Source organism: Equus caballus, chromosome 9, assembly GCF_041296265.1.
Source record: "Equus caballus isolate H_3958 breed thoroughbred chromosome 9, TB-T2T, whole genome shotgun sequence".
In the NCBI taxonomy this organism is placed as follows: Eukaryota; Metazoa; Chordata; class Mammalia; order Perissodactyla; family Equidae; genus Equus; species Equus caballus.
The window spans coordinates 92,537,601-92,609,689 of record NC_091692.1 but is presented as its reverse complement, the minus strand read 5'-3'; the positions used below and the strand labels follow the sequence as shown (position 1 = coordinate 92,609,689).

Below are 72,089 nucleotides of genomic sequence, written 5' to 3'. Positions count from 1 at the left end.
GCTTTCCAGAGCTTTCCAAAACTAGCTTTACAGCTAAGTGATTTGAAGATTCTGACATCCTACAATTTTACAGTTCTAGGGTTCTTACTCTGTGATCATAAAGTTTAAAATTTTTAACATGCTGAAGCTTTATGACTTAAGCTTTGACTTCAGCATCTGACAAAACTTTGAGTGTTCCCATTAAATACCTAGATTCCACATATTGAACCTGACTGGCCAGCGACCCTTCTGGGTTTCCTGGCAGGTCTCTCCCTCTTCCACTCTAGAACTTAAAAATAATAAGTCCTTTAAAATTCCCTGTGACTTCACACTGAATGAGTTGAACACCTACACGCTATTTTTTTTTTTTTAATTATTGCTGGTAATTTGTCCTTTTACTAAAGGCAATTCTAGTTTGTAATATAATATAAGGGGATAAATGCCTCATCCAGAAATGCCTGGGATTTTGACTTGATGCAAAGGCAACACCTGGTATGTCAATGTCTCCTCCTATGCTTCAATTTTTAAAATCACAAATCTAGGATATCTTCCTCCTGGAAGTCTACCTGGATTAACCAGAGGCCTTTTCCAATCACGTGAAATCTGATTTTGCTTCCTTTGGTGAAGTCATGATATTGTAACTCTCTAAATCTTTTGAGTGCATTCTTACTCTCTAGTTAGTTTGTTTGGACTGCGTGCTCCTAGACGGCCAGATCATAGCTGCAGTATCAATAACGGGCAACGACAAGTGTGCAGAGTTGTGTGAACTCAGGGCGCACTCACAGCCTGACAGATTGTGTCCAACTTGCTAATGGAACCACTAGGTGGGGGTGTTGCCTTGCATTCTGGGGTCAGGGCAGTGTCCATGCTCGCAGATCCACCATCGTTAATGCAAAACCAATAGAGCCTTTCCCAACAGGTGCATTCGTCCTTGTCTGAGCAGGTGAATTGATCAGTAATTTCCACTCTGATAAGGTTGACGTATTTTCACAAGATTATTAGACATGAAAATACCTGTCCTTGCCAACAAAGTATAAAGATTTTCAAAAAGGAAATACTTTTTTTCTCCAAAAATCAGTAGTTTATTTCAACATGAAATTTTAATTTATTTTGTGAAATGTGATACATGACACAAATTTCTTGACCTTCACATTGTCATTAACTTTTACTATAATTTTAAAGATTTTATTTTTTCCTTTTTCTCCCCAAAGCCCCCCAGTACATAGTTGTGTATTCTTCGTTGTGGGTTCTTCTAGTTGTGGCATGTGGGACGCTGCCTCAGCGTGGTCTGATGAGCAGTGCCATGTCCGCGCCCAGGATTCGAACTGATGAAACACTGGGCCGCCTGCAGCGGAGCGCGCGAACTTAACCACTCGGCCACGGGGCCAGCCCCTATAATTTTAAACAAGGTATTTAGTATGCCTGAGTTTCAGTCTCCTTACATGTGAAGATGAGGATTTTGGTTTGTATTATTGCTAAAGTGGTATCTTAATCTGAGGCGATGCACTTCTTAGGTTTACATTGGTTTTAGGCTCTTCCACTGCACATCTCTTTGCCTCTGGCCCCATGTACCAGGCAGTATGAGATATGAGGTGTGGGGAAATATCCTTGCTGACAGAGCCAAGGTATGATGGATTTGTGTAGGTGTAATACACCGTAAGGTAGGAGATGCACGATTCTCATTTCAAGCAGCACTGTCTAACATCAACATAACTTAATCCACATAAGTAATTAAAATTTTCTGATAGTTACATTTTTTGAAAGTTAAAGGAAAAGGTAAATTAATTTTAATAATGCATTCATGTAACCCAATATGTCTAAAATGTTAGCATTTCAACACTCAGTCCACATAAAAGATTTACTAATGAAATAGCTTGCATTCATTTTCTTTGTACTAAATCTTAGACATTAATGTGTATTTTATACTTTTAGTACATCTCAATCTGGATGCTATATTTTCATAGGGAATACATGATCTGAATTTAGATTTCATAAAAATTGCAGATCCACATACACAAGTTGCCACAAACATAATTAAACATTTTCCAATAACTGCATAAGTATCAGACTTTGTAAAATTTAAATTAATTATAATTAAATAAAACTAAAAATTAAATTCTTCAGATGCACATCCCGCAAATCAAGTGCTCAATAACCATGAGAGGCCACAGGTTGCTATACTTAAAATGTAAGCTATCACGCTACCCCGAAAATAATCTCTGTGAATCTTGCTATAAAAAAGGAGACAAGCATTCCATAACCCCCTGGGGAGTTCCCTGAACTGAGAACAACTGTGCCATTGGCATAACTCTTCTCTCCAACATGACTGGACGTCTTTTGACAGCAGATACCTACATTTATAAGTGTTTGATGTTTTTACTGAGTTTAGCACAGTATTTGCCACACTTCAGGAATTTGATAAACATTTGTCAATTTAAATTGACTAATGCATCTCTTTGTACATATACTATATTCTGTGAAAATTAATGAAATTCATTAAATATTATCAATGTGTTCCTAGCATTCATCAAATATGGCTGCTAGTTGATTGGTATTGAGCTATTGTCTCCTTATGACCCCAATAATGCAACTCAAATGGGGTTCACAGAGATGATCAAAGACAGTCCATCTGACTGAGAGACATAAAAAAATAAGAAACTTGCATTTTATTACATTTATATTATTCCCTTAACAATTATTGAACTTTACAAATCTCAACCTCATTACGTTTGGATAGAAGCCAACTGTCTTCAGGAAAGAGTACTAAAAATTAATGATGGTGAATTGCTAAAAAAAAAGTGTTGGAAAGAAGACATATGGTTAATGATGACATATTATTGCAGAAAATGCATTAGTTTGCACAAGTGCTGGCAACAGGAATTGGACGGGATACACTGCTAACTCAAATGGGCAAAGTCGGAAGCACGCAGGTCCTCTCAAAGCTGCTTTGTGAAACTGCTCTTCCTCCGTCATCATATTTGATATGCACCATTACTTCCTCGTCGGTGAGGTTCCGCATGTAATGGGACTAAGTCACAAAGAGAGAATCTCAGGGAGAGGCATCTTTCTCTATTTCCTTTAAATTGAATCTAGCTGTGTCTGAGTTCAGCACAAACATATGGAGCATCTGAACACCCATATACCCAGCTCACCATCAAGGGTGCTGAGATGGCTGCCTTATTAAATGTTTTGCTCAGAATAATGAAACGGTTCTTACTGTGGTCAGGAAATAAGGGAATCTGAATGAAGGCATTTTCTCTTTTCTAACATAGTTGTACACCCCAATTTTTATCAAAGGAATGCCCCCTCAGCATACTGTGTTAGGATGCTTTGTTTACTGGAGTGAATAAAGGGCACTTTGCATTTACTTTAAGGAATGAGACAGGAGAAAAAGAGTTGGCACAGCATCTGGCAGTTTTGAAAACCCCCGCACCCACTTTGCCTTGCCCATCTTGAATTCCCTGTGAATCTTAAGAGTGACTTGCTCATGATCCTGTAACTGTTAATGAGATTTAGTTTATCCAAACCAAATAAGAGGTTGGTAGAGACAAAAAGATTATTAAAATTAAAGTGGGGTTAGGGAAATAGATTGCAGAAATAGCTTTGATCCTGCCCAAATCCACAGTCAATCCTGTCTGTAAGCTCCTTACAGCAGGTTCATAAAGCAGAAAGAATGACTAATATATCAAAGAACATTTTATTTTCAGCAAGCATGGCAACCAAACTCTGAAACAAAGGTTTGCACCTCAAAGCTTGCCGCGCTCTTTTTAGAATCTTTTTAGAACCAGGTCTCAGTCTGCTCAAACTCAGGATAAGGAAGTAGAAGAAGAAACACACACATGCACACCCCTATGGGCAGAGCTTTTAATACATAGCAACTCCTGTCACCTGGAGAAATGGACCAATCGGCATCTAGACATGACTAATACAGACATCCTTGCAAAAAATGGATGAGAGAAGAATCCACTGTGCATTTCCACTCAGTTCATAAGTGCAAGAGAAAATATCTTTTTTAAAATCATGCTCCAAAATGCCAAATTTTAGCATGGGAAGGAGACTCTCCAAGGACTAAGCAATCCTGCATGGGACCCCGACATTGCCAGTCTCAGCTTCCTTTTGGGATTGGGTTGATGGTAGTGGTTTTAACACTTTAATTCCCATTGCTGTCTCTAGGCTGGCCCCAGGATGGCTCTTCCTTCCTCATTGTTCCAGCCGGATCACACCCACATCCTTTTTCTCTTTTCTACTCAGCAAGCCTGAGATGAGCTGACCACACTACCATTCTTTAATAAGCAGTGAAGCCCAAAATACGGGAGATAAAGAAAGATAGTACACACAATACTGAAAATTATGGCCAAGTTCTATCAGATAAATTTCCCTACTCATCCTGGCTACATCCATGGAATTCCTCTCTATCCTTCCACAACACAGATGAACTCCTTCGCTCCCTCCTTCCTGAAGGAGCTTGTGACGCCCTTTCAGAATTAATTTCTTCCCCGCAGTACTTGTTTTAGCTCGATTACAGACCATATTGTAGCCTCGCTGCCTGACAGTCGTTTATGAGGTTGCCTGCCTTCTTCGCCTGATGTTGAACTCCTTGGTGCTAGGCTGTGTCTGACCATGCAGCAGCTTGATGAAGAGAAACAGACAAACAAATCATAAGTGCACAAATGCACACACACACAGACACAGTAAACTACATTTCAAACTGAAATCAACGACTTACTAGCTTTGTGACCTTGGGCAAGACAAAGATCATTTTATTCATCTTTATAATGGAGGTAACAATAATATCAACTTCATGGTTCTTGTAAAGGGTTGAATGAATTGTGCTCTCTCAAGACCAGAAACATAGTTAGTTATTACTGCATGTCTATTGATTGATTAAACTACTGAGTGCAGAAAAAACTCATATGAATGTCTGAAACTGCCTATAAACACTATGCAGCTGTGTGTATTTTTTTTTTTAATTTTAAGACAATTGTAGATTTACATACAGTTGTAACAAATAATCCAGAGAGATCCTGGATACCCTTCATGCAGTTTCCCCAATTGTATCGTCTGTGTAGTGATTTTAAGAATCTATGGATCCCCACTCTATCTTGCATGGCGTGCTGAAGATAGTAGGGACTCAGTTCAGTGAAATTTGAATGGAAATAACATGAATGGGGATTCAGAGGGAAGATCTTAGCTTGTCATCTTTATGAGCAAGGAAACTCTGAAAAAGAAAAGGACAAGCGTGTTCTTAAGGCCACCTTGTTTCTCTGAGTCACCTGCACGTTTTGGCCTTACTGCCTAAGCCATCTGGTGATCTGTGTCCAAGACTAGGGTTGACCTGGAGCCCAGCTGGGGGCTGGGGAAAAGCAGGCATTTTCCACTCTGAGGAAGTTGACAAAGTGTCACTCAGCCAGCAGCGGCAAAAGGAATGCAATTCTCCAACCCTGAGGACAGTTTGACTCCACAATCAGAGCCAGAAAGCTGGTTCACCAGGCGTCTCTGGACTGCGCACAGGGCACAGCTTGTGGGCAAGTACATGTAAGCTTACCACCTTCCCTGCTAGTCCCTTGCCCGTGGTGAGGCAGCACACTCTGAAGAAAAACACAGGGGCATGGGAACACCGGGTGTTTATATTGATAAGCAGTATAGACATGGTGGTTGTGGTTTAGATTTGGTTGTTTCAAGTGAGATGCCAGTCCTAGTGGATGGAATGGTCCACACCAACTAAACTCTCAAAAGCACCCTGCTGGCCTTCACTTCTCTCTGAGCCCTCTTACCTTCCCTGTTTCAAACCTTCACCTCACTCCACAGCCTCATGCCCCTTCCCTGTCTTTCTTCATCTTTCTCAGAAGACGACCCCCTCTGCTTACAGGGAAATAGAAGCCTTCAGCTAGAACCGCCTCTGCTTCTGACTGCTTCCTGTTCATGCATATTCATATCACCTGTAGACTAGGTTTGTCAACTTCAGCGCTGTTGACATTTGGGCTAGTTGTGTGTGTGAGGCGCTGTCCTGTGCACTGTAGGACGTTTAGCTGCATCCCTGGCCTCTACTCACTAGGTGCCAGTAGCATCCTTCATAACTCCAACTAAAAATGACTCTTGACCCAGCCAAAAGTCCCTGGAGGCAGGAGGTAGGTGGCTTAAAATCTCCCCTTACTTGAGGACCAGCATGATAGACTTATCTCTTTCATAACCTTTCCACTCTTGCCTTCTCTAACATCTTGCTCAATTACATATTCGCTATCACATTTCCTATTTTTTTCCAGTCAAAGTTCTTATGTCCACTTCCCCCTTTCATGGAGTGTATATAGCCATACCTGTTACTCCTAGTTGAAAATAAATAAATAGAAAAACTACACAAAAGAAATAAAAAATAAATTACCTTGACTTCATGACTCTTCTAGCCACTGGCCCATCACTCTGTGATACTTGCATCTCCAAGCATGATCTACACATGCATGTCGTGTCCTATCTAATCTGCTTTGTGTCTAGCCCTCTAGACAGATATCATGAAGACATTATCTAGACTCTTTAACCAAAGAATGTACAAAATTGAACTAATTACATTCTAAATCCTCAGTTCCTGACTCACACAGAAGAAAAAGAAAGAGGAAAAAAATTAAAAAGGAGAAGGAGAAGAAAAAGATGGAAGGAATCATACCTTTTACTATATTCTTTCCTAATCTCATCCTATCCCTTATCTTGAATCCATTTGACAAAACTAGGAATCTGAGTATCTTTCTTATTTCTCCTCATACAAAAGTCTTGTGAATTTAAATAATCACCAGATCTTTTAGCTACTACCTTCTATATCCCTTTTAAGTTAATCCCCCCTTTCCTTCATTTCTATAGCTATCATCTTATTAAAATATTATTCATCTCTTGCTTCGTACTTGTTCCTCCCATCTCAGATCTCTTCCTGTGCTGAGCTAGCGCCTGTTCTAGAACATAGAGCGAGCACATCAATTCCTGTGCTGCTTCCTTTCCTGGAAGACAAATACAAGATTTCTAAGCATGTCCCTCTTCACACTGTGGTGGTTTCATTTCCTACAGCTCGACAGTCTCCGCTGCGTACACTCCAGACTGCTCGCTGAAATACAAATGGGTTGCTCCCCTTGTCACCATACTTTTGTTGCATTGCCTCCCCACAGCCCATGCAGCTGGTAAGTCTCTATTTGACCTTAAAAAATAAGCTAAAAAATTGCATTCCATTGGAAAGCCTTTCCTCATGGCACTTCCTCCACATCTCACTCTTTCTCCGAGCTTACAGATACCTGACACTTAAACCTCATTATGTTGTAGTCATTTATATATATGGAACCCTCCATTATACTGGCAGGTGTTTAAGGACACAGACCATATATTATACAAATTTTTATCTGCAGAATTTAGCAATATCCAGCACCTAGTAGATGATCAATAAATATCTGTTGATACAAGGAAAGAAAATGACAAAATTCTCATTCCACTTCTTTTTTTTTTTTTGGAACCGGGTAACACTGTCTCTATTCTCAGTGGAATATGTGGTGAATTTACAATAAAAGGAAGCATTTAAATTAAAGCAATTTAATTCACAACTCTGACAGTCATATCTCTTGCTAGTCTTATAAACACAGAAAGTGTCGTCTGCTAAAATTGACATTTCCACCCTGAGTGGGTTATTTGATGAGACTGAATGCCTGCAAACTGCACAGAGGCTTGTCCACCAGTGCTGGACTTGCTTGACTTCACATGGTCTTTCTACATTTGTAAACTCCTGACATTTGGGCATGACACTATATACCTGGTCAGTGGCTGTTGCCATGAAAGATGAAAAAGCTGCAACAGAAATGCTTCTTACTTCTATAAACATCATTGTTTCTACACTAAATCTTTGAGTTGATGGAATTTCCCAGCTCAGCTCTTTTATTTTGATACAAACTTTTATTTCTACAAATTGACTTCTAGTTCAAAGTTTGTTTTACTTATTTCGCTATAACAACAGCAAACATTAGCTCTTACTTTTCTAAGAGGTTAAAAGTGCCTTATTACAGAACACCTTTGACTCAGGTAAGAATTATTATCCCCATTTTCTAAATAAAAATACTGAGGCTTATTGATTTGTTCAGATGGCAAATAAAAGATTTGAATTTAGGTCTTCCACTTCTAAATATACAGCTCAGTTCTATTTATCCAAAGCTTCTTCAGAAGCCTGCAAATTCAAGTCAGTGGGAAAGTGCGCCGACATTTCAGCCTATTCTGGGAGGGGGGATGAGAACAGGAGAAAAGAAAAGGCAACGATTTCTTTGAGGCAGAGCTCCCATCAGATTAATTTCTGATAGAAGCTGCTTATCAAGCAAAATCTCCAGAATGTTCAAGGCTCTCACAGCTTCACGCTCCATTTAAGATATCATTGAAAGAAACAGACAGTGACAAATGTGACATTGGGGACTCACTGGGAGCAATTTATGTGGCTAAAAGATGTGGTCAGCTTTCTTCATCTGATGTCTCTTTTCGCCTCCTTTTTGCTCAAGATAAGATGATAAACATTAAATGAATCAGCATTTGGGGAAACCAAGTTTTATAGCTACTCTGTCCATAATGGCAGCCACTACTTATATGTGACTGTTCACAATAAAATTTAAATTGATTAAAACTAAATAACAATAAAAATTCTGTTCCTCAGTGGCACTAACCACATTTTAGGGGCTCAGTAGCTAAATGTTCTACATGAACATTTCCATCATCACAGAATGTTCAGTTGGGCAGTGCTGTGTTAGACCTAATATCATTAATTACTATCTGTAGAATCCCGCTCAGGGTATATCCCAAGAATGCCATTCCAAATTTGTAAAATCTCTTATTTCTCCTTTAAAAAAACGCACGGGCAAAAAATTCTCACTAGATTTGGAGATCTTGGGACTATAAATATCATTTTACTTACTTTTTTTGTCTTCAGAGCTCTTTACAGGGCCTAATATGCACTAGCTATCCTATAAACGCTTGCTGAAAGAATAAAGAAGTGTATGAATATATTTGTTCTCCTTTTAGTGCTAGGATTTGTAATATTTCTCCAGCCCATTCTATTCATTTGCTAGGAAATACATTCAATTGCTAAGAAAAGAGACCAAAAAATTATTAGATATCCAATGCTTAACCTGTATTAGGCTCACACATTTATTATTTAATTTGTTTTCCACAATAACTGTATCAAATAAAATCATACAATATTAAGATATTTGCCTAGAAATAACTAGTAAATGACATACCAAGACTCATACTCAAGTCTGTCAAAAGGATAGCTCAAGTATGTCCTATCACCTCAGTTTTCTTCTACAAGACAACACAACATCCTGGGAGGACCAAGAAAAATAAACTCTTATTTAAAGTATAATGGTTTACTGCAGTGCTTAACATACTGTGTCCATTTCTGGAAATAAACTCTTCCCTTGCCTTTAAGGATACCACATTATCTTCATGTTCTTCAAATCTTTCCAGGTGTCCGCTTTCAAGTTTTCTTTCACGGGTTCATCTTCCACTGACCTGATCTTAAATGTAAGTACTCATCAGAGGTCCTTTCTTAGCTCTCTTGTCATCCTCAGCCATAGCTTTCAGGCTGATTACCAAAATCCATATGGAAAATTCCCTATTAAGTACATAGACAATGATTTCAAACTTCCTTTTTCCTCAATCTTTTCCTCACTGTTATCTATGCTCATACTTAGAATTGTCACTAAAATCTTCCCTCTCTATAATCTTAATTTCAAGCAGCCAATCTCTGATGTTTTTCTATACCATTTCTCTTAGAACTGTGAGTCCAACAATAGCTTGACTCATCCTGGACTTGCATTCCAATTGTCCTACCACTTCTTCCCCGACCATCCCATCCCTCACTATCCAACTTAGATGCTCTGGTTTGCTCACTCTTTTACCTACACTGCCAATTCCCTTCCTTTCTCCATTACTCTCACTCCATTGGACATGCCTGGCTATATACCACAGTTGGTTAAATTTAAGTCTGTGTTTACTCCATGACTGCATCTGAAGAGGCAAACACATTTGGGGACCAAACCATACTGACTGGTTTCAAATATCTTCTTAGATCTTCCCAGTAATTCTATTAAACTTCCCTGGTTTCTTCCATGTCCCAATGCCCTAACTCAGTAATTCTCAAATTTTAAAAGCATCAAAGATATATTAATGGCAAAATTTGTATAAGGATAGGAGGAAGGATGCCTCTGTCAGCCCCAGAGGTCACCCACCCGTTCCAAAAGCTGAGAGGATCCATATCACACTTATAAGTCATTAGCAGTTCTCCAGCTGGAAACCTCTGGTCTGGAAGCCTTTTCCTCACTTTCTTTCTCCTCAGATATCAATAGCTCTTCTACTGCCTCTATCTGTGTCTGAAGTCTCTGCTTCTTCTTTTCCCCTGAAAATAGGAACAACCTAGAGAGAAGCTCTACATGTTCTCATCACTAAATCTGTGAATCTTTGTATACAGATTTGTAGGCGTATATGATGATTTAATTTTTATTTGATGAATGAAAAGTCTGTTTCCATTGAAGTCTAACACTCAGTTTGTGCCATGGATCCTTTTGCATCCCACGTACATAAGAACAACACAGCTGCAGTTTCCTTATCCCTTTCTGAGCTCATATTTTTCCTATTATAACTTTCCTGTATTCATACAAACATCCTAAAGTATCTCCAGTCTCACAGTACACCTCCTATTTGCCCACATCCCTCCAACTGATGTCCCAAATTCCTCACTTTTTTTACCGCTAAATTCCTCACATATTAGCTTTTATCATTTTTTCCCATTACATTGTTTTCCTTTAAACCCAAGGATGTCAAGATTTTGTCCCCCCCTACTCCATAGAAGCAGTTCTGGCAAAAGTCATCATTAACCTAAATGTTCTCAAATCCTTGCGATGAGTGTAACTCTTCTCCCTCCGAATGTTTGCCCACTGTAACTCCCTCTGCTCCTTAGGGTCTCACTGAATGATCCTCCTGCCTTTTCCACGTGGTAGCTTTTCAGATGCATGAAGACACAAAGAACAGCTAGCAAAAGATAAGCTAAAACAGACCTGGGGCCATAGACATCAGGTTCTGGGTCACTAGAGTCCCTTCCTGGAAAGTGAAGCTGGAAATTACTAGATGCCATCATACTGGCCTCACATGTTTCATCACATTCTCTTTTTAACTTTGGACAAGCTCCAGCAGATGATCTCAGTTCATTTGAATACATTCTCTCCCTTAGCCTAAATTTATAGAGACATATAATGTTAAAATACAAGAGACTTCAAGTAATGTATATTTCAGTCTCCCACACCCCTTTCCTTGTGTTCAGAGGAACAAACAGGATGGTAAAGGACTTGCTCAGAGTCACATTATTAGTAAGTAATGAAGAGCCAGGACTGTTCGATTTTGTTCTCCTGTTGGAATTCTGTCTTCAGGAGTAAGCTTCTCAATATAATTTTTTTGGAGGGAAGATATTATTTTACCTTAAGGAAATGAGGAACCTTGATGACCAACTGAAGATTTTGAGCAATAGCAATAAATTACCCCATTCGGTTCAGCAGGTCACATAGGAAACTGCTACTTAGCCCATTGGCCAAAGCTCATACTCTTCAGGAGGAGAAGAAAGGAGTAGCAGCAGTCTATATTTGAAATAATCTAGCTTGTCACCTTATCCCTGTCAAAGACTCTGTCAGTACTCACAACAGGTAAGTGTGGTAATGGCGTGTACTCCATAATCAATTAGCCCTGTGAACCCAGTTTAATACCCATTACCTCCAGTAGACTGTACACCACACAGGGTGACCATGTCTATCGTATTCAGCTCTATATCCTGGGGGACTTGTTCATGTGAGCAAAACCTTATCAATTGATCTTTTCGGAGACAATGGATGTGAAAGTAGGGTGCAATATCTCAAAGCCAAATGCCCAACTTCAGGCTTTAACGATAGAATAAAATCTCCCCTTATCCTGTGTGTTACTGATAACAGCGTTTTGAGTATTCCGGTGCTTTACAAAGCCCACGTCGTGTCTCTGCTGGTGGAATCTGACTTGGCTCCTCAATGCCCACTTTTCTCACAGTAGCAATCTTCTGCTCTATTTTTGGCTTTTGTTCTCATTCCAGGACCCACAGACACCCCTGAGCAGAGTTAGCTTTTGCCGAATGAACTTGCAGCACACCCTTTTGAAAACGGATTGCATCTCTGCCTTCTTTCATTGAACTACATACTTCTATCTTTCGCTTCTGGCTAGATTATTGTCCAAACTGACCAAGACTTGGCCAAGGGACAGATTCTGGCATTAATCATTTGGACTGTGACCCTTATGGAATTCATTTTATCCCTCAAGGAGGCATTTAATACAAATTAAATGAAATTTGGTTCAGGGGAAGTTCTAGACATTTTATTTTCTTCTATTTTCTTTCTAGCTTATTCTAGCTGCCTTGTACCACAGACAAAGTAGACTGCCACCTTACTTATCATCTTTACTTGTTTAACTTGAAATGATTCTACATGTCACCACCTGGATGAGGTAGAATCAGGTAGACCGAAAGATGCTTAAATTCTCCAGTTCTTTCCACAGCTCCCTAAATAATGCTTTTGCTTTTATTGTGGTATCTTCTGATCCATTTTTTACCTTGTCACCAGTACAATATGTTAAAAACGTAAATCAGATTATGTCATTCCTCTGTCTAAATACCCTTCAATAAATTCTCATTGCACTCATAATAAAGCTTAAACATGCCACTGTGATGAATGAGGATCCATTTAAATTACAGCAGCCTTCTCTTCCATTTCATCCTCTTCTTGCCTTTATTGCTGTTCCCCACCCCACCCTGATGCTACTCTCACAGTTCTTTGCATTGCAGGTAACTGCATAGCCTTCCACTCCTGGTGTTAAATTTTCTAAAGTAGATGTCCTAATTATCAAGCATCGGGAGACTGTTATTTTATAATTCTCTTTCATAATTTCTATCTCTTTCATTCCTTTGTTTATTAGTTACTCGTATTTTGTTCTTTGCCTGATTAGAATGTAAACTGCAGACTGGAACCCTTGTTGTTTGGTTTGTTCTCCATTATCACTCAATAGCTTGTATAGGGGCCTGCACATAGAAGGCAGTGAATGAATGCTGATTGAAGCATATTTGGGTAATATCATTAGAAGTATTTTTATACTATTAGGAAGCATGTCTATGATTTGCTGGATGCCTTCTTTTCCAACAGCACGTATTTTCCATTAGGTAACCAAAGCATCTTTGATATAAATAAAACCGTATGAGATCTTTGATGTCATAAAAATGACTTTATCACCTGGGGACTCAAGGATGCCTAAATTCATCTCTGCTAGTCACTTATTCTTCCCCAGAGGTTTTCAAAAGAGATGCACCTATATTAGAAAAGGAAAAGATGTAGTAATTGATTGCTTCTTGGCGTTACTCATATAATCCCAGGGCAAAATTTGGTAATCTGGGCTGGATCACCTAGTTTGGAAGAATAGTCACTCCTCTAATCCAATTCTACTCAACTAAGCCTTTAAAAATTTGCCATATGAGGGATAGATGAATGTAAAAAGGAAAGAGGAGCAAAAGACAGAGATGATAGAAGAAATGGCCTCCATCCATGCTGCTGTGGCTGTGACACTTCAGCATGTAATTGGGAGAAGAGAGAAACCATGTCCACACTCAGGACCTTTAAATAGCTGTGACCCCATCCATTACATGACACAGTTTGTGGAGCACAGAATTCTTTTTCCTATGCTCACAAGAAGAGGAAGCAAAAGTGAGACACGTCAAGAACATTGGCTCCCCTACACATCTGCTCTCTGAATGGTCCCTGCTGTCATGGACTTATACTCATGTTTTTTCAGGTGGGAAAGATGTTAGAGATGGCCAGGTTGGAGGATGAGACAATTTTGATGGGATAGATGAGGAGGTCCTCTTTGATAACGTGACATTTGAACAGATGCCTCACTGAAGTAACTGAGGAGACCATGTGAATGTCCCAGCAAACAGAATGCCGGCAGACGGCCATCAAGATGCAAGGCCCTCAGGTGGAGTGTGCCTGTGCATTCTAGGAGTAGGAGGGAGGTGAGTGTGGCGAGAGCAGAGAAAATGAGGCAGAGTGCTGGGAGGAGGTCAAACAACAAAACAACAGACTACACAAGAATTTAGGGACTTCTTTGAATTTTCTTTTGAATGAGATAGGAAAACATAAGTAGTGTTAAGGAGAAGAATAATTGATTTAAACATCTATTTTTGAATTCAAAATAAAAGAACATGAGACTAGGAGGTTAAACAAGTAGACTGAGTTCACTCAGTCAGTAAGGGCTGGACCAGCACTTGAGTTCAGGACTTCTGGAACAGCAAACAGTACTGTTTCAACATCTGCCTCCCATAGAATCGAGCATCTTGAACAGAGGCAGAACACAGGAAATTCAATGAGAGAGGATGAGGCCAAGCCTTGCAAGACAGAGGAGCCATTGGACACACCACAGCGTATGATGTCATGTTTGTGGTTTAAATTTTTTTTTTTTAATTTTATGGTTAGCCTATCGCTTAGAGGATGAATAGATGAAAGGAGTCTCCTTCTGAACATTTTTATGGGGACTGTTTAAGAAAAAGGTAATGACTACATTTATCCTTCAGGCCTGAAATGTGCCAATGTCACTCCCCCTTGGGCGATTCTTTCCTGGACTGCGCAGTAGAGAGGCCAGATCAGGATAGCCGACTTTGTCAGTCAGGGCTGCAGGACTGAGGGCCATGTCCAAAATATTTGTCTTTGTTGTGAGTAGCTATTTCATGGCTTCACTAGCTGAAGATTTTATTTTATTTTACAGTCTTGAGAATACAAAATAAATAAGGAGACTAAAAGCAACCATGTCAGATACATCTTCAAGGATTCTGCCAAGATCTGTCAACCTGCTCCTCTAAATAACCAGTGACAAATGTTGTGTTGACATATTTCTCCATTTCCCAGTGAATAATTAACAGCAAATGTCAGGGAAGGCTGCTGAAATAATTTCAAACAAATAAAAACCTGCCTCCAACTCATTTCAAGCATCCATAGCCCTCTCCACTAGAGATGCACTTCTGAAACAAAGCAAACTATTTGCAAAATTATCAGAAAACTGGGTGCCTCCTAGGCATGGAGGATGTCTTTCTTTTTTATCATTGTCATAGTGAAAATATGTAGAAAATATGTGGAGTGGCAGCTGAAGACACTTAATGAAGGGAGTCTGTTATTTCTATGGCCCTGGAGGCAGTGTGGTGTGAAATGAGCAGAGCCTCTTAAGGCAAATAAATGCAAGTCCAAACCTTAGAACCAATACTTACTCGCAGTGTGACCCTGAGCTCCTGAATTCATGTATTAGTTTACTCATTTGTTAAGCAGGAGTAATAACCCCTAGTGTTCAAGGCTGTTGAAAGTTTGAGATAATGTTCGATTGCTTTGCGAGGGTCAAAGAATGTTTGGTATTTACTGGCTCGTGGGAGATTCTCCCTGAATGAGTGAATAGATTGATGAGTGGATATTCTTGGCAACTCTCATAACAACTTGCTCACAGTAGGCACCCACAAAGTGTGCTTCCTCCTCTTCCTTTGCATAGAACACCTCTTCTTTGAAAACTGTCTTTGTGTATATTTACTTCATGTTGAGGGGAGAACAGTGGAATATCGAGGTAGAAATGACAAGTTTATGAAACTTTCTGGGCTTATTCATCTATCAGATTGGAACTTTAGAATCTACCACAAAAGGTGCTTTATATATTAAATAAAATTGTAGTTAGAATATTACTTTATATATCGTATTATCTGGCTAAGAGTAGGCACTCAATAAACATGAATTAAATTTGAATCATCTAAGATTCACATTTTTTCCTGGTCACCAAATTTAGAATTTGTCCTTCCTAACAGTTAATAAGAAAAGTCCTTCTCTGAGTACAACTTAGTACCTTTCATAATAGAAAAATTGTAAAAATATATTTCACCTTGGTAGAGATTCATTAATTAATTTTACATCTACTCTTAAATTATGTGATTTGTACAAACTTCATACCAGAAGAGAATTAGCAGTAGAGACTGAAATGGAAGCATTGTGCTTACTTCCTGACTCATATTCCATCATGATCTATGACTAGTCCTTGCCATATAAGATAAAGAAAATCATATTTTTAATTAAAAAGATGATTTTAAGCTTTATTTCCACAGCTGCTTTCTTGATGAAAACAGAATAATTTCTCAGCTAGATGAAGCATCATATGTTTTTAGAGTGCTACTTATCAATATATTTGTCTGTCTATTAATTTTTAAAAATTGGCTCAGCCGTAAACAAACTAGGCAAGACATCCATTTTTCATTGGCATCATGAAAACAACATCTTAAAGTATTTTCATTTCTCATTTGCAATTTTGTTATATTTTTTACATACTCCCAAAGTTAAAGTACAGTTACAAATGTACCCTTCCACAGCAGAAGGCAGAAAACTATGGCCCTCTGGTTAAATTGGTTAAATATGGACCACACCTATTTTCCTCTGACCCTCAAGTCTAAGAATGGTTCTTACACTTCTAAATGGTAAAAAAGGAAATCAGCAGAAGAATAACTTTTTGTGACAGGTCAAACTTACACAAAATTCAAATTTCAGTATCCATAAATAAAGTTTTATTGGAACACAGCCATGCTCATTTGTTTGCACATTACTATCACTGTTGTCATGCTACAAGGGTAAAGTCAAGTAATTGTGATAGAGACCACATAGCCTGTAAGGCATGAAATATTTGCTATCACGCCCTTTATAGGAAAAGTTTGCCAATCCCTGTTCTACAGTGTATTAAAAGATTTCCATATTCTCAAACATAAATCTTACCAATTTGACAGCCGAGGCCCAGAGAATTAGTGCCTTGTCTAAAGGCACATCACTAATTGGAGGCATAGCTTGCAATGGAAAGTATATCTTGTCAGAGAGGTTGGTGAATAAAGATGTGAAGAAGTGATGATATCATTATACTACAAATGCTTTATAAATTGCATGGGGAATTTATAAAAATTCAAATTTGCTAACTGTGAATTTGTCTGTGAATGCCTAGAGACTGCTGTGCTTGGCAAAAGAATTCCTTCCCAATTCAAATCAAATTTGTTTTCTTCTTTGGGGATTAAACATTTATGAGTTACATTTATTGGATCCTGAATAGGTGTTTCATTTGCTGATACAAATACTTGGCCAGCCAAGGCTCCATCTGACTGATGCATGTTCCTCTTTCCTCCCCATCCAACTCTTCATGTTCATTCTTTCTACCTCCTTCTCTGTTGGAATCCAGAAAGTTTGACCTTTTCAGGGAATTAGGGGCACTCAGGACACAACATTAGTTTCAAGTCTCAAAATTCTCACCTAAAATAGAATGGTCAGGTGGATTTTAATCAAACACCTGAGATTTTACTTTTGATTCAAAATCCATTTTTTTTTTCTGATACAGTTCAGTTCTAGACTGGAGTTTTGGTGGAGTTATTTTTCTTAGTGAATTCTCCAGCGAAAACAGGGAAAACAGGTGATCTGCTCTTTCTCTTTCTGATATAATGGCTCAGCAAAAAGAGACTGTCTTAGAATTTGTTGGTTGTACCTCTGTCTTTCCAGGAAAGCAAGACAAGATCAGCTGTGAACATGAAAAGAAGCTAATTATAGGCAAAATGGCAGAGTCTGACAACGTGATCATGCAAACAACTTTGCTTCTTATTTGGTCGGTGATTAAGACTGACTTAGAGGGAAAAGGATACCCCATCCAAGCAGCAGAATGATAGGGCTTTAGGGGCAGACGTTATGAGCAATTACAAATAAACCATAAAGTGGCTGTAAGCATGAGTTTGGGATTCAGACAAGTCTAGGTTCAAGTTCCACTTTATCACTCAGATATTATAACCCTAGGAACATTTTGTGGTATTTTTTTTTTGAGGAAGGTTAGCTCTGAGCTAACATCTGTGCCCATCTTCCTCCATTTCATATTTGGGATGCCTGCCACAGCATGACTTCATGAGCTGTGGTAGGTCCGTTCCCAGGATCCACACCTGCGGACCCTGGGCCCCCGGAGAGGAGAGGGCGAACTTAACCACTACACCACCAGGAACATTTTTTAACTTTCTGAATCTCTTACCAAAAAATGATGATGACAATGGTGTCCCTGGTTGTTCCCTCTTAGGTTATTAGATCAATTGTGTGAAACAGTATACATAAAGTCCTTAGCACACTGCCTGGTACACGTAGGAATAATACATGTTAGTCAAAAATAATAAAAGTGATATAAAAACACCTACTACTATTGTTTTTTCCACTGCCATCATTATCATAGAGGAGCATATTCTGACTGCAGGGTTAATGCGTTGGCACCTCAACTGGAACATGAAATAGCAAAACCAACCTCATCCATTAATAGTTCTGATGACAAGTTACTAGAAGAGATAATTGAAAGTAAATCCAAGGCAACAAAATAGTAAGATATCCAGGCTCCACAGGGGTAGTGGGGACAAAGAAAGGGGAGAGGGTCAGTTGTCAAAACAGGGGCACCTAGTTTCTGCCACATAAACAATAGAGATGTCGAGATCTTGATTCTGGCACCAAAGACATGAAGTTAGAACTGCTAATTATCAAGTACACTGGGTGATGCAGAAAAATGAGTTCAAATGTCAAAAATAGAAAGAATTAGAAGAAAATGGAAGTTCAAAATCAACATGTGCTGATCTGAAAGCCCAAACTTCTCTTTTCATCTGCTTCTTTCAAAAGTCTCAGAAAATATTGCCAGCTAAATCCACATGTTTAATAAACATTTACTAGCTGTTCAAAGTTGCTACAACATAGAATATACATAATAACTGCCAGTTGAATTAATTAATACATACATGAAATTAATATTAATGGTAGGGTCCTGTTTATGTGTTGGAGATGCGTTGATGAATAAGATCTCACACCTGAATTTAAGCAGCTCACAGTTCAGTGGCTAAAGTAGACATTTTAGTGCAATTTAACATGAGACAACTTTTAATGTAATTCATCTGGGGACTGCACGGTAGAATTTTCAAAGGGCCTTCAGACTTATTCCCTCATTTGATCTCCAAAATAACTCTTGGAGAAATGTACTTTCTTCCTAAGTCACAGCTCAGAAAACAAAAGTCCAAAGAAATAATGTCATTAACCTTAGGTCTCAGAGCTAACAAATGCAAGGAGCAGGACCAGAAACAACAGCCACTCCTTCCCTCTAATCCTAACTGAGAAAGGACACTTCACTGGTATCTTCTTATCCCTTAGCAATAACGTTCAAAGGCATCCACAGTGTTAACAAGACATTCTGAACTCAAACGATGATGCCACTCATGTTGGAAGGAGTTTTCATAATCCCATGATGTAGTCAGGGACACAGTTTAGATGGCAGTCATTGGACCTCATTGCAAAAATCCTAGATTGGACCATGCATCACACACTATATTTAGACCGGGTAATCATTTGACAAGAAAGGCATGAAGAGCACTCATGCCCCAAGCAGAGCCAGTGAAGATGACCTTAAAGACTCAGAATTTAGATCGTAGGTTTTCAGATAGTGTAGTGGTTAATTTTATGTGTCAGCTAGGATGGGCCATGGTGCCCAGATATTTGGTCAAACATTATTCTGATTGTTTCTGGTCAAACATTATTCTAGATGTTTCTATGAGGGTATTTTGGGATGAGATTAACATTTAGATTGGTGCACTTTGAATAAAGCAAATTAATCTCCACAATCTGGGTGGGCTTCATGGAATCAGTTGAAGGACTGAATAGAATAAAAAACTGACTTCCCCACAGCAAAAAGGAATTCTACCTGCAGATGGCCTTCAGCGTTGAACTTCAGCATTAGCTCTTTTCTGAGTCTCAAGCCTACCGATCCAGCCTGCCAGTCTACCCTTCAGCTTTTGGACTTTTGGACTTGCCAGCCTCCACAATTTCATGAGCTAATTCCTTAAAATAAATCTCTCTCTCTCTTTATATATATATTTTATATTTTAATATATTAAAAATATATAGCATATATATTTTATAAACATTTATATTTATAAACATTTATATTTTATATATATATATTTCATAAATATATAAAACATGTATATTAATGAACAGAGTCCTGGCCTTCCATTCAGGGACCATTTCAGCTAGCATTGAGAATTTCAGGCTTAATTACAGAAGATGAACTGTAATAGGATTGCCTCATTGCCTGATGGCCAGTTGGGAAGTAGTGCAAGTACAGAAGTTCACAGCTTGGTCAACGGTGTCTGGAGAACTTCCATATCTTAATAGTAGGGACCACTCAAACCATCATCACATTTAGGATTTTCAAAATTATAGTGACATAAACACCAAGCAAGACTTCTATGAGATCATGTAGAATTCCGTCAAGGTAACACATTGGAAGGAAGGTAAAAGAGGATGAAGGATAAATACTGTCCTACATGCTTGCAAACAATTCTGAGATTGTAATCTCTCTAGATTCAAGATTCACAACAAGCGCAGACAGGAAAAAGTCTTTGCAAGCAGATATGCAAAGAACATTTGGATATAGATATGTTTTATTATTTCTAGGATATAATGGATAATTCTTGAGACTATTTGCTCCACCATGAGGCTAAATCTCAAAGATGAGGCTGACTGAATGCATTATAGTAACCAATGGAATGTGATTGATTGCTTGAGGTTGGTGTGTCTATAATGGGTCTGATCTGCTAAGTGAGGGCTCTGGCAGCAAGAGTGGCTGAATTGAGATATTAACTACAGTTAGGCCCACAATATCCCCTTAGTTCTACATGAGGAGGTCAGTGTAAGTTAACACAGGACCCAACCAGCCCACTAGGACTGTCAGTCCTGGGACAACCAGCTCCCCAGGCAGGGATCCTGGGAGGCGCTGTAGGATATTAGAGCACCAAACACGTAGACTAGGATGCAGGACAGAATTTCTGACCCACTGGAGAATTAGCGTTTAATCTGTGATTCAAAGGAGAGATTAATTCATGTAATCAAGGACAAACTAGGGTTTATAGAAGGAGAAAGCTGCTCTGAGGCATGTGCACATCTGAGACTTTACCAAGGGCAAATGTGGTCTGAGAAGGCAGACCTATACAGGTCTTACACCAGTATACTACAAGGATTAGTTTGAAAGACTCATAGACCAGGCAAGGCTGAGTCTTGATGGATAGAAACCTTCATTCTCAGCAGCTTTACTGGACTAAGGCCAACTGAAGCCAGTTTCAAAAGTGTTGACCAAATCGCCTGGAGAACTTATGTAATGTGCACAATAGTATCAATTCACCTCTCTCCTGGGAAATCATCACCATAGATTTGGGTTGCTCATGTAGTGAATGTGAATAAAGGTGCAACAATATTCTGATTTTACCGTTATCAATGGATATTATTCACTGAAATGGATATTTTTTTTCTTTCTGTCTCCCTAAAGCAGATAAACAATAACACAGTCTAGATAATCATAATCCTGGCTGACCTCACAATCAATACCTATCTGCAGTGGCAGATCAATCTTTCGGAGAATGAGAAATAATAAAAAAAAAATCTTAAAATTTAAATTCCATTTGCTCAGTGCTATCCAGGTGTGGCTGTCATTTTGCTTCTTTGACTCAGCAATTTATCAAATCCTAATGTGGCAGCATAACTTCTATCATCCATCCTGCATACTACTTTTCTGGGAGACTACAAATTCTTTCAAACCAAATCCTCTTGCACCTATAGAATCACAGAGCTAGAAAGCAGCCTTAAAATCCATGATGTCTAAGACCTTTCATTTTGAAGATCTGAAAACCCAAGGAACACCAAGGGAGAAGATGGCTATCGGATTCAAATTTCAAACTGCTCTGAACCAAAGTTGAAGGAGAGAGAGAGAGGTGTGCCCTGGGGTTAAGACAATCAGCCACATGCCAGCCTCTGAATGATCTCAAAACTCCCGCTTGATTTTCTCCACAAACGAGGGAGAGAAACACAGATACTGGTCAAGGCCAGGCTTCTGGGACGATGGGGCTTCTGACATGCTTAGGAAAAGCTTAAAGTCTTTTGCACCTTTATGGCATATTCTGTCGAATCCTAGTGTTGCTTCGTCTTTTCCAAAAGGCTCATGGAGCATGAGGGCTGGAGCATTCTTCCATTTGGGAGATGTAGCTTTTCACTATTACAGCTCAAATCAGGAACCAATGGACTTAGGGAAGAGGGAAATGGATAGAAAGATTTAGCCTTTTTCTAGTGCAAGCCAAACAAATCCCTATAGTTCATAGATAGTTCTGGCGATCCCATTTGATTAAGGCTTGATGTTGAAACATGAGTTCAAAATTATTAATTTTAGTGATTTTTGTCTGTTCTAGCCTCCTCTAAGTATCCGTCTAACTCTGTAAGCTAGGCTGGTGGCTGAGACTATGTTGAGTTGATGGCAGGTCATCACTAACAAATCCCTTGCTTCCAAGATTCCCCTGACCTTCGCTGACCTCCTCATACACACTTAGAACCTCTAATCTCATCAGTGCTCCACTCCCCTGCTGGAGTCTAGATCTCTACTGTCCCTTAGTGAATATTAGCATCTTCTCATCCTTATTTATCACTTGGAACATAACTTATTGTGATATTGTGATTTATAATAAAAATATGTATTTTGCCTTTGTCCCAGTTTCTGGCACAGAGCTCCTAAAACCTTGGAATTTCCTAAGTGATGAGAGCGTAGGATGTGTCTTATGTTATGTTAATAAGGTGATTTTTGAAAAGCATTTAAGGATGGGGCTGGTTGCCAGTGGAACCAATCATATTAAAGGGTTGGAACTTTCAGCCTCAACTTCTGACCTCTGGGGAAGGGGGAAGGAATGAAGATTGAGTTCAACCACTAATGGCCAATGACGATTTAATGAATCATGCCTGTGTAATGAAGCCTCCATAAAACCCCAAAAGGACAGGGTTCAGAGAACTTCCAGGTTAGTGAACCAGAACATATCCACATGCCACAGTGCCAGGCCCTAAACTCCACCAAGAGTTCCTGTGTTCAAGACGTCGCCCTGTATATCTTTTCATCTGGCTATTGACTCATATCCTTTAATATCCTTTGCAATAAACCAGTAATCTAGTGAGTAAACAGGTTTCCTGAGTCCCATTAGTTGCACTAGCAAATTAGCTCAACCCAAGGAGGGCGTTGTGGGAACCTCCAATCTGTAGCCAGTTGGTCAGAAGCACAGGTAACAACCTGGGCTTGCGATTGGCATCTGAAGTGAAGGGTGGTTTTGTAGGACAGAGCCCTTAACCTGTGGAATCTGTTACTATCTCCAGGTAGATAATGTCAGACTTGAGTTGAATTGTGGGTCACCAGCTGGCATCAGAGAATTACTGGGTGGTGGGGCAAACCACCCCAACACACATACTTTGGAAATTGGTTCCAGAGCCTTTCACACATGAAAACTAAACTCTGCTAAAGATCCACATTATTGACATGATGACAATCCCACGTCATTTTATACAGACCCTAATGCGCTTTCTTGAGGATATGTAACGTATTGGACTAATGACACTCCATAGTCCCCTGCTATAAAGAAATTTTAACATGAAGTTACACAAAGAGGTTCGGATAAAATATAAGAGATCCTCAAGTGATAGATTCTGTCCTGAACGTTTTCCCAAAATTGAACAAACAAGCAATCAAACAAGACCCTGAGAAACCAAAAATAAAGAAATAAATCTAATCTTTTGAGTGACTTTTGCCCCATCAGACACCAGAGAGGCAGCGGGTCTCCCTGGCTTTCACCTGGAATGTCCCTGTTACAAGCAGTTACACATGTAAGACCTACACTCAAGCTGCTTTCTGAATTCTCCTGGAGCAGCAGTCACAGGAGTGTCCATGTGGAAGCAAAATAACCAATAGGCATTCTATAGATAAGAGAGATACGTGAGTTTTATTTGAGCTAGATTTAGGGTTATAATCTGGGAAGACCTTTTCCACAAAGGAAAAAAGCATTTGGGAGAAGCACGATTTTCAGGAAAGTCTTGCACCTTTTTAGAACAAAGAACATACATTAAACACGCCCAAGATACATGTTCATCAAAGTTTCAAAGAGAGATTCAGTTACAAATTAGCAGGTCAGTGTAACCCTGATGTTTGGAAAAGAACTAGTAACGGGGAAGAGATTAACATGGGCGTATCAATAGGGTGTGACCAATACGGTGTAGGAAGGAAAGCAGGCATTCTTAAGGGAGTGCATTCTTTACTTTATAGTCAGAGCAGACATGCAATGAATGTTTGATAGACCATAAGTCAGGCTGCTTTATTCAAGCCACATCAGTTTTGAACCCGATAGTTACCCCATATACCTCAATATGTGAAAGTCTCTTGTCATCTACCAGCCCCTGGAAGGCCCAGCTCTTGGCTGAAGTTAAAGTTGATGGCTAACTTCTAATTTCTACCAGTATTTTGACAAAGGAAAATAGAATTAAACTTCTAGGCTACCCCCACATGTGATTGTAATGCCTCTCCCTCATTTGTTTTCCTTGTGTTTTCCTTGTTTTTGAAAATATCTTCCAAGAGATTCAGGAACACATTTCTTAAGCTCAAGAAAACCAAACCAATGTTTTGAGAACTTTCTATACTCTATCTGACGATATGAAAGAAACAAAGAAGCTGGAGAGATGCCATGTGTACTCAACTGCCCACAAGGTAGATTTGGGAGCTACATGTGATGATGATGATGATGATGATGATGATGATGATGATGATGATGATGTTAGATTGATACCTGAGTTAACATCCGTTGCCAATTTTCTTTTCTTCTTCTTCTTCTTCCAAAAGCCCCCCAGTACATAAGTGTATATTCTAGTTGCAGGTCCTAGTTGTGCTGTGTGGGATGCCACTTCAGCATGTCCTGATGTTCAGTGCCAGGTCCACGGCCAGGATCAGAATGAGCAAAACCCTGGGCTGCCTAAGCAGAGTGCATGTACTTAACCACTTGGCCATGAGGCCGGCCCCAACATATTATTTTTTAAGCTTAGGTGCAGGAAAGGAAATAATCTTGGAAGAGAAAGAAGAAAAATACAGATATGTATGCATCACCTTTTCAATTACTGACACCTCACACTTTAAATGTGGCCAGGTCAGAACCTTTAACCTGACAGACCACACATGTACTTGTTTCTCTTGGGAAAGTCTGAATGAAGCGGTGGAGAGGAGTCTGGATCTTCTTAAAGACCCTATCCCTGGTATGAACACAAACCCAGGACTTACGGTATAAAAGACATGAGAACACGCCCCCTTGGGATATCCTTCAAAAAAATAAAGAAAAAACAAAAAATGTCAACTCATATTCTTTATAAATACAGCCAGATAAATATAATGGCTGGGTTTGGAATTCTTGGATGATATTTTTTCTTCACTTTTAAAGACATCATCATATTCTCTCACTTCCATCTCTGTTGTTATTGTTGCAAGGTCAGCCATCATCATCATTGTTGCCCTAAGAAAGATGATGTGTTTTTTCCTCCAGCTGATTTAATGATTTTTTCTCATTATCTTTAATTTGAGCAGTTTGATTGGAATGTGCCTTGGTGAGGTTTTCCTTTGTGTTTCATGAGCGTGGAGTTTATGAAGCTTCTTGAATTTGTGGGTTGATATTTTTCATCACTTTTTGAACATCTCTGGACCCTATTTCTTCACATTTTGTATCTAACATGTGTTCAATACACATGTATCTAATACATGTTCTATAGAAACATTAGAGCATTCAACTATGTCCCAGACATCTCTGAAATTCTGCTTTTTACTTCCTATTTTTTTTTCTTTCTGTATGTCAGTTTGAAACTTTTTGATTGAGCTTTCCTAGTCCTTTCATCCAATGAGTCCTTAATTTTAGGCTTTTTAGTTTTGGGGTCTCGAATATCTATTTCAGTTTTCTTTTAAATATTGTTTTTCTATTGTCTCACTTTTAATAGTTGTATTAAAGTCCTTTTCTGCTATTCAATGGATTACAAGTGGATCTGCATTACTATCTTTTTCTTCTTTTCTTAGTTATCAGTTACGTTCTTCTGCTTCCACACACACACACACACACACACATATATATATATAAATTTTTGCCTAGCATTGTACATAGAAGAAATCTACAGTGTGAAGCTTAAGTTATCTCCTCCAGAGAAGAGTCACACTTTCCTCTGTTTCCCAGAGAGACCAGGGGAGGGTCTGAGTTGGGTCAAGATTGAATCACAGTTTTAGGTGGTCTCATTGTATCTCTAGCTTATACTCTTTTAACTCTGTACCATCTCAAGTACCACACTTTGGGCTTTTGTTTGAGAGCCTGGTCTGTCTCTACCTCAAGTCCTGAGAATTCTGCACTTTAGAGATTTTTCATTTATCTTTATATTCTTCTGCTGCATGCAGGTTCAAATTCTGGCAAGGTTCTTGTGCTCCTTGCAGGCGCCTCCCTCTAACAGGACTCCCTTCTCCCAGGTCTTCTGTGATTTCACACTGTGTTCCCAGCTCAGCCCTGCCTGCTGTGCAGCTGCAGAACTTACTGGAAGTCCTTTGGCTCCGGTTGCTCATGGCAGCATATGCAGCCATCAGAACCTCCACTGGCTGATTTCCCATGTAGTGTCCTTTACTTCTGGTAAGTCTATAGTCAGAATCAGAAGATGCCCCCCCCCCCCCAAAAGAAAACAGCAGGGGATCTTAGCTCACCTAGGAGGAGCTGTTCCTACTCTGGAATTTTAGTTCATATAGTTCTGTTTCCCTAAGTATCCAATAATTGTAAACAATTAAATTTGGTAATTTATCTATATTTCTGCATATTTATCTGTGCTTGTTGCAATGTGAGTGATGGCCTGCCATAATTAGTCCATCCTACTCAGAAATGGAGGTGTAAAGACCTGGATATGAATTCCAACTTATGCATTTAGCATCCAACACTGAGTGAAATTCAGGACAAAGCATTCCTTTCTGAATGTCAGTCTTTTCATATACAAAATGCGATTGATACGGTATTAAATGTGTGACCTCCTTCTATAAGGTATACAATAATGGTACAAAATAATGTTATTTCCCAACCTATAAGTTTTCATCTTTCTCCCACAAGACTTTTGACCCTTTGTTATTAATTCAACAGTGACCTGTTTTTAGGTTTGTTTTCCTTTGTAACAAATTCTATTTGTGTCACCTGCTACATTGCAGTGAAAGATTGTGAGCTTCTGGGCATGATATTCATAGTGCATAAAATATGAAATTGCACAGAGAAGCAATGTTGTGGAGCACAGGCACCAAACCAAAAGAGACTTGACTCATGCAAATGGAAAGGTAGCTTGTAGATCATCTAAGGGGAAGTCAAGGTCAAAATAAATCAAGAAAAGCATCATGTATCATTCCCCAAACAATACAACCCCAATTTCATTGTGTAGATTGGTTATATAGGCACATTTAAAGTTTGAAGGGAAGAGAAATGAGGAAGACTGGAAGATAGAGAAAGAGAGACAAACAATGAAGATAGTAACAACGAAATTAACAGGAGAGAAAAGGATGGAGAGGGAAAGTGAGATATGAAGGGACAAATGGATATCCAAGAAACGGCAATGACAGTCATGACACAGTGGGACACACAGAGCCAAAAGACTAAGAGTAAGGGGGAGAAATTGACAAAAGATGGAGAGAGGAGGAAGGACATAGTGAACAGAAAGGGAGACATGGAACAGTGCAGTTAGAAATATATGGAAAACAGGAGAAGCACTGAAGAAGGAAAGAAGGATAGGGCGAGAGCCCAGAGGAACCACACATGAAGCGCTGTCACAGGAGAAAGAGGACAAGGAGTAGAGGAAAAGATTTTTGTGAGTTATGGCAAACAGAAAGAGATGGAAGGCAAACCAAATGGAGATGCAGAGAGAATTGAGATACCAGAGAAGAAAGTGAGGGGAAAATATGATTAAACATGATATTCAATTCAGTTAAACAACTGCAATGTGCTAGACACCTTGCAACTTGGGCTCAGATAATTCACTGAAACAGCATGCAGTGCAGTTACTATTCTCTACATTTTATAAAAGGTTGAAAATATTGTCCAAGCCCATGGAGTCAGTGGTTAAGCTGGAAGTCCATTGCAGGTCTGTCTTTCTCTAAAGATCATGTGCTTTCTGCTCTGCCAAGCACAGAGATAGGAGTGTGCAGAGAGTGAAGAAGTGATTGCTGTTAAAAGAGAAAGAAGGATGGAGACTGAGGGAACTCTGATAGAGGGTTGTGGACTCAAGGCTCACTTTGTCCAGACTGGAAGTTGTCTTTCTCTAAAACAAACTAAAATTGCCAAGTTGATTTACCCAGCGGGGGAACATCTCCAAAGCAAATCATGGTCTCCTGGTGTTAAGCTACCCTGATTCAGGGAGGCGGATACCTAACGTACTCAGGCAAGTTTGGGATACAGTCTCTGTTTTCAGCTGTAGCTGGATCTCAGATTGGATCAACAGGCTCTTCAGCAGGCTGCCCTGGCTTCCTGGGCTGCATCCTAGAGAAGCCCAAGCTATTTGCGCCAGGGACGTACATTAATCAAGAAAAAAACAAGTGACATGTTACAAGACAGCACTGGAGGAAGCACAGGTTAAGTGCATGATACAAACACGGACAGAGGAAATCAGAGCCGAGATGTGATCCAAGCGGTTCTGAAGAAGTGCTGACTGCAGAATGGTCGTGTTGGAAAGGGATCTCAGATGAGACAAGAGGGACGGGAACAATCAGAGAGTTGCAACCAGTCCTGTCCTTCCTGGTCCCATTGCTGTTGCTCTCATTCTGGTCATCCCTGCGGTTTTGCAGTTGTCACCTAGCGACTGCCTTGTCCTCAGTCCAGTCCTCCTGTGTCTCATCACGCCTCTCTCTCCTGGATTCATCCTCTTAAGGGAGGCCTGGCCACCCCATTCTATGGCTCATAAGACATTTACTTGCCAGTTGCTACCTTGAAGACATTTCACAATTTGCCTTTAAGAAATAATTCTATCCTTATCTCTTGTATCTTTTTTTCATACATTTTAAGCTCTAATTATGTTTTCATTTTCGCTAATGCAGGAACATGTCTTATGATAGCTAACTTCAAAGATGAGAGGGCTTTACTGTAGCATGGAATTGTCTGGCAATGGGCTTTAAAAATGAACTTGAGAGAGTGTTAGAATCATTGTGGGCTGGACACAAGCAAAGGCTCAGGGTAGTAAGCTATTATCTAATAATATGAAGTCACTAACTCTCTCCAAGGCCTCCTGTGGCTCCACAGGTACACCCGGTCAAAGACTTCACTTGCATGCAGACATGGCACATGGCTCCTGGTCTCAGGACCTGAGTACAGTGTAAAAAGAACTTAAAGTACAACCCAAGGCCTGGACTATTGAGATTCAGGCATCATTTTCTTGCATGCCAACACATACAGTTAGAAAGTAGAAGGAATACCAGCTCATCTTCTAGACTGACCTCTGTTTCTCATTGTGTGTGCACCCTTGAGAAAGTCACTTGGATTCTCTAGGACTCAATTATTAAATCTAGAGAAAAAAACTGTTGAGATAAAATAATTCAACAAAATTTCTTGAACAGCTAAGAGTAATCCTGAGATAATTTTTCTGGCGTGGAACATAGACTTTCATTGAGAATTAAGAGAGACTCTCAAAATCTAATTAATTTTGCCACTAACTTGCTGGAATGCCATTGGATAACTCATAGCTATCTCTTTTCTTTAGGATTCAGTTACTCTCAGCTGTACTAAATCAGCTGCAAATTGGTAGTGCAGGGGCCAAAATCCTCTTTGATATATCTGTGTTTTATTTAGTCCTGCCATTGTGTGTGTGTGTGTGTTGGCATTCAAATATCAAATATTGTCAAAGTAAAATATTTGTAAAATATTTCTAAATTATTTATGAAAGTTACTTTTTGAAAAAGATATCTTGGCAAGTTAGAGGATGTGCCAAGCCTGGCCCTGCCTTTCTTCATGGAAAACTTTATCATGGGAGCGAATAGCTTCTCTCTTTTGACTTGGTTGTGTTTTCCAGGTTATCATAACTCCGTCCAGCATTTTCACTCATTTTTATTACCTGCTTAGTGCCTAAGGCTTCTGAATTCCTAGATGCTGAAATAATTTCTGGGATTTGTTTTCAACTTTAAAATTTTGTGATTCTAAGCCTAAGACATGACCTCTAAATCTCAATATATTTTCAACGAATCAAGAAAATTATTGAGAATATAAAGGAACTAAGGACCATGGGTGGTGTTTTCGTGATTATCTGCCAAATTATTTCCTTGCTCTCCTGTGTATTTTTTAATAAAGAATGCCTGCATCAACTCCCCTTGACATTAATTCTATTATTCATGTTAATCTGGCAGGTATGTAAAACTGCCACTACAAAATCATTACCAGGGATTTCTTTATCACAGCCGAAGTTAAGAGGTCTGCTAATTGTTAATGCTCATAAAAGTAGCTGCTATTACTTGGCTTTTAAAATATAATTACATGACAGGAATTCTCTGCTTCATTTTCCTCACACAGCCCATGTAATCGCCATATAACAAAATTAGAGATGGATGAGGCTTCAACGAATAGGCAAACTTAGCCACTTAGGAGATGAGAAGTGTCCAAGATTAAAACAAACTAAATCGTTGCAACCTTTTTAGGGCATCTGGGAAGAAATTAAAGCCCAACCAGAGGAATCCCTTTAAAGTGTAAGTCAGATCGTGTAACTCCACTGCTCACGCCCCACAAAGGCTTTCCATCAAGGACCACATCACCAAGGCATTACATGACCTTTGCAGCCTCTCATTAAGCCCCCTGTCTCATGACCTCAATGCTCTCCTCATCTCACGTTACTCCAGCTGCACTGGCTTCTTTTTATTTTTCCTTAAAATGGTGTTAAGAATTAATTTATGCATATAACTTGTCAACGGTGAAGAACAAAAACATTGAAAAGAGAGAGGAATGCAGCAGATACCTGGGATTACCTCATTACTGAATTTGATTCTAACTTGAGCGCAAAATGATCTTATAGCAACTTCTTTAAAATTCAATTATTTTAAGCCTAATGCTTCACGCAACAGAGCTACCGGCCAGTTACAGGAACTTTGAGGCCCACTGTGAGCTGCTGGCCAAATCCAGGTGTAAAAGCAACGTCTATTTCTCCACTGACCTCTTTCCCAACGTCCTGACAGGACACACATATGCCGGGCATTCTCCATTTATCCCTCTTCCCCTGTCTATGCTTTACTCTTCTTTGCCTGCTGAGCCCTGTGGACTGAACCCCCTGGGCTTCCATCCCAGCTGATGTCCAAGAGAGTTCTTCAAATGGGCATATCTAACAGGGCATTGGAATATGGGAGGAGAGAGCTTGAGGGACTTATTCTCCTTGCCACTTCCCTGCTCTGGAGCATCTCTGTCCGTGGCTGACCCTCTATGTCTAGAATCTATTGGGCAGATGCTTTTCAGGGCTGCAGCTCCCACCTAGACTCCAGTAACAACGTTCCTCCCCTTTGACCTTTTAGATCTAAGGGTGGTAATTGTTTCCTCTTGCTAGCACCTCAGCGCCACCTGCCATTCCCTTCAGCAGTCCTCATCTCTTAAAAAGTCCCTTCATTTAAAAGTCTGTTCAGAAATCCCAGTAGAAGATGCTTCCTGTCTCCTGTCTGTCTGTTTCTTTTCTGTTTGTCTTTCCTTCTGTTTCCTGCCTGATCCAACACTTTCTCTTGGATGCAGAGTCAAACAATGTCAACTCTGCCAGGGCTCACAATTCCAAACACAAACCATTTCTTTTTCTTAGTATTAAAGTATCTCTTCATTCACCCAAAACATGTCTTGGGTGTCTACTGGGTGTCCGACGTACAAGGCAAAATCCTTATCATTAATTGCATCATTTCTAGTGTGGACAGAAACAAATATTGATAGATATTGTACGATGGAAAGACAGCCTTGGTTCTGACAGGTACCCTGGCCACCTCCAACACCTTGTGTCCTGGGAAACACACAAAGCAAAACAAAAGGCTTGAGAATCTCCTCAGAAGTTGTAAGAATGAAGTTCAACTTTTTAATGAATCAGTGAAAGGGGAAAAAGCCCTGGTCTTAATTTTCCCAACTGTGAGAGGTTAGTGTGGAAGCTTCTACCACAATTCTGTATTTTTTTCATTAGGGTTCACCTATTATACACCTGGAGTTTGATAACAGGTAACTCATGCCTCTTGTTAACTGTATGACATGTTCATAAAAGCAAGTGATTACAAGGATGCATTTATTTAAAAAAAAAAAGATTATATATCCCTAGCGTTTCTAACATGGCTTAAGGAACTCTATGTAGAACACGGTCAATATGAGTAGACACCCTCACAGGGCTTCGTCAGCTCTGTTCACAGGCAAAACAAGAAGATACCACCAAGACCTTGACTTATGTTGTCCTTTCTCTTCACTGCTGTCTACCACCCACACTCCTTTTTTAATTCAAGTTTCTCCTGTCATCCTTAGTTCATTTCCTGCTTGATCCTGTTCCGTTCTAATTCCAATCCTATCTGGCCCCAACTTTAATTTGCCAACAAGAGTCACATTGACTCATAACACTTATCTCCTGGAATCATTTTGAGTAGAAATTCCATTGTGGGCCCCAGGAAATAGTCATAGGAGAGCTTTGTTTGGGGTCTTATTTTCTTTGTTAGAGTTAATAAGTTAGTATGGTTGACATCAGTAGAGTAGTAAAATGTTGAGTATGGCAATGTGTGGTGTCAGATATGCCCAAGTAGCAAGTAGGAACCTGGGCTCTGCTAGATATAAGCTTTTTTTTTGGAATAATGAATAGTTTATTGGTAAATGCATGGATTCAGTGGCAGCAAAAAATTCACCTGAACAGGAGACAATAATCAAGTCAAACAAATAAATGCTTGCTAATCATCAGAAAATCTGTGACCATTAGGGCTGTTGTAGATATCCCAAATCATTCAGAAGCCAAATTTTAAAGAAGATCCATCTTTTTATTAGTCCATATGGAACAGTTCCATAGTACCTGGAATCTGTGCCCCTTTTAATCAAGCATGACCCATTGGCACATAACTGTGGCTTTTAAAAAAAGGTGATGGACCATTGTTGAGGATTTTGTCTCCTTCCAAACCAATTGTTCTTTTACAAATATTTGATTTTGGATCACTCAGGCTTTTTGCAATCACAGAGTCACCTCTTTGGATACTATAAAAATGTTGACTAAGGTTTTCTGCAAAGACAATATATTAATTTTGTATTGAAGGCTCTATTGACAGTCCAGAACACATAACAATACCCCCAGTGTATTCAAAATCACTGTGATCTAAACAGCCACACTCAACAGTATAGCCAATAAGTCGAAAGCTTTTTTCCCAAAACATCATGTAGCACAGTTCTACGTAGACTCTGTTACCATTGACCATACATCTGTTCGACAATGCTTTCAATGTTGAGGATAGGTGTGGGACACAACAAAAGCCATCTAAAGCATGTCTCAAAGCACATGTGAGTGACCCGTGGTTCCAGGAGTCCTCTGGCCCCAAAGAACCCTACAAGATCCTCAAGATATGAGCTTTTTAACTTAATGAATGTTTGCTGTAATTGTGGCCTCAACGATGTATATGTTCTTTGCCTCTGTCCACTGTAGACCTGCTACATTATACTCTTACTTCATTGGATTCCAGAGAGTCTGTCATTGAGAACCTCTCCATTGGGTGTCATCTTACCCCTATCCATTGACGCAGGATAGGCAGAGGGAGAGAGAGAGTAGGACAAAGAGGAGGAAGAGTAGGAAGGGCAGAGTGGGAGGAGGAAGGAGAATGCCCTTTACTCCTGGAACCTGGAGACACGTTATCAGTCTACTCCTGCTGGTCCAAGACATGGAGTCTTGGGGCCAACAAATTTCTCTCTTTGCTTCCAAGAGTTTGAGTTGGAATTATGTCACTTGCTGCCAAGAAGTTCTGAATAATGCAGCAATGTGAGATTATTTTCCCTCATAGTTTAAGATAATAAGTATACGTACCTCTGGGATCATTGTTAAGGTAAAAATTAAAAGCAAATCTCATGAAAATGTTTGCCAGATATAGAATCCTAGATAACCATTACATGTAATTGTCATTGCAGTTAATTGCGGCTCTGAACTGGCTAACTTATCAGATGCATAGATTCCATGTTAATCTAAATAAACAGAGCGTGTGGTTAGGTTTTTCTGTACTATTTCCCAAGTAAAAGGACTGGTGGAAAGGGAGAGAAGTTGGCCAATCATCTTCCTTGTCCTTTCCCCTAGAATCCTGATGCTTATGATCCAAGTTGTATGCCATCTGGCATCTGAAATCAGAAAAAAATTGGTCTGTTTAGGGTGGCACATACCTAAAATCATGTATCTTAGCATGATTGGATATCATATTATCTAAGGAATAAATTAAAAAACAAATACATTCCCAAGGATGTTCTCAAGTAGGTCTTGAGTGGATGCCTCGCATCAGTATTTTTAAGACTCTCTCTATAAGATTCCGATTTACTCTGCAAATATTTGTGAGCTGTTTACTACATGCCTGACCCTGTCAAGTGTTGAGCATAATGAGTAAGACACATAAAGTTCTGCCCACACAGAATGTAGAATGCCTTGGGTATCTGCATAGAGTAGAGAACTATTACTCTAAACATTTCTACTCACAAATCCTTCTCCATGATTCACTGGTTAATTGGAACTGTGTCACTTTAGATCCAATCCACGGCTCAGACTCCTGGGTGATATTCTGCTTAGCTAGCTAAAGTGATATCTTCATTTAGTCCTATTGTATTTGTTATACATGAGATTATTTTAGGAAACTGAAAATTTTGCCACTAAGAATTTGAGTAATAGACATTTTAGATTATTGTACCAATGGTCAGCAAAACATATCCCAGGTTAAAAAAGGGCTTTATCCCTCTCATGGGGATTATTTAGGATGAGATTGAAGGCTTGGATGTTTTAATAGTTTATGCTTTCCAGCAAACAGCCTTTGACAGTGTACCTGCACGTTGTTAACAGGAGAACCCAGAGAATCAATATCTATGATTGAAGAGCAGATACCTTTCCTCTGAGAAGCCATGTTGGGTTGAGCTCTCACCCTTGAGGGTGAATTACTAAAAGCTGTGGGTTGGGAGGGGATTCGTGGCCAGTCAGCCAGATGAGACAAATCCACCTAGAATCCATAAAGCGAGAGATAAAAAGTTGATAATCTTCCTGCAGAAAAAAGCTAATGCCCTTCTCATTTTGTTTCTTTTTTTCAAGGAAGACAAAGCCTTTGCCTTACCCCTTCTGTTCGTTTCCTTGACCTCCTAATGGACACTTAGCTGTGTGCACCTGAGAGGTGGTGGAAAGATGGAGGGTGATCTGAGGAGTCAGGGTATCTAAGTATTAAGCCTGACCTACTCCATGTGTCTCTGAAATACCCGTCTTCAGTTTTCTTTCTGTGGAGAAAGAGGGTTTACGAGATACTCTCCAGCTCTGACTTTCTGATTCCATCTGCTTTCTTGGCAAATTAATCATTGTCGTATCCATCAATTATTTACATAAAATCTTTCCAAAGCAATATCTCTATAAATAAAAATCTCCCAATTCTCTTATCTAAGCCACAGACAAAATTGGGCAATATTTCTACCCACCCCCCTCAGGAAAGGTTCCTATTAGGTTGTTTGCCGACAAGGTATGAATTATTAATATCTCTGCCAGGTTTATATTTAAAAGTTTAGGATCTTCCTCTTGTTAGCTGTATAACTTTGATGTCCGGAGTTCTGGTTTCAAGTACATTCAATGAGGGTGTTGCATTTTATTTTTTGTGGGTTTAATGGGTATTACGTTATTAATATTTACAAAACCAATCATTCCTACTAACTTTTTTTTTTTCTTTCCCATTTTCCCACTTCAAGCTCCACAACAGACTTTTAAATGTTAGAAATGATGTCCCACTTTAAGAACAATGGAAGAATAGTTTGGGAAGATATGCTTAGACAATCTTGCTTCATTGTATTTAAAATTATTTCATGTTAGTTGCCTGAATATGCCTTGGATTTTTGGAATTCTGGTTATTTTCTATACTACGCTTGCTGGATGATTACAGAATAAAATATTCTCTAAATTGAAAGGGTTTTACCAGTTTGGAAATGATTTAGGCTTTTCTCTCCTCTTTAAAATGTGACTTCATTTAACTGCCATCAGCAAAGAAGCAATAAACACATCATTAGCACTGATGATGTCATAATGGATAATGGAAAAGCATTAATTTTCATAATATCATCATTAATTATAGACAACATTGAAACGCAGTGGGGCTGACTTTGTCTCATTAAATGAAGCAAATGGTTTGAAATATTAATTAATAAAATCAATCTCAATAAATCAGTGATAGTAAAATTTATTGTTTAAAAAATTTTAAGCATGCAAAGTAAAGAAAGTTTTGTAGTTCAAGAAGATGCTATTAATATATTTTAATGCTTCCATTTTATATCACATTAACCCTTAGAAAGTCACTAGAAAATCCCAGGAAAGCCTTTTCATTTTCTCAATCTCCATTTTCATCATCAAAATGAGAATAATACAGCCTACCTTCTATGTTAGTATGTGGATTAAATGAGATCATTAATGGGAAAGCATCTATAAATAATCTAACGCCTTACCCCTGTGAAGGATTACTTACTACTAGGCAAGTTAGGTTCGGCTGCAGGAAGGCTGCACCCTTCACCTTGTATTTCTGAAATGGTAATCATAGTTACACAAAAAATTGCAAATAGTCAAACATTATTAAATAATCTTGTGTACCAGGCACTTTGTTAAACACTTTAGATAGACTATTTTATGTAATCCTCATAATAAACATTTGAGAAAGATATAATGCTCGCTTCACTAATGCGAAAACAAAGGGGATTAATGAGGCTAAGTTTCCAGCTCAAGGTCACAAATGTAATGAGCCACGGTGCCAGGTCTAATTTACTACAGTTTCCATATCCTTAAACACAAGGCCATTCTCTCTCAGAGAATATCTAGGCAGCTTTCCTTAGTTTGCATCGTTATTCCTCTGGTTGACCAGTTGGCTTTCTGCAACTATTTTATTTAGCTTAGCATGTGAGAACGCAATCAATGAAGAAACTAAGATTGGAGAAAGAATCCTAAAGGGGAATATTTGAATCTGACCTGACACATGTAAAAGGGAATTTTTCGTCTGTAAAGTAATGGTGAGAAGACTTGCTTGCATAGTCTCTAACTGATTGAATGCCACTTTTTTCTTTTTTTTTTTTTAAAGATTTTATTTTTTTCCTTTTTCTCCCCAAAGCCCCCCGGTACATAGTTGTATGTTCTTCGTTGTGGGTCCTTCTAGTTGTTAGTTGTGGCATGTGGGATGCTGCCTCAGCGTGGTTTGATGAGCAGTGTCATGTCCGCGCCCAGGATTCGAACCAACAAAACACTGGGCCGCCTGCAGTGGAGTGCGCGAACTCAACCACTCGGCCACGGGGCCAGCCCCGAATGCCACTTTTGATATTATCGCTGCTAGTACCTAAAATTCAAAATCCAGTGAGATGCAGCTTTGTCCTTAAGGATGTGACATTTTATCTGGTCCCAAGTAATTAATGTTAATTTTTATTTTTTAAAGGAGATAGATTTGAAAAACGTAGAAATAAATTTTAATAGTATATACTTCTGTGTTCCCATAATTCTATGTAGAGATGTCAGTTACAACCCTTTCTAATGTGTACGATAATCCATTTATCTTCATATCTTAACTTTAACCTTAACTTTACTTAAGTTCAGGTTCTCAAGAACTGATCACCAAGCATTTTGGGAGTTAGCATAAGATGGTAGTTACGACTCTGTCCTCACTCTCAAAGCCAGGTAGCTGCATGATGATAGACAAATTGCTTTGTCTTTTTAAACATCAATTTTCTCATATTAAAATGGGGCTAATAAGAAATTTAAATTATACTTTTGCTGGGAAGATTAAATGAGATGGCATACAGTGCCTGGCTTATAGAAGGAGCTCAGAATATGGAGACTATGATTATCTGTGTGTTTGGAACCAATACCTAATCTGATATACGAAACCACTCATTTTGAATTAATTAATCACTTAGTTGATTAATTAATAGGTTGGCGATGTCCAAGCAGTCTGTAGGTAACACTACTTCCTCTGAATAACAAATTTCCTATCAGTAATATGGGAGAGACTAGACACCCACCTGGTAGATGTGGAACGAAACATTCTTACACCAGATCATAATCTGTGAAATTATAGATTCAATCCTGCCCAAACCTTCGTGTCTGTGAATCTATGAGCTGCAAATTAAATTCAGCATCTTTAGAGATCCTTTTACAGAGGTGATTCCATTTGTCTCTAAAGTAAGAAAACAATGTAATATTGATATAATTTACACTTGCTGACCACATTAGTAAGAGGTTTATTTATAAACTACGGCATGTGCATGTAGAAATTTCTGTTTTCGTGTCCGCTACTTAAAGGATTGTATTAGGAGCTGTTTCTCAATCTCTCACTTTGCCAAGGAGACGGTTGTGAAACTAATCTTCTATGCTTAATTATTGATGCTGCATTGATTTGTTTTCTCACAGTCCAAGTGACAAAAAATCCATTCAGAAATATAAGCAGCAAAGTCACAGATAAAACTTGCAGTTTAACTCAAGAGAAAAAAAAATATTTAGCTAGGTCTCATTAATCTTTCAAATTTAATTTTCTTCCCTTTAAAAGGCAAGTTATAAGGAATGGATTACCATTTTAGCAAAACAACATAAATATTGATGACGTTAATAGTATCTTTCATTTAGGACTTACCATGTGCTAAGCAAATGACTAGATATTTTTATATAACCTATCATAATCCATACAATATATGTCTCAAGGTGGTTTGATTATGCTTGTTTTGTAGGTGAGGACAATGACAGATAACGAACTTCGTTAAGTTTTCTACTTTTTTTTCTAGAAAGTGACAAAGTGGAATTCAATCAGACTCCAGTGCCTTTTCTCTTTGTAGCTCAACTTGTGGTTTAAATCACGACCTTTTCCGTATATGATTCCCTTAATATTCCCCCTGTTCTCTCCTCTAAGTGTCTATTGTGATAAGATGGGTGTAATCCAAGTTTCTAGGAACGCATATGATGTCAGTGGGCTTTACATGAGCCAGAGGAGCAAGAACACGCATTTGTTAAACTGTCCATGTAAGAACACAGAAGTAATAGTGGAAACCAGCTCAGAAGTCAGGGAAAGGGTCAGAGTGCTAAAAATGGAACCACGGTGTTCAAGTTTTCCAGTCTGGGGTGGAGACTGCTAGCCCTCAACCCAAATCCATTCTTCCTTTCTCCATCATAGGATTATGGCAAGGCCTGGCTAGACTTCATTCCATGTGCCTCCTCGCAGTTCTGTGTAGCCGTGTACTGAATATCTGTTCAAAGGAGTATGAGCAGAAATTTTATGGGCTGTTTGGGGATGAGGCTTGGACAGAGGGAAATCAACTTTTATTTTGCTTTTATTTTATTTTGGTAATCCATGTTACTGACTCTTAGCCTATTCTAATAAACATGATCCAAGACCGAGTCCCTGTGAAAGTTAACTGGTTTCTCTGTTTTTTCTTTCTTTCTTTTTCATCATCTATGCTCTGTTCCTTTTGTGACTATCGCAAGCCTTCTTTTTCTCTTCTGGCTTGTCCTTTGTGACTTTCCCCTTACGTAAATGGTATGAGTCACGCAATATTGACTATCACTCTGTAATTTCTATTCATACGTGTGAGTTGTTTCATAATTTAGGTGTCTCACTGTGGTAGGCAAAATCCTGGGCCGCAAAGGTTTATGAATACGTCTTGTCACATGGGAAGTGGCAATGAAGATTGCAGAGGGAGTTACGGTAGTCCTTCCTTATTCGCAGTTTCACTTTCCACGGGTTCAGTTATCCACAGCTGACCATGGTCTGAAAATATTAAATGGAAAATTCCAGAAGTAAACAATTCACAAGTTTTAAATTGCACTCCATTCTGAGTAGTGTGATAAACTCTCACAGCATCCTGCTCTGTTCCATTCAGGACATGAATCATCCCTTTGTCCAGTGTATCCACACTGTATACACTATCCACCCATTAGTCACTTAGTAGCCCTCTCGGTTATCAGATTGACGGTCACGGTACCACAGTGCTTATGTTCAAATAACCCTTATTTCACTTAATAACGGCCCCAAAGTGCAAGAGTAGTGATGCTGACAATTCGGATATGCCAAAGAGAAGCCATAAAGTGCTTCCTTTAAGTGAAAAAGTGAAAGTTCTCGACTTTTAAAGAATGAAAAAAAATCTTATACTGAGGTTGCGAAGATCTATGGTGACTTTTATTAGAGTGTATTATTATAATTATTCTATTTTATTATTATTTATTGCCATTAATCTCTTACTGTGCCTAATTTATAAATTAAACTTTGTCATAGTATGCACGTATAGGAAAAAACATCGTATTTGTAGGGTTTTGTACTATCCTCGGTTTCAGGCATCCACTGGGGGTCTCGGAATGTCTTCCCCTGCCCCAATAAGGGGAGACTACTGTACTGGTGCTAATCCACTGACCTTGAGATGGGAAGATTATCCTGAATTACCTATGTGGGCCCAATGTAATGGCAAGCATCCTTCTAAGTAGAAGAGGGAGGCAGGAGAGCCAGTCAGAGAAAGCTGAAGATGCTACGCTACTGGCTTTGAAGAATGAAAAAGGGGTCCTGAGCCAGTGAATGGGCAGTTTCCAGAAGCTGGAAAAGATAAGGAAAAAAACTTTGCCCTGGAGGCTGCAGAAGAAACATAGCCCTGTTGACACTTCGATTTTAGCCCGGTGAGACCCACTTCAGACTCTGACCCCCAGAACTGCAAGACAATAAATTTGTGTTTCTTTAAGGCACTAATTTTGTACTAATTTGTTATAACGGTAGGGAGCAATACACTCACTGAGATAAATTAGAAGTTATTTTGTCAGAATCCAGGATATTTTTCCTATATCCTTCATGGCACCTAGAATACCACATGGTCTAAATTACACCCTCACTCTGAGGCAGACTGGAAGGCGTCATCCCCATCACGTCCTTCAGAAGTAGTCTTAGAAAATCAAGGCAGATAGATTTTCTTAGTAAACTTTATCCAGCTGCACAAGGACAGCTTGTGCCAAATGATGTAGAAAAACTGACTTGTCACTGTTTTTCTGGGTAGCAGCTTCAGCATGCATGTATAACCCAAATTAAACAGGAGCCCTTGAAGTGCACCTTGTCACATGTAATCAAAATTTATCCAAGGATTCTGGCCAAATGTAATGATAAATATCAATGGACAGGTCTGGGACAATTTGGGAAGGATGTGCCTATTGAATAACAAAGAAAATCAGCTGTAGGGCTCATCATGGTCACTTATATGAATACAGCCACTGAGGTCACAAATGGTGCCAAACAAGAAAAAGACACAAATATGAATTCGGGTCAATGCGCAATAGGGGATGTTGGGGTAAGACATAGATTTATTAGAACATCCATAGCTTTTCTACAGATCTCATTAAAAGGGACAAGTTCCTGCTCACTCAACTTTTTAGCTCTTGTGTTATCTTCTCTCTGAAAATAATGTAGAAGTGACTTACATTTTATTATTGTTATTAATATTACATGGAACAGTTATTGCAGTACTAATAAAAAGAAATATTTTGTGCTTATAATCGCTGTTTTTAGGAGAAGAATAAGCCTCTCTTGAAAGTCCAGAATAAAGCATTTGCATCTTCATTTTATGAGTATAATTAGCACATTTGTCGGTGCTGTCATCACAGATAATCAACATAATAATAACCCCTTATGTTTATATAGCCATCTACAATTTACCAAGCATTTTCCTATCCTTTATAATGTTATATCCACTGTCTCTCTGGATTTCCTTAACGATTCTTAGGGGAAGGCAGGACAGAGAGGCATGTCTCCACATTTTTCTTTTTTTTTTTTAATTGGGAAATAAAGATTCAGAAAGGGCCACAACTAGCTCTGGGATTAGGTGGCTTGTCTCCTAGTCTACTGGGTTTTGAGTTAGGCAAAGCCATGTGAAGCCCATTTCCCTTGAAAAATTTCATACTTGATGCTGTTTTCCTTGCCATTTAGTGACATTGTGCATCAATACCTATTTCATTTGCTACTGACTAGTTCACGACTAGGTTAAGTCTATGGTATAATTTGAAAGACAGTCCAAATGTCAGCCAAACATTCTCCTCGTTTATTTAAACAAAATAATGGGTGTAATTCCTTTATATAACTCCCTTCTACAGAAGTTATCGACACTCTAAGCAGAACTTTCTGGGGACATGCAGAATTAATATTACAATGTGATTTAAATAACTGGAGTTCTGAGATCCCTGCCAGCTCCTTGGAGCCATCATCTTACATTTGGTAGAATACTTTGTAAGCAGAAATTAGGAGGAAAAGTACAGAAGCAGACCGTCATGGTCAGGAATCTTTGTTTTGTCTTTTTCTCTCAAACTGACCGAACATGATTTCCTTGAACAGTATTAGTAAAAAGGAGTTAATGACACCACTTTAATATCTGATTGTGAAGAGGTAAAATCAGTACCTTCAGTTAAGCACTTAGCAAAGTTTAATTAAATGTGACTATGAAAAGATTATTATTATTTGCTGTCCCTCAAACGACAATCCAATGATCTCAAACGGTATTGTGTGGTCAAGTGTGAAAAGACAAATGGCTACTGGTCTCTACGCCTTAAATGTCCTCAGCCTCTGACTCTATGTAGTTTTGGAAATGTTTGGAACTGCTTTGTCACTTTGGGAGCACTGTCACCAAATTTAGACAGCCAACGTTGTCTGAACTGCTCTCTCTTAGGCAACCTTTCACCATCATTTTACCTCTACACCCTGTGTTCACACCTCAGGACAGAAAACAGTGGGTATCCCACATTATAGAGGTGCTTTCAGGTTAACAAATGGGCCAGGTGTGGCAGCATTGACCTGGAAACATCCATGATTGATAAACCCCCACCCCCCGAAAAAAAGTTTGTGAATCTAATCTGAAGACACAGCCAGGAAGCCAGAATTCTCCAGACAAAGAGCAACGGACGAGCCAGCATCCAAAGAGAAAGAGCAAGTGAACAGAGATCCGACTTCCCGGGGCAGAAGGATCCCTCCTTCCTCTCTGACGTCCCTGAAACTGATGCCTGGTTCTAACATGGATCGCTCTCCTTTTCTTTCTCATAGCTAGGCTTATCCTTCTTCTGGACCAGGAGTAGTGATTTTTGTCTCCTTTGTTTTGATTTCCTCTCTACTCAGTGTCTGACACCTTGTAGGTATGCATTGTGTACTTGTATTTGTTGAGTTTGAATAGAACTGAGAACCAGAAAGAGAGAGACAGAGATTAAAAAGAGAGGACCTCACTGACATCCTGAAGCATTGCAATCGCATCGTGTAGGTGGTCAGATATCAGCCACACTTCCATTTGCCTTATTCCGTTTTTTATATATCTGACTATATATGGCTTATTAATGATAGCTGTCATTTATTAAACTCTGACACCAGATACTTTACCAAAATTATTTCATCTAATATCTCTAATAATATATCAAGAAAGGTGTTATTATCTCTATGTTTTCAGATGAGAAAATTGAGCATCATAGAGGGTAAGTAACTGGCCCCAAATCACACAGCTGATGTGAATACTTTCATTCCAATGACCCTGGACTTTTCTTGGTAATGCGAATGGGTTGTAATCCAGATGTATGGATTTTCTGACACCTGTGTTTTGGGCCTCACTTATAAAGGGAACATAGGGACAGTAGGTGGAATCAGATAGAGCAGACATTTCATTTACCAGTTCCAGTACCCACTTGATTTTTCTAATAACAATTAAGGCTTGTAAGAAAAAAAAGAAAGAAGAATAAGAAGAGGAATCAGCAGTGTGAACGCAGCCAGGAGTTCACCTCACTGCTTATAAACCTTAATTAAACCTAATTTGTAAATCTTAATTGAACCGCATGTACAGACATTAATGAAGCAGTGTAATAACATTGTTCTCCCAATAAGACAACACGGTAATACTAAATACTTATATTCCTGGAAAATGTACTCGCATGGGCCTCATCAAAGCATGATGGGAAAGTAGATAAACAATTAATCTCATTAATTGCGATCAAAGGACAAAAAGTACAAACCAGTTGCCTCGAGGAATCAACTTTGCCAGATTTCTTCACAAACAGATATGGTGCTAATGAGGTGACAGTGTGAAATAAGTGAACATCTGAGGAATTAAAAAACTCAGTTGGAATGTCAAGAGAAGGACATTCTAACTGAAGAAAACCAAGGTCTTCTCATGCGAAAGTCAATCCTTTCAAAATTACTCTTGAATTCACTCATTCATTTATTCAACAAATGTACACTTAACACCTACTCTAGTAATCATTTTGCAATGTATAAGTGTAGCAAATCACTATATTGTACACCTTAAACTTACACAGTGTTATGTATCAATTATATCTCAATAAAGCTGGAAAAATAAATTTAAAAAAACACTCACTTTGTAAGTGAGCTACAGTTCTTGAAAATGGTGATTTCAACATAAATGAGACATGTTCTTTGATAAGAAGATGTGTAACAGGAGATTTGCAGATTATTTGGGGTCAGACACTTTCAAAAGTATGTCACTCAATGTCCTTTTTGTTTATTTCCACAAAAGCTTGAGAAGCAGGCGTTACTAATCACATTATATAAATAAAAATATTTCGAGGTTCAGTAATTTGCTCCATGTCACATATTTAGTGATTAAGTAGGCATATAATGACTTAAGAAGTCACCTGACTGTCAAGGCCGTAATCATTACAAAATTTATCTATAGACCAGTTGTGTAAGCAGACTTGTATGCACATATTGGATGTTTATCCCTTGTTCCCTGAAGCTTCAGAGGTAATATTGTAGGAAATCGCCTCTCCAACTTGATTTAATTCCCTAATTGGAATATTGACACCTCCAAACATCTGAGTTAACTCTAGGCACCAACTGGATGTTCTTTCTTCTCAGAGGCCCCTTCATCTGCTTGCCACAAAGCAACTACTGTCTTGCATTTTCTTGTTGCCCCTTCTCCCAGCATCCTTCTGGTCTACCCTGTAACTTTATTCTAGCAGTGGTCCCATGATCCTGAACCTGGAGTGTGACTTTCCCAATTCAGGGTCTACACTGATTTGGATCTTGCTTGTTCTTCACACTTTAACTCCAGAGCTAGCCCAAGCACGCTGCTTCACAAGTGTGTCCCTGTCCCTGTCCATATCATTTTGTCTGCCTTCAATGCCCTTCCACCACCTTAGGGAACTCTCAACCTATCCCTCAGTATTGAATTCAAGTGACATCTCTACAAATCCTTCCTTTGTTCAGTAAGGAAAGGTAAAACCTCCAAGTTTTGTGCTTGATCCATTTCTCTGTCAAAGGAGTACAATACTTGTTGAAATGTTTGTGCTTTCACTTTATGGTGAGTTTCTAAATTGAAGGTTCATCATATTCATCTTGGCATCCCTAGGATGGGGCATGAGGACACACTTCTGTTGAATGTATGAATAAGACTTACAAGGTCTGACACCAAACTGCATGCAATTGATGCAGCTGTCTCCCTGGTGTCCTTGCTACCCTGAAATGAAAAAGAAAGAGGCCAGTTCTTCCTGATCATAATCAGAGAGCATGACGGACGTATTACTCAAACCGTAAGCTCATGGTTCGCTATCACCTGTAGCAAATATGGATCTCCTTCTACAAGAAAAAGCAGGAACTTGCTTGCACAGGATGTCTTTAAATGCTTCAGAGGGCAAAGTGCTCATTTCCCTTCTTTGTGCTACAACTGGTCCAAGTTCTCAGGGCCTGATATCAACCTTACAGTTGTCCACCATGGTGCATCTATATCTTTCTAAATGATGAATCATCACCGAGCCTTGACTCTCTTTAATCTATTCTCCTAAGAGTTCCTAAAGGAATCTCAAAAACAAACAAACGTATCTGACTGTATTATTTCGCTGTTGAAATAATTTAATGTCTTTTAGGATAAAGACCTAAATCGTTTACTTGCCTTTAAGGACTTTCATGATCCAGCTTCTGCTCATCTCCAAGTGTCCTTGGACTCCATATTCTCTATCGACATTCCTCTAATCATACATGGTTACTGTGTGTTTTCTAAACAGCATCATCTCTAATTTTAGCCTTTTGAAAAGATTTATTTTTAGAGCGGTTTTAGGTTTAAAGAAAAGTTGGGCAGAAAGTACAGAGAGTTTGCTTATACTCTTCTCCCCATATCTCCAACCTCTACAGTTTCCACTATTATTAACGTTTTGTGTTAGTGTGGCACATTACGATTGATGAACGCATATTGATGAACACTATTATTAACTGAAGTCCAAAGTTTACATTAAGGTTCACTCTTTGTGTTGAACAGTTCTATAATTTCTGACTTTTTTATATGTTGCTCCCTCTGGGTAGAAGGCACTGCCATCTGTTCTTTGATTGGCTCACTCGTCTTTCAACCTAAGTTGAGACCACCTCCTCTAGGAACTCCTCTCTGGCACTTGATACTTCTCCAGGGCACATTATTAGAGAATAAGTGGATAGGTAAAGGTTTAAACTTATTTTAAGCAGGCACACATTTCATCTATTCCACATATGCTCTCTGATTACCTTTAATTCAGCACTTATCTCTGTATTTTTATACCATGCTTACTTATCTGTGAGATTCTTAAAGGTAAAGATGATGTCTGGCTCATTCTTATATTCCCCATTGCATAGTAAAGTAACAGATAAACAGTGGATAGTCGATATTTCTGTTGTGTTGACTGAATCAATGAGTCCATCTTTAATTTTCTCCCAGGACATGTTTGGAGTCCTTAAACAATGGAATTCCACTTGACTGCTGGGATTCAGAGTGCAGAGTTCCTTAGATAGAGATAGATTTAAAATCCCTAGACAAAATGTCTTCAGAATGACCCATGACATATCTAATTGCTATCTGGATCTAGGGTCTCTATCAGCTGTGTCAAGTAGAGCAGCTCCCATCAATTTTTGGCTTTAACATCATCTCCTATACAAAAGAGAACATTATTTCTGCTTTACCATACTGGATTTTTGTGAGATGAACATCAAAAGAATAACAGCTGTTAAAGGGTAGTGCGTATTATAAAATAACTCAACAAATATCAGTATTAGAAATGCCTTACATTTCCAACTCTACCTTTGAAGGGGACAGAAGCTATCTTGTGTGGGCATTATTCTGCTCCTCACCTCTATCTACCCTTGACGTATGGCACATGTTGTCGCAGGAAACAATAAGATATGCCAAGCATATCTTTTCTCTAGGGACTGTAAAACATACTTTACATCTTTTGTGGTTTTCAGTGATCTGATAGTATAAATTAAAGATGCCTTTTGATTATTAAGCTTGCTCTTGAGCTGTCAAACATTCTTATCTCAAAAATGTGTAATATTGAAGACAGAACATTAGACTTAAAAATATTAATTCATCTTCAAGGAGTGTATTGCCTTTGTCCTAAATTTTATTAACTATTTTATCTTAAAAAATAAAGACAGAAGGTTTGAATAAATAGCTAGAGGAGAAAAAAGAGAAAATACATCATGAGTTTGAGCTGGGCCCTTGGCCGGGCAAAGCTGTTATACAGGTCCAACTGCGTTTGAAGGGTAGGAGGTGAAGAAGCCAGTGAGTAGTGAGAAGAGAACAAAACAACAGGGATGCCAAATGAAAGAGTCATGTCTCTGAGAAAACATCCAACATATAATTGTTAAAGAAATGAATGAACCAAGGGAGCTAGCAAGTTCAATAAGCTGCCATATTTAGTGTTTATCATGTGTCTACACTTACTGCAAGCCAATAAGTTGTCATTACATGCATTATTTCTTTAATTTTTATCATTCCACATTATTAGCCTCAACTTAGAGATGAGGAAATTGTCACTCAGAAATGTTAATTGGCTTTCCAAATTTATACACTAAGTCAAAGATTCAGGATTGCAGTTTCATCTGCCTAATTCCAGTCTGTGTTCTCAATCGCAGCTTTGAGATTCTTCTGATGGTGATATTTTCTGTGACGGATTCTTGGTTCTAAGTATTCACAGTTATTAATTCTAAACCATGACATGAAAGGGCCAAAACTGTGGCAGGGTGTTCAATCCATACTGTGTGTCTTATTCTTCCTTTTGATAATGACCAGATAATCGGTGTCTCAACTCCCGCCCCTGGCTACTGACAGCCTCCTCTCACTATGACCCTATACTCTGGACCAGGGGTCAGTAAACATTTTTGCAAGGAGCCAGAATAGTACATATTCTAGGTTTTTCAGTCCATATAGTCTTGGCATGAAAGCTGCCATAGACAATGTGTGAATGAATGAGGGTAACTATGTTCCAGTAAAAATTTATTTGCAAAAACAAGCCTCTGGCTCAGTTTGGCCTGTGCAGTGTAGTGTGGAAACCTTTCAAGGCAGTGTTTTTCAAACTATTTTGATCACAACCAAGAGCAACTGTACACATTATTTATATGCATCTATATTATGTACAATTAATAACAGAAGTTCTCAGAAAATATTTCAATCCATCTGTACCTGATGCACATTGATAATTTAGCTTGCATTTTGTTTCATTAAAAGAAAAGTGCTTGTCCTGAACCATTAAATTTACTTCAAAGTCTACTGATCAACACAAAATATTATGAAGATTAAAAAAAATCATAAAAAATTCTTGTGGGCAATCCTGAATTACATGGAGGAACAATGAATAAAAGGAGGCAGAATCTCTGATCTGGATGTGTCTTCAGAATCTCCAACATAATTGCTAAGTTAATAAATATTTGAATAAATTTTAAACACTCTTCTTTTTACAGGCAAGATATTATAATCCCTTCCCCAAAGGAATGTGTCTCTTCCAGTGGGATTTTCAGCTTCAATATTTCCCTGCAGATAGCTTTGATTAAAGAACCTTCCTAGAATCTGTAAATCTGATTCTTTCACTCAAAGTACATTCATGAAGTTTCCTTTGTCTTTCTGGGACTATATTGGGCAGTTAGGTGACAAAGACGACAAAAATCATCGTGTGTGGGAGAGGGCAGTGAACCGAACCAATGGGGTGTGCTCTGTGCAGGAAGCTGAGTGTATCACAAAGCACAGAAATAAGACAGCAAAATCAGGTTGAATTTTTTATACACAGGCAGACGTCTTTTAACAGACTTTTCCTAAAAGTAGGAGGTCAGAAAAAGACATAAAACCTTTTCTTTTTGGGTTTACTTGCAGGAATCCTTTAAGCACAAAGCAATAGAATAAATCACACACCAGTGTCCCCTCCGTACTTAGGTCAACCAGAAACCCAGGGCTAAATGTAACACTCTAATTGAGAAGTTTCATTCCTCCCAGGCATCAGGTACGTCTGTCCCCGTGCACCTTAAAACACACATGTGGTTACATATATATATATATATATGTATGTATGTATGTATATACCTGCATTCTTATTTACATGTATATGCATGACTATATAAGTAAATATGTGTATATAGAGAAAATAAATTATTTATTTTATTATTTATAAAAATATATAAATATAACATATTTATAAAATGTATCATTTATGTATTATATAATTTATTTAATTTCTCTATATATACATGCATACATATCGTTATATATATACATGTATGTATGCATGTATATATATATAAGCACATACATGTAGCAACTTTTAATTTTTATTGAAAATAATATATGTATACATTTATAATTCTCTCCTCTCTCTCTCGCATACTCACACACTCATACACAACCATTGCTATTTTTGTACCAACACTTTTAATATTATACTCTTCAAATACTAGCTTAAATGTGATTATTTTAATTTACAAAGAAGTACAGAACCTTTTGGACAGTAGTTTTTTAAAATGTCAACATCACAAGGTAATTAAATGATGTTGCGTGGCACTTTCATTTCATAGTAGTATGTCCATTCTCACTGCATCACCCCTGAAGAGTGATACTACATCTAGCAAACAAGACATATAGGCTGCCCAGTTAACTTTGAATTGCAGATAAACAATAAATAGCATTTTACTATAAGTTTATCCTATGCAATATGTACGCCATATTTGTACTACATATATCCACTTTTTATCTCAAATTCAAATTTAACTGGATGTCCCACATTTAATCCGGTAACCCTACCCATGAAACCATCCTGAATTTGAAGTGATAAAAGTGAGGTACCTGGAAAAGAAGGGGAGCTTTTCAATATTCTCTGAGAACAAACGAAACCCTCTCAGGTGCCCTGTGTTGTCAAGAGCGCTCATTCTTGATGGATTTATTGCGACAGTGACTTCCTTTCTGTGAAGCCCATAATGCTGTGCTCAAGAAATTTATTATTATCTTTGTTTCTCTACTCTTTTGCTGTATTCTAAATCTAACAGTATCATGGAATCTGTGCGTTAAAAGAAAATGTTTTCTGGTGGTAGGGTGTTTGGGGTCTAAGTTTGATCAGGATATGGTTCTTAAAAGGAAAATCCTCACCGAGGCCTTATAGGCTGGCATTAGTTGCTCATTAGTTTCACCACGTTCAGTTTTGATCTCCAGGACCTTCACAGGCAAGCACTTAATATGCAACCTTCCTATTTCCTTCTCGGTTCATTAATTTGAACCATAATCTTATCCATTCCAGCACTGAGCTTTTACCATGCGCTGTCGAGATGAGCTGTTCAGCCAATAAATCCAATAAAGTCATTTCCCAAAGTGGAGAGATTTCTCCCACAGAACACACCGTCTTGCAGCTAAGATGTACTTGATGCTGTTGAAGTTAGAGACTGACAGAAACACAGATCTCGTTTCTAGTTTTCCTAAAGAAATTTTGAATGAACTGAGGAAAAGCTGGTTTGGGGTGTCTTATTTCTCACGGGGGATTTGGGTTTTGAGGACTCCTGCTCATTCCCCCCACCCCTTGTTATATTTAAGAACAATCATACATGGCCTCTAATTAATGTTTTTTGATTTGGAAGGCAAACCCATGACCATCATCTCATTTGAATATCAAAACAATGCATTGGCCAATATGATTCTAAATTGCCATACGTGGATTGAGACTAAGAGATATTTTATGTGAACTTGCCCAAGACCACACTATTCTCTGTTACCGGATATTTTTGTTGTTTGTGAAGTCACACAAATTATATTTTCCTTATAGGAGTCTATGATTTTAATCTACTTAATCACATTTCAGAATTTTTCTCCAAGTTCACTGTACAAAATGAGTCAGATTCTAATTAGTCCCATCCTTAAAATAACTGGGAGAAGCTAAATTAATAGCAATAACAGCTACCCTTCATTGAGTGTCTACTATAGCCCTGTAAGCTATAAAGTATCTGCATTTTACAGAGGAGGAAAATGAAATCACTCAGCTCATCGGTAAAAGAATGAGGATTAGAGCCTAGATGTGTCGGCCTCCAGAGCCCATGTCGTCCCTCTGGGGCTTCCTTTTCAGGATCCTATGTGACAAATATTACTGGTACCCTTTCTGGTCCAGTTACTGTCTGGACACAGGCAAAAACTGTTGATATAATTCCTCTTAGCACAGAGACTTCATTTATTGTGAAAAAATAGGAAATTAACAAGAAAAGAAACACACACAAAACAAATATAAATTGTAACAAGTGCAATGATCTACATGAATGGTAGAAAGTCATAGGAGCAGAGGAGGGTTGTCAAGGGAGACCCATCCGAAGTTGAACCTGATACCTGAACGATGAGAAGGCGTCTGTCATGTGAAGAGCATGAGATGAGGATCCCACGCAGAAATGTAAATGCTTTGAAGCGAGAAAGAAAATAACATTTTTGAAGGACTGAAAAAGGGTATAGTAAACCTACAGTGTAGATGAGCAAGATGAAATGGTGTAAATTGAGGTAGAGGATAGGAAGAAGAGTTTCATTGGGCAGAGCTTGAAGGTGACAACAAGAGGTGTTATGAAATGTGTTCTGAACTTAACAGGAACTCACTGGAGGGATTTAAGCAGAGAAATGACATGCAAGGGAATTCTCCAATTCCTACTTGAAATTTTCTTTTGTTTGTGGACACAAAGGTTTATTAATTTAAAGAAAGATCTTGAGTTTTGCTACACTTCGTAGGTTCTGTGAATTAAAAAACATTTTGTTTTTTCCCTTGGACAGAAAGGGAACTAGGGAAGAGGATCTTTTCTCTACCATCATCCTTGTGAAGAAAGATAAAGTTATTTCCGAAAATTGTAACACAAAAGTGGGCAAGGGAGATAATATAGTGGGACAACCTATAATTTGAGGGTTTTTCTAGAAAGAAAGCTATGGTTTTACCCATTTTTTTCTTAGTTCAGGTAAGGAGTTCAGAAGCTCAGAGAATGGAGTTGGATTAGAACTTTTAAGATGCAAAAAGTAATGGATGTACGTGTGTGTGTTTACTAAAAAAAAAAATCATTAAAAGGGTTAGTTTTCATAAATACAAGTTTCTGATCCCTACATAGTCAATTTGACTCTTCTAACACAAAGCCCAGTTGCAAAGTCCCTGGTGTCTGGACTGAACAGAGACAAGATGATGTGTCCAGATAGAATCAAGAAGACATGACCCAAAGGCCACTCAGAGGACTGGACTTCCTCAGCGTTTACACAAGCCTGTTTCACAACAGGTCACTACATCTCTCAACTAGAGTAGCTGTTCCTTTCTCAGGAACGGACGAGGAAGGGTCCACTCAGCAACCACTCTGCCAAATGTGAAGGCGGCTTGAGGAAGCTGGATTGTTTCACCCTCTCCACAGAGAGTAACGACTATGAGCCAGCATGCTCTTGTCACCTTTGAACTCACAAGTAAGAGAATGTTTCTGAGTATTCCTAATACTGTTTTTCTACTTTAATTACATAATCAAGTGCTAAATTGGGTGGTTCTGCCCCACTGTTGTAGACATTCCGAGGGACAAGAGCATCATAATCATAATTGCTTCCCCTGCCTACTTGTGGTCTGAGTTACTGAGGTCTGAGCTGATCTGGGCAAAAGTCTGGGGCAGGCTAGGACATCACTACCTACACTTCCCATAAAATGCAAACCCTAGAACCAGAGAAGGCGACCTCGGAGGTCAAATTTGGATAACATCTTTTATCAAATGTTTGAAAATAAACTATTAAAATGAAGAGACTGGGTGGAAAGAAAATTCTGGGAGGATCTGACAAGACAAAATCTGAGAACTCAAGACCAGAGAGAGGCTGAAGCATTGCATGAGGAGATGAAACCTCTTATTCTAGGAGCATTGGAGTCAAGCAGCCCAGGTGCAAGGTTGTTCTCTGCCTCTTCCAGTTCTGTTCCCTCTGAAAGAGTGTTACGCTCTCTAACCCTCACCGCCTCCCCTGCAACCCCAATCCTAACCTTAGTGCTTAACTAACTATGTGATCACTTTTTAAACATTTTACACGTTTTTTCTTATTAAACTTCACAACAAACCTATGGAATAGAGAGCATTTTATTTCTAATTTACATGTGAGATGTTTGAAAACAGAGATACTCAGTTTCTTGCTCAAGGTCACACAGTCATTGAGAGGAGAATTCAGTCCTAAAATTCAGACACCTGTCCAGAGCCCACTTTCTTAACATCCTCTGGATGCAGCAGTGAAAAATGGCAAATGATAAATGATGATAGTAGTCTTTGGTGTTAAAAACATTATTTTCCCTCTTTAGAAGTTACAGTTGGGTATTTTCTCCATATCTTCCATTTTCTCTTCATCTTATTCATATTTTTCATTATACACTTGGGCATATGGGGTGTGTTTATAATAGCTGCTTTCTGAAAATCCCATCATTTCTACTTTCTGGGTTGCATTTTCCTAGTTCTTTTACTCTCTGGTAACTTTTAGTTGAATGTAGGCATTGCATATTTTATATTGTGAAGCATTTTGTTGCATTCCTTTAAATAGTGTTAGACTTTACTGACAGGAGGTTGAGTTACTTGTGGATTCATTTGATCCTTTGAGTTTTGCTTTGATGCTGTATCAGAGCAGGTCAAGATCCATCTTTATTCTGGAGCTATGTGAGCCACAGTTATAAGGTCATTCTGGAAATGACCTTATAAGTTACAAGGTCACAGAGTTATTAAATCACTCTTGAAAGTCCCATATATCCAATAAGGCTTTTCTACTCCAGCTGGAAGGAATTTCAGTAATTTCCAATCTTGTGTAAACAATGGGAATTGTTCATCTTATGTGTTCCTATGTTCCATGTAAATTACGTAATCATGCCTTCAGTCGTTACTCTCTGGTAATTGCTCTTTTCAGCTGTGTGGGATTATTCTGTACATATGCACACGTTAGTGCTCAGCCAAAGACTTAAAGACTCTTTGCAGAATCCACAGGTTTCAGCTGTCCTGGCCTCCTCAAACTTTCATCTCGGTCTCCTTAACTAAGCAAGATGGGTAGAGTTTGTTTTGGTTTTCCCTTCTGTGCCAAAGTCCATGGATTACTTCCCAGGGTGGAAACCTTGGGTGATGGTTGGTTTTTCTTTGCTTGTGTTTCTTTTCTCAGGGATTACAGTCCTGTGATGCCTGTTGTCCGTTATCTGAATATGTTTGTTTCTCATATGTTGTGGTCATTTTTCTGGTTGTGTTTTACAGATTTGTAATTCCAGACCATCCTATTCCTTCATGGGTGGAAGCAGAACCCCACTAACATTATTATGAGTTTCTCATGAGGCAGGACTTGTAATATCTTCACGGAGGGTGGTAAGTCCCTTGGGTAGGGGCAGGGAGTGCATAGAAGAGATACAGACTCAGTCTGTAGAGGTTGAAGTAGACAAGGAAGAGGTGGGGCTGGAGCTGGGTCTCAAAAGCCAATGAATTTTCAAATATTAACACTCCTTTAGTTTAATTAGCATGCTAAGTTTAAAGAGAGCATAAATGAGTGATTGAAATTGCTTGACTTAATGAAGCCTTAATAATAACCCTAATTCAGTTTATTCGGCATGTATCACTCATAGATGAATAGCTAATGCCTTCTCTAATAAAGCAGTCGTAGTAAAATAAAGGAAGCCATAAAATATATTGTTTTTATTCTTTTAATCGCATCCTTCCTAAGTGAAGATACTGAATACATTAGAATAGCTCTGCAAAATGCTTTATTTATTTATTTATTTAATTTAAAAATTGAATTTATTTGATATTACAACAGGAAACTTTAGATGCTATTTTCTTATCCTACTGGTAATTAAATGGAAATGGATTTCAGTTCCAACTCTGCATAGTGTGTTCTGGAAAGAGATTCTCCTTATAGGTGGAGAAAACTGACCAAGTGAACTGGATTTCGATGCCCCCAGACTCCTTTCTTTGGGGAGCACTCAGATTTTACTGTCTTTACCCATGCGACCAGCAGAACAGAAACTCGATAGCCTGTGTTCCGGAAAGGATACAGATGACCCTTCTCTCAGTTCTACTCACAGCAGCTAACACCTATCAACATCTTCAAAAAGAAATGGTGAGAGTGAACAAAAAATATTATCACAGAAAATACAAACGATACTAACCCATTCAATTTCCCAAATAGCAGCTTTCTCATCCCACCATAGCTGAGTATCTGTTCCTCCTTAGAGTTTACATGCTGCGCACAGCATCCCTCCTCGCTGTCTTGCCTTGCTCTCTTAACCCCGAGACGGTCTCCATAAGGCTGCTATAAACAAACCTGCACTCATCTGAAAATGGCACCTCAGAAGCCTGGCCTTTTTGGAGTCAAGACCAAGGGAGGGAAGGAAATTAAATTTACTGAACAGCTGTAACACATCAGGCATTGTGCTAGACATTTTAAAATACAGTATCCCTTTTAGTGTTTACCTAAAGTCTGAGGGGGTCTTCTCATTTTATTTTTGATCAGTGAGGCAAAGTGAATCCTCTAAAATCCCAGGGTTAGTGAATGGCAGACCTGGATCTCAGTTTCATCTGATTCACACACACATACTCTGCCCAATGTGTAGGCGATGAACCATGTTTCTGCCCAGCATCCCCCCTACTCACCTCTAGTTTCTGTTAGGAGGATTGTGTCTATTTTTTCACTCACTTATTCAACAAACATTGATTGAGATCCTACATTGGGTTATGCATGAGACTACATGAACAGGGAGCAGGGTACATAAATCTCAGGCTCTGTACCTCAAAATCTCACAAACTAGTAGAAAAAGGAGAAAAGGAAATAATTATTTGCCATAGTGTGTGAGAGGTGTTTCAGTAAAAATAAGTGTCAGATATGACGAGAGCAGAAAGGAGAGAAACTTAGCCCAGCCTGACTTACAGATGTGATGGTAGAGATAGATAGATCTCTGTGGAATTTATGTTGGGGCCATACTTCAAATAAGAAATAGAGTTTTCCAGACAAGTGGGAATGGGGAGAACAATCTCAGAGCAAGATTCTCCCATGAGAGAGGAGAGATGGACACTGCTGATTCGGAAACCGTAGTGTATTTCAGTGGAGCTCAGTCAAGAGATCAGATTTCTAAGTAGAATGGAGGCAAATATGGGAGAAGAGTGGGCTGGTTCGTATTTTTACTCATTGCTTCAGGTGCTTGCTCCATCTGAAATGTTTTCCACCTTCCTCTGCAGTTTGTCCACCTGGTAAACTTGAGCTTCAACTCATGTTTCCAGAAGGATGTGCATACCGGACATTCACTCCTTTGCCCATGTTACTACTGTATGTTACAGGTGTCTCTGTCTTTGCCTTTATCTCCCAGTACAATGGATGTGCACCTGTCCACAGCCCCCCTAGACTGAGCTATTTAGGAAAGGGTAGGTCATGTCCTACCTAACTCTTGCTCCCTGAACCTAGAGTAGTCATGTGCTAGCCATGGGGTGGGCATTCAGTGGATGCTTTCTCAGTGCACCAGTAAGTGAATTTTCTGCATGCAATGAGAGAAGTACAGTGATGTTTCAATTTTTCCTCCAGACCCTTGGAATTATCTAATATATTTGCAGGTTATTAATGTACTTTTTCCTACCCCATCCCTTTCACCATGTCCTCTCCTTCAGTAAGTATTCTTAAGAGCATTTGTTTCTTTGGGAATTTGTTTTCCACAAAATCCAATTTTTCTATTATCTGCCTGGGTTTCTAACCCCTTGACATCCATTTGTATTATGTCTCTATTCACTCTGTTGCTCACTACGTCTTCCAATTTAGTATAATTTGTGAATTTCATTAGCATGCTATTTACTCTCACTTTGAAATCTCACATACTCTACCTCCTTTTCTATAGCTTATCAGCAAGAATAAAGTAGGTACTTACTAAACTAAATGTGTCAATGGTATTTAATTTGGAAGTGTTATAAATATAAAGGGAGAAAAATAATTGAAGAGGATTGAATAGATTTTGAGAAAAAAACCTCAGAGATGCTTATAAAGAGTTATTCCTCATAGAAAAATGTGCTTGAGGAAAATAGGTAAAGCATATGTGCATTGAAGGTGTGAAATAATTGGAAAAGAGTCATTTAGAGGAAAATAGTAGAAGTGTTAATAGATAGTGCAAAACTTACCTTAACAAAAAAGTAATAACATATATGATAGAACACTGGGGTATGGGAGCTGAAAACCACTCTGGGTGTTATTAAATGTTTCCTTCTCTTTTTCTAGGTCAGGGGAATAAACCCTGAGAGACTTGGCCAAGGGCACACCCCAGTTTATTACAGAGCAAATCCTAGAAGCCAAGATTCCTCTTTCCCAATTAACTGCTCTTTTCTCTAAAGCACCAGCCTTTTACATATGTAAGACCTTACGGCTTATAAAAGATTGGCACATAAATCATTTTGATTTTTACAATATACTTGTTAAAATAGGGAATCTAGTTATCATTTTCTTTATTTGACACATTAAAAACTGATGTTCAGAGAGGCAGTGACCAATGGAAGGACAGGCTTCTAGTTAGGGGTAAGGTCAGATTTGAAGCTCTTTTCTCTCATTCCAAAATTGGCATTCTTGAAATATACCATGCTGACCCCAATATAAAATGAATAACAAGCTACATTTGAAAGGAACATGACAACTAACTAGCTTGTCTTCAATACAAAAGCTAAAGAAACATGATGACTGCTGAGATAACAGAAAAATGAATTTTAGCAATTTGCCAGTGGATGCAGCCTGGAGGGTGAACAGACTTCACCCTGAATTCAGATAACTCAGGGCTGTAATCTAGCTTTGATTTCTGGTCCACGATGACTGTGTTATTAAAACAATCAGCCTAATGCCATCCCCATATAAACTGTAAATGTGTTACTTGGGCAGGAACTTGTGGCGATTGTACTGGGCTGAGGCTATAAAATATATTGACCCATTTCTTCACGTTCATCTACATGGCAGACAGGGTGTCGGGAAGCAATACTCTGTCTTCTAGTGCTTGACTTCTCACATTTCCGTGTAAGCATCAGATTCTGGGAACCAGGATACCAGGTCAATAGCATTGACACACAGATCTGAATTTCTAGAATAGCTACTGAAATAGCTGACAGAGGAGAAGATTCCCAAAGTAAGGTGGAGAAAAATGAAGATGGGTATTTCAGCATTGATCAGAAACAGGTGTTGTTTTGAAATATTATTCACTTTAGGTTGGATGTCAGCGCTATTTGATTTTTCACAGCACTTTATAAAAATGTGCGTTCAATGCAATCTCCACAATACACGTATTTTGAAAAAAATTGTAAACTATTCTTGCAGATATGATAGCAACTAAAAAAGCGTGTTTTTCACATTAAGTGTCTTCACATTTGATAGTGGATGCAGGATAAATTGAACTCCCCACATACATACTTATATTGTTAATCATACATGTATTATATAGTCATATTATATATATATACAGATTTAGGTAGAAATATTTAAAGAAATCAGTGCTTGATTTGCATTAGAAGAGTACACAGAGATTCTTGGCTAATTTCCTGCTTTTCTTACTAACCATGATACTTTGAGCTGGTCACTTAATTTTTCTGAATTCATTTTCTCAACTTTAAAGGAAATTTCATTTGCCTTAATCCAGCAGAAGGTTGTTCTAAGTACTAGTATAATGTGAGAATATAAATGTAGTTTATAAAGTATGAGAGTTTCCCAAATTGTCCAAAGCCAAGGATATGCAAACTCCAGTTGGAGTAAGGAAAGAGTGACTATCTCAGAGAGCTGGTATTTTGAGAGAGAAATGTTTCCAGGCAATGCTTATAATCTAAATGAGGTTGCTGATAAACTTCTGGTTCTTCTGTTTTTTTCCAGTTTAACCAGGCTCCAAACCAATAACCACAAGGGACAACAGGGTTTAGTCGTGACACAAGAAGATGGACAAGGACAGATTTGTTTCAGGACCCCAAATGATGAGACCGCAAAGGGAAAACTAGAGTAAAAATATTGAGCCAAAGAAGAATCCCAGTTGTAGAACTTATGCGAAGACTAGCGTCTCTGGGCACATGGGTACATTGGGCACAGTCTGTACACAGGCAAGTGCTAGCTGTCTCTCATAGAAAGCGAGATGAGCTGTGCTATTTATCTTGGTCGCATTGGCCAATGCCTGGGTTGGATCATGGAGTTTAAATCAGATCACCTAGGGAAGGTACAAGCTGCAGATTAACCATGAGAGGAAGTGCAAAATTAAGTTTGGGGAGATGAGCCACTGAAAAAAGTGAAAATATCAAATAATTGTCACAGAACAGTACAAACAGAAGGAGAAGCAGATGGTCAAGAGCATGGCACATGGGGCTCATGTTGAGCATGGACTCTAGGTGAGGGAGTCCATGCCCAGGACATGCCCCTTTGTGGATACTGGCTGCTCAGTACCTGTGCAGTGTGCAAGACAGATTAATGCCCCTCCCCCAAAGATGTCCATGTCCTAATCGCTGGAGGCTGTGAACATGGCAATATCTTCATTATAAAAGGGACTTTGCAACTGTGATTAAATGAATGATCTTGACTTGGAGAAGTTATCCTGGATTATCCTGGATTAGGTCTGATGTAATCACAAGAGTCCTTTAAGGGGAGACAGGGGGATTAGCATCAGAGAAGGCTATGTGATCACGGAAGCAGAGATTGGAGTGATGCTAACAGGAGCCAAGGAATGTAGCAGACCCCTATAAGCTGGAAAAGTCAAAGAAGAGATTCGTCCCTAGAACGTTCAGAAGGAATGAACTCCTGAAAATACTCTGATTTTAGCCCTAGAAGATATATTTCAGACTTGTGACACCTAGAGCTGTAAAATAACAAATGTGGGTTGTTTTAAGTGGGTTAGTTTGTTGTAATCTGTTATAGGAGCAATAGGAGACTAATATAAGCAGATCAGCCCAGTTTTAGGATTGGCTCAGGGATTAGGAAGAACTCTCCATGGGTACTTAGCAGATTTGAGGAGAGGCAGGCAAAGTTTAATGGGGGAGGGGAGTATAAGGACAGACAAGAATAATTTTTAATGAGGTCACCTTGAGGGATACTTGGCAACCTCACTCTATATTTATAATCTCAGAAACCCCTGATTCTCCAAATATCCCCCTTTATCTGAGCATATATAAAATAGTTGTTGACCTTCTAATTAAAACTACTTAGATTTTGCTACAGAACAGGTCAGATATTCTCTAGTAAATACAAATAATGTGGGAGCTGCCAACAAATAGAAGATTTTGAACCACAATGATGATAGGAAAAAAAAGTTTAAAAATCTTCCTGGTCATAAACAGAATATCTTCCCTTACTAGAAAAAAGTAGTGATTTCATCATAAAATGTCATATTTGGATTTTTTGTATTGTTTAATTTCCATACAGCTTTTAATAATAATAGGAAATAGTATTTTCCAACAATCTATATTTTTCCTCTATTGAGTATGTATGTAAAGAAGTATCCAGTAGCTGGTTACTAACCGTCACTAACCATTTTAGACTTTCTTAGGATCTTCAGTCCAGTTCACAAGTTTTTCCTCTTCTCAGAAGGCTTTTCTCACCCAGAGTGAATATCATAGCCATGTCTGTGCCATAGAATATGAGTTCTGTTTATGGATAATAGGAAAAGAGGCAGATATCTGACCCCAGATTGGCTCTAGAATCCTTCTCCCTGGAATCTGGAACTCTGATTTGTCGAGACTGTTCCCACCTATAAGTTGACAAAGAATGTTTAAGAGCTAAAAGCCTCTGTTGGTGACCATATTGGATGCTCTCGTATGCTGCTGGTGGAACTGTAACTTGTAACAAAACTTCTGGAGAAAAACTTTGCCATAAGGCAAGCGCTATAGTAAAATAAATGCTTTTAGTCCAATAATTCCTCTTCTGTGATTTAGTACAGAAGAAACATTCAAAGATGTTTACAAAGTTTGCAAGCAAGAATGTGTATAGTAGCATTCTTTATAAGTAAAAAAAAAATGGAAATAACCAAAAATGCCTAATAAAAAGTGGCTAGTGTTATATATTATGATACTTCCATAGGATAGTATAAACCATTATAATTGTGATTTTACATCACAATTTATATTTGAATTTTTTGATAAATAAAACTTTATATTGAAAAGTCTCACAATATAAGTCAATCCAGGATATAAAATTATACTTACTATAAGATGCTGATTGTGAAAAACCACACACGTTTATGATTAGAAAAAGGTTCACAGTGGGTACCTAGTGGAATCTAGGTTAATTTTTGTCTTGCTCTTTATGCTCTTCCACACTTTGCAAATTAGCTACTATTAAGATGTACTGCCAGTCAGAAACCAGGATAGGATTCTTGATGAGTCTCTCTCCCTCAGACCTTATTTCCAATCAATTTAACTCCTACGTTGCTTTTTGATCCATTGATTTCCCCCTACATTTCTTGCTAACGCTCAAGCCCAAGCTTCATCGTGTCTCCTCTGCATCATCTGAGCCTCCTAATTGGTCGATAGCTGAACTCTCTTAAGCCTTTTCAGTTCATGATATAAATTTTGGCCAGAATAATAATGGTAAAACTTAAATTGCATCATGCAAATCCTCAGTTTAAGAACTTCTAATAGCTTACCCTGGAACTTGGAACAAACAACAGAAAGCTTGCCCCACCTATCAGGCCTAAGTGAGTGACTCCCTTAGCTCCCAGTTCTACCTCTGACCACTCCTCCACAGGATTCTCCATCCTCTTATTCTTTAAACAATATAGCCCAGATCCTTAGAGCTACAGGGCGTTTGACTTCTCACATCCTTCCTGACCTGGGGACCTTGGATTCAGAGCACATCTTCAAAGAAGTCTTCCTGAACCCTCTGGTTCATTCTGGTTTCTCCACTTTATTTGTTTGCATGATGTTGCATACTTCCCCCTCTTAGATAGCACAATTCTAAAAAAATCACACTGTGTGGTGGTTTTGATAAATCTGTCTTTGCTTGTTGATTTCCCCAATTTCTTTTTTGCTTTCTCATGCAAGGGCAAGCCTTCCTAATTCCTTTAGATGGGTATCTTGTTTGATATACTTCTTCTGGCTTCTGCATTTGATTTCTTTTACATACAGTATTCCTGGGATGACCCATGTTAGCTCTCCAAGTGCATCCTACAGATAAATGATATGCAAGTCCCACGTCCTGCCCTCCCCTCTATCACACATCCAGAATTGGGCCAAGAAACCTGAGTCCTTATTCCTAGGAGGGTAATCTTTTTTATAGGTTCACCTGGGTTTATTTCTTTAACCATCCTCTTTTGATGGATGATTCACTAATAAACAGTGTGGGTCTGAATCGATACTGTCCAAGAATGCTATTTCCAGTCATTGCTCTTTGGATTCAATGCAGTTTCATATGGTCCTGTGGTTTATTTGTATAACCCTGTCTTTCTCACTGAGGTATAATTGTGTACAGGTAGATACTAAGTCTCATGCATTTCTCTATAAAAACACTGTAACACTTAGTAGGTGCCTATGCGTAGTAAGTATCTAATACACATTTACCAGAAGAACTTGGGGATTGGAACTGCAGAGGGTATCCTGGACACACCTTGGGTTATGTCAATATCGGATATATATCCTTAAGGTAGATTGCTACTGCTTAACATGGCAGTTGGGATTCCGTATGCCAGGATAGATGGGAGGTTGTCATTGCGTCCTTTGGCAATCTGACATTTAGCTTACAAATTCAGTTTCCGTGTAACATCTCTGTTTGCAAAAGCCTGGAAAATGATGTGTTTTTTCCTGCACTGGGAGAAATACTGGTGGAAGTTAAATGACCAGCCTTGGAAAACATGTATTTAAGGGTTAGAAGAATGAGGACAATAAAAGCCAAACTAAATTTTGGTCTACCTAATTTAAGTATCTCTAATTCAACAGCATGACTATTTCATCTTAATGGCACTATCTAGTGTAGTATTGTCGTTCTCTTGCCAAAAATTGATTAGATGAGCTCTTTGTAAAAATTATGATGACTGGGAAAATATGGGCGAGTTTAATTTCATCAGTTCAGAAAATATGATGTCCTTTCCTAATGGAGTGGAACATAAAAAGAGGAAATGGAGGGCTAAGTTAGTTGCAATAATTACGGAGCTAGCCAAGAAACTAGAGTTATGGTTACTTAAGATACATTTCCATGGAAGTCTGATCAAAGGAAGCCTCAATTTTTTGAGCTGATAGCAAAGATATATTAAGGGGTGAGTACAAAATAGACAAAAACCATTTTGACTGCAGCTTTGGCATTTTTCTATTAATTTTGGATTGACTACTGTCAGGAGAAACTCAATCTCCATGTGCTAACCTGAACCAGAGTTCTCCTTTTCTAAATTCAGTGAATGAGGTGAAAGATCCTTTGGAATCGAAACTTTAGTTTACTCAATTTATAAGCTATTTAATTGAGAACCATTAGCTATTCTAGAGTATCAAAGACTACTTGAAACAATGAACAATTAGATTTTGGGAATATTTTCATTTGTCCATAACAAATATCTAGAAAGGTTATTCTGATATTTACACAAAAAATATTAACAAGGTAGAAAGAGAAACACAAAGTTATATAAGATTTTGGAGAAGAATTTCATTTTGCTGTAAGGTCTAATAAAATTAATACATTTTACAAAGTAGTGAAATTTACCTTAAGAAAAGAAATTTGCAATTGCAGAAGCTCCAGCCTTTCAAGAACTGAAAAATTGGAAGGATTTAAGAAGGGTTAGCATAAATCCAGGAGTAGAAAGAAGATGTTGTCACAAAGCTCAAGTTCTAAACTCTGATGTTCCTCCTCATTTCTCAGACACAGAATCATTTTATTTCATTTTTAAGTAATAATAACATCATGATGAAAGATCATTTAAAATTGTCTATTATTTCATAGTTTTTTACATTTGCTTCTAGAGCATATTAAAAGAGAGTATTAAAGTAAAGTATGGGTCTCACATACAAGAGTCACTCAAGAAATGATTGCTGACTTTCTTATGGCTGTGAGGTATTTATAACAATATATTTGTGGTCCAGAAGCTCTTTATCTCATACAATTTACTTGGTTAATTAAGACTCAAACAGTAAAGAATATGATGCATATACAGTAAACAGAGAAGAGAAAACAGAAATGGCCACAGGGGAAAATGGTGTTTATGTCATAATTAATCAACAACATATTCTGGTTATTGATACTGCTTACTGTAGCATCATCCATTTACAACTTATATAAATTACCAAAATCCACATGTTCTGTATAATGTTGAGTTTCCCAGAAATTCTTCAAAGCTGAGATGAATTCATTGCAGTTATAGAGATGAATTGTCTCACTCTCAGAATATTAAATGACTTCCCCAAGGCTACCCAGCTAATACATGAAAACCACCTTTTTTTTTTTTTAAACATCTAGCTATTAGGACTCATTAGTTTCTGTCATGTATGCATGAAAGATAAACTTATAAAGCTTGTAGAAGAAAACTCAGGACAATGTTTTTGCAATGTGGGAGTAGTCAAGGGTTTTTTAAATGGGATACAGAATTCAATAAACATAAAAATAACCAAGAATACATTAAACTCTAGTAAAATTAAAATCTTTGGTCCTATCAAAAGACACCATGAGAAAAATGAATTGGCAAATCACAGACTGAGAAATTATTCACAATACACATATTTCACAAAGGATTTATATTCAGAATATAAAGAACTTTTATAATTGTACAAAAAAAAGCCACTAAAAATGGAAATATTTAGAGGCAGTTTGTGCACAAGAGAAACAAATAGTCACTAAGCACGAGAAGTTGTTCAACTTCATTAATCATCCAAGAAATGCAAATTAAAGCCACAATGAGACTCTTCTACACACCCACTAGAATGAGTAAACTTAGAGAAAATTTAAAGCACAATACAAGAGTTGATAAAAATGTGAAACAACTGGAACTCTTCTGGAAGGAATGCAAAATGATGTGACTTTGGGAAATAGTTTGCATTTTCTTTTAAAAGTTAAACATACACTAACCATATAATCCAGCAGTTCCACTCCTAGGTATTTGATACAAGATTAATACAAATACATGTCTACACAAAGACTTTACATAGATGTTTTAGCAGCTTTACCCATATTAGCTAAAATCTGAAAACAACACAAATGCCCATTAAGAGATTTTGTAAATAAAGTAAGTTATGTCCATACAATAGAATATTATTTGTCAATAAAAAAAATGAGCTACTGATAGACACGACAACATGTATGAATCTCAAAACGTTATTTTCAGCAAATGGCACTACATACAAAAGAGTACATCCTGTATGATTACATTTATAGGAAATCTAGAAAATTCAAACCTATTCTCTAGTGAGGGAAAGCAGATCAGCCTGTTGCTTGGCATGGAGTGGGAATTGACTGGGAACGGACACAAGGTAACTTTATTAACTGATGGAAATATGCTATATTTTGATCATGGTGACAGTTAACACAGGTGTATACATTTGTCAGAACTCATCAAAATGTGCACTTACAATGCATGCATTTTGTTCTATGTAAATTATACAATAATAATGCTGATTTATAAAAACGCATTACATTGCGCTATGATACTCACCACAGAATAAAACTTTGCATTGTATTTTAGATCTTGCATTACTTGTTTGTTGCTGCAAAACAAATAACCTAAAACTTAGTGGCTGAAAACAATAACCAGTTGTCATCACACAGTGTCTCTGGGTCAGAAATCTAGGAGTAGCTGAGCTGGCTGGTTTGGTATCAAGGTCTCATGAGGTTGCTGTCAGCTGGTTGGCCAGCGCTTTACTGGAGCAGAGGGATCACTTCCTAGGTGGCTCACTAAGACATCTGGAAAGTTAGTGCTAGTCATTCACAGAAGACTTTAGTCTTTATCCACACGAACTGCCCCATGATGATGCTTGAGTATACTCACAACATGGCAGCTGGTTTTTCCCAGAGCAAGTGATCTAAAAGACCGAAAGGTGGAAGCCGCAACTTCTTTTAGGTCCTTGGAAGTCCCACATGTTGTTCCCACAATATACTGTTGGCTACACATGTCAGCCCCATCAAATGGCAGGGAGGACTATGTAAAGGTGTGTATGCCAGGAGGCCAGGACCGTGGGGAAGTTTGAAGACTGACTACTAGATATCTCTATCCAAAACTGCCAATAGTTTGTGTTATTTTCTTATAAATAATTTATTATATATGATTTATTATTATTTATTATCTAATAGTTTTCAGGCCCTGAACACTGTTCAATGGAAAAATTCAATGGAGTTCTCATCAAATGGGTCATTTGTTTTTAGTGTATATAATTTTACTGCAATTGATAGATAATAAGTCTAATGAATTTGGATTTATTATATAGATGAAGTTGAGTTGCAAGCAAGAAAGGGATGACCACCAGAGATGTCAGCCACTCTAACGAGCTCACTGATAATCAGTCAAGCGGAGATTAAAGTTCAGGTGATCAAACTTCCAGTTCTCTTTCCATAAGGATGTCAAATCAGATCATAAGGCTTACTGCTGGTATTATTTTGAATACTCTGATCACTGGTCTCAAATGTTCTGTGTCATATTCTGCCATGATGTGTAGTTCCATAAGGGGCATTAAGGATGTTTCTCAGTGTCCCTCTGAATTTTTCGAAAGAACAACTTTTGTACAAGACCGTTGTTTAGAGTGCTTTTCATGTATATCCGACTCAGTTCTTACGATAACCCTGTGAAGTAGATAGATGTTTAGTTTCCACATTTGAAAGATGAAATAGTGAGTCTCTGAGGGGCCTTTTTATTTTTTTGCTTGAGGAAGTTTCACCCTGAGCTAACATCTGTGCCAATCTTCCTCCACTTTGTATGCAGGATGCCACCATAGCATGGCTGATGAGTGGAGTAGGTCCACACCCAGGATTTGAACCTGTGAACCCAGGCCACTGAAGCAGAATGTGCAGAACTTTTAATGGCTAGACCACAGGGCCATCAGTGGGGCTTTATTTAAACTAGTAGAGATTGCATAACCCTTCTTAAGATAGAATAAAGCCTCACGACTGGGACTTTTGATGACAAATCTCAGAATTTTATTTTAAAGCAAAATATAAGTGCTTGTCGTGTTTAGGTCCTCACTTTTAATAGATACTGCCTTGTTCTTTTTACCAGTAGGAACTAGTAGAGATCACAGATTTATTTTTAATCAGCTATCCTCATACAGAGGGTGTAATTAGCTGAGTTTGGCATGGTTATATGCATCAGTGGCAGTGTCCCTTAGTTCTTTAAATATTTACCCAGCATTTGACATAGGGCATTGTATTCTTTGAGAATACAACATTGAGCATGTCAAGGTACTAGCCTTAAAAGGCTCACTTTCCTCTTTCTCTCTCCCTCTTCTTCCTTTCTCTCTCTTTATTTCTCTCCTCTCTCTCTCTTATTATGTATAACGGAAAGTTTCAACAGTATATGAAATTAGAAAGAACGTTTACTGGATCCCAGGTACCTATCACAAAGCTTTGCTGTCTGTGACCGTTTTGCTAATCATTTCACGTATTTCTCTTCTATTTTAAAAGCTATTATTCTTTCCCTTTACAAATTTAAAGGATAATGTTTGTGCCCTAGCAATTTCCAAAGGGAACCTGATTTTTTTGGACCTATTATGAATTAATATGTTAAGAATTATTTGGATGTGGTTCAACTCATTGCAGTCAATATATATTTTTTGACGCTTAAATCAGCTCCCTCTTGAGGCATGGAAAGATCCTTCAAGTTGGTTCACATGTCCTCTCAGTTTGATCATGCTGGTCTTTATAAAGAGGTTCATATTTAATATAAGAGACAATGATGTAAATGCATAATTAGAACAGAGTGTGCTATGTTTGTGCTGAGGTATAGAATGGAGGGGTGCCAGTAGATACTGGATGCTAGATTCCCTTACTGAAGATGTCAATAAGTTGACTATGTCAATATATTTCAAATGAGTCAGTTAACAGGCAGAAGCCTCAGTTAAAGAAAGGGAAATGCAGTTTGACAAGGCTTAAGGCAATCAATGCAAGTAGAAGACAAACAAGTTAAAACAAGTAAGAGTTGGCAGTTCTCAGGAGGGCCCGCACTCAGTGAAATGCAGAGGGCAGACCACCAAAGGTGCATAGCTGTACGAGATACTGTTGAAAACTATGGACGGGTAAGTGTGAGCCATGCATAGTGACTTTCTTTCAAAAAATACTACATGTAAAGGGGAAACAAATGAGTAACTTGACAGTAGAGAAAACTGACAAACACTGCCTAATCCAGGTAAGCAGGGTTAACATCAGCAGTGATGTCATGTGACTGGTATACATCCTTGATATTATGTGATAAAATGACTATACATAAATGTATGATTAAATATATATAAGCCTATATAATTAAATATATATTTAAAGTTAAACATACATCATGAACCTACTCTATTGCCCAAGACATACACTCTAAGTAAATATCTAGAAGACATAAAAACATTTATTAACAAAGGATCTGCATTAGCATATTTATAGCAACTTTGTTCATAAGAGCCTAGAGTTGGAATAAAGCTCAAAACTCATTGTCAGGAAATGGATGAACAGGTTGTGGGATATTCATACATTAGAATATGATGTAGCAAGAAAATAATGAAATGAAATACCAATACCTGCAATGACAAGGATAAATTAAAAAAAAAGGTGGAAAAAAAGCTGGGCATGGAAGTTCATACTGTATGCTTCCATTTATATGAAGTAGAAGAACAGATAAAGTTAAACTATGTTGATAGAAATAAAAACTACGGTTGTTTATCTGGTTGCAAATTGACTGAAAAGGGCCATGAGAGAAATTTCTGGGGGGAAGTAAATGTTGTACATATTGCCCAGAATGTTGGTTCCAGGAGAGTACGCTTTTGTTAACATCCCACCACAATGTACATTTAAGATCTGTGCATTTCACCGTGTGTAAGATTTCCCTCATTGAAAAGAAGATTGAGTCAAACCTTATACTGAGTGCTAAGCACCTCTTCATCCCTGAGACATAGTCCTGCCCTCTGAGTGTTCTTTTTAACTGATATGCACCTGTAGGGGCAAAAACATGAGTGAATAACTGTCCAAGGAATTACAGAAAAGGAAAATTCTTAATTGAGCCCTGAAGTGTTAGTGAGAGTTTAGAAAAAATTTGAGAAATAAATACATGACTAAAGGGAGTATTTGTGGGGGAGGTAAAATTTCCAGAGCTGCAAGAGTGAAAAGCCTCTGCATTTATGAACCATGAGCAGGACAGTGTGCAGAAACAGAGGTGGCCAGGGAGTGTATCAGAAAATACCAGGGTAAGAATTGGGGCCATGTAGCTTAAAGCAGAAAGGAGGAGCAAGAAATCAGTTTGGTGGCCAAGGGGGGATTTTGTGTGTCACATTAGAGAATTGATCCTAAAGTCAATGCTCATGATCTTTAGAAGGATAGGTTCCATGTCTCCCACGCCAGAACAAAAGCCTATTGAGAAAAGAGACATTTAATTTCCAAAGCACGAATTCACCGAGAAGTTTACAACCATTGGGAATGTAATTCTGCATTGTCATTCAGGAAATTTTCCCAGAGATAACGTGCTCCTGCACTGTCTTAAATCTCCTTGAAACTTCACCTTCTCAGACCAATCACCTTCTAAGTCAGAGATGAAAAATCATTGACCTGGGGACAGTGGCCCACCATTCCCTCAAACCACCATTAGGCAGGAGCCTTGAATCAATCACAATGCTTGGTCTCAATGTTGCCTTGGACTCTTTCTCACAATTGTGCTCCTCGCAGCTGCATCCAAGCGATTGAAGTAACTTCGAGAGATAATAATGATGATGATCAGAAAAATAAGAATAAAATGAATAGCAAATAAAAGTGGTTAGCTTGTCTTGAAATCCATCTGGCAGTATTCGGTGGATCACCTCATTTAACCCTCACAATAACCTCTCAGGTTCATCTTGTCATTATTCCCAATTTTCAAATATGACAATTGAGTCTCAGAACAATTTTGATAGCTCAACATTATACATTCAGTAATTTGGTGGAGTATGGATATGAACCCTAACAGTCCATATTAATACTTTAAAAATAATAAATATTTTAATTTAGTTTTAGATTTACAGAAAAATTATGAAGATAATACAGAGAGATTCCCCAAGCTCTTATGTGCATCCACATATACACTATTTCTGGTACATTTGATCCCTTCCTGTAGATGTGATCTCCTTTTCAAGGATGATGTCCATTCAGTATAAAGAACTCTCTTTAGTATTTTATATGATACTGTTTACTTGATGACAAATCCTCTCAGATTTTGTTTAAACATTTTTTTTAGCGTTTTTGAATAGTATTTCTACTAGACATATGATAAATTCTGGTTTAATAGTATTGTGGAGTTTTTAAAAATCACTTTAAAGATGCCATTCCATTGTCTTTTGTTCTTTACTGTTTCTTATAAATTTCAATTATTTTATGTTTCATTATTCCTTGCATGTTATGTATCATTTTTTCTGAGTGCTTTTAATATTTTACCTTTTTCAATAGTTTTCAGCAGCTTTATTTGGATATGCCTAAGTGTAGTTTTACTGCTTTCATGTTGATATGTAGATTAGATTCTTCTTGTTTCTGTAGACTCAGTTTTTAAATCCAATTTTTGTTGTTTTTGGTAATCAACTTATTAAACTTTCTCCTGTCCTTTTATTTGGTAATCAACTTACTAATCTGTCTCCTTTCCTTTTATTTCTCTCTTCTCCTTCTAGAACTCCAATTACATGCATGTTGACCTTTCATATTGTCCCAAAGGTCATCTCTTTTTCTATTTATGCTGATATATATCTACATATTAAAAATGATACATATCTCTATATTAGAAATTTATAAATATATACAAGTACATACATGCAGATATATAGACTATTAATATTTATTGCACATGTATGTATATGTGTGTGATGCTTGCTTAATAACATCTTAGTTATAGTGGGAAAACTGGAGCCATGATATATGTATAAATTTACATGCATCAAGAATTTCACTGTGAGTGACATGCTATTTAAGAAGTATTAATTAGAATATACGAAAAATAGCACACTTTATTTTGCCGCTCACTTGGGAGGAATTACCCAGCTATAATCGAGCATTAGAAGTACCTTTCTTCTTCAGGTTATGCTACAGCAGGTAAATGCTGTATTTAGGAAAATAAATGCCATCTTTATTAGTTGGTCTGGGAATACTTTGCTCTCGTCAACACCTTTCCTTCTGAGAGATCTTCATCATTGCTTATCAAATTCTGCTTGCAGTAAGGCATTGGTTCCTGCCAGAAGGTAAAAGTCTTTGTGAGACGTTGAACTGTGGTATCTGCAACACTCCAAAACTGTCCTGTGCTTAAGTGAGCAGATCACAGCACTAGGATCTGCTCATCTCAAAGATTTGATGGAGGACTAGCCTCTGTGAAACCGACTCCCACGTCTCTGTGTTAGGCTTCAACGGCTCTCCAAGATTTTCATCTCATGTTTTTAACTGCCTGATGAACCTTACCACCTGGGTCTTCTACCAGCTCTCAAACACATTATGTTTGAAGTTGAATTTATCATCATTGCCTCCCTAATCCTCTATCTTGTTCAATTTATGGTACTATCACCACTTTTATTATTCAGGCTCTAATGGATGTAGACTTCTTTCACAACCAATCAATAAAATTTCTAAT

The 72,089-nt window shown here is 38.3% G+C and overlaps 1 long non-coding RNA gene and 1 pseudogene across 1 annotated transcript; both read right to left on the bottom strand.

Annotated features, from left to right (window-relative positions):
* Nucleotides 1–32,868: 32,868 nt before the first annotated feature.
* Nucleotides 32,869–33,384, bottom strand: LOC106781002 (mitochondrial inner membrane protease subunit 1 pseudogene; annotated as a pseudogene).
* A 6,078-nt stretch (nt 33,385–39,462) lies between these two features.
* LOC138915649 (uncharacterized) lies at nt 39,463–61,069 on the bottom strand. The gene is made up of 2 exons (XR_011421745.1): nt 60,888–61,069; nt 39,463–39,912 (listed from the first exon to the last, which is right to left on the bottom strand). It is a non-coding gene; the product is annotated as an uncharacterized lncRNA (long non-coding RNA).
* Nucleotides 61,070–72,089: the final 11,020 nt, after the last annotated feature.